The sequence below is a fragment of the Protomyctophum parallelum genome (genome assembly GCF_964188405.1).
Source record: "Protomyctophum parallelum genome assembly, chromosome: 21".
In the NCBI taxonomy this organism is placed as follows: Eukaryota; Metazoa; Chordata; class Actinopteri; order Myctophiformes; family Myctophidae; genus Protomyctophum; species Protomyctophum parallelum.
This window is the reverse complement of record NC_139713.1, coordinates 24,150,598-24,213,004: the sequence shown is the minus strand read 5'-3', so window position 1 is coordinate 24,213,004 and position 62,407 is coordinate 24,150,598. Positions and strand designations below refer to the sequence as shown.

The window sequence follows — 62,407 nt, the reverse complement described above, 5'->3', positions numbered from 1 at the left end:
TGATACCGATCTTTGCGTAAGGTGACAATTTGAATATTTCCAAAATGATTATATGTCAAAACTGTTCCTGTGTGTGTGGAGAGGAAGTTGGAATGTTTAGGCCTGTCACAAAGATGCAAAATGATATATATCTGACTTTTATACCACTAAGATGGTAGCCTATAAAAGATCGGTTTCTCACAATCGGGTGAATAGCCGATCAACAATCGAGTCATTTTGAGTGAAAATCGGCCGATCACTGAATTGATCTGTGGCCGATCGAAGCGCTTCTGGAATCGGCACTAAACTATTTAAAATAATTGGGTATTGTCCAACAATGAAAGGGAACTTGGGTAACACATGTCGACTTGTGGGTGCTGGGCTAAAAAACGGTAGAGCCAAAGCACGTCCAAAAACGCCTTTATTTTTAGTTGACATCGTTTCGATCCTGTCGTGGATCTCCTGTCGTGGATCTCCTGTCGTGGATCTTCTTCAGGTCATGATGTGAACCATATGAATGATGTGAGGATTTTTTACCTCTGTATTTAACCCTGAGGATACAAATACAACCTGTTCAAGTTTACCTTTGATAATGATACAGGCAGATGTACAAAACAGAAACCGATGGAAACAGATGGTCTTCTAAGTTCTATGGCGTCGTCCCCTGATGATGAGCCAAAAGAAGAACACTTAGGAACAGTTATCGACAGTAAAAACTAAATGGTCACTTTACTTTGCCTGTGCCCAAAACCAATGCACTTAAGAAAACAGCCATGTACAGAGCCATTGCATACTGGCGTGTGCTTTGATTGATTCATTGAAATATTTATTAACAGTTTGCAGAATTACAGTACATTTCAAGCACAACTCAATACAAAGACTGTTAACTGTGCAATAAAGCATTACACTTGTTTACAAAAGGGTCCACCTTGTTCAATTCATCAAAACATTTAGGGAGTACAAATAGACACTTCTATATAGTCAAAGAACACAACAGGAATTCATCATAAAGGAGGAAAAAAGGGAAAAGAATACAGTGAGGGTAAAAAGGGGTGGGATTCCGATTTTACGGGAGCCAGTTTCGAATTGCAGCTGTCCGTAGGTGCCCTTTGATAGCGGTTTTGAAGCAGTCAAGGGATTCGCATGTCTTAATGACTGTTGGTCGAGCATTCCACATTTTGGTGGCATAGGAGCGAAAATAATTTAGTCCCTTGTTTGTGCCGAATCTGGGTTGCACATGGTTTGTTGCACTCCCTCTGGTGTTGTGCGTGTGGACTTCGTTAACATTAAGGAAGTATTTAGACAGGTACATGGGTATCTTGGTGGTGTATCGAATCGTGTGGACCAGACCCATTGCAAGATGCTGTACTCTGTCGTCGACCCTAAGCCATTCCAGCCTGTCAAAGTGGACAGGGGTGGGGTTGGTTCGGGGGGTGAGGCCAAGTAGGAGCCTGGCCAGTTTGTTTTGGGAAGTCTGGAGCCTTGTTTTAAGTGCCTTTGAGTTGCTGTGGTACCAAGAGGTGGAAGAAACCATGTACGAGGGCTCCTGTTAAGGTCTTCAAGGTGTTTTTGTTGACCAGTGAGGAGATCCTGTTAAGGAATCTTGTACTTTGGTTGACTTTTTTGATTGCATTGGTGGCCATTTTATCACCGGAAAGATTAGCCTCCAGGATGGAACCTAGGTAGGTAATTTCATCTTTACGTGTGATAATATTGTCACCCACTCTAACCAAGAAGCCATCTGCCTTGCTGAGATTACTATTTGATCCAAAGAGAATGGATTCAGTTTTTCCCAGGTGTAAGGATAGTTTGTTATCAGTGAGCCAGGTGCAGATTCTACCGAGTTCAGAGCTGAGGGCCTTTTCAACCTGCAGTTTGTTCCTGTCCGAGACCAGCAGTGTTGAGTCATCTTCAAACAGGAACAAGTTGCAGTCACAAGCTGATGTCATGTCATTTACATATATTTGGAACAGTAAAGGCCCTAGTATGCTTCCTTGTGGAATGCCACAGCTCACTGGGAGGGGAGGGGACAGTGTTCCGTTCACCTCCACCATCTGTTATCTCCCCTCCAGGTAGGATTGCATCCAGCTCACTGATATGCTATCAAAACCAATTGCTTTTAGCTTGCTCTCCCCACATTTGACTCTAAAACAAGAAATACATTTAGTTTCAAAAGGAAACTTAAGGCAGCAAATTCAGAAAGGCAATTATATTGGATTAGGATCATTAGGTTATTTTTATTTTTGGTTTTTTACTGTTAATTTTGTTCTCTCGGTTTGTGTTCACCAACATTTATCATGCTGTACTGCATGTCATGATTTTTATTGTGATGTTTTTGCCTAGACCCCAGGAAGAAAAGTCCTAGGTAACTAGTTACCAGCCAGGACAATAGATGAGATGCTGGTTGCTGCGGGGACAGCAAAGGAACACTAGGGGGAGCTGTAGGCCCTCGGACAGCAGTAGGCTACAAGAAAGCAGACGGTACACAGAAATAAGAACTTTCTTTCTATTCTCTGTAACATGTAATGATGAGCTTCACACAGCTGCAAGCCTTTCTTGGTCATAGCATCGGTCGGCTTGAAAGGGACAAGGAGATCATGTCTCTCTCAACAAGGTATTGAAACCTTAACAGTATATAACTATGATTGAAACCTGAAACGCAGTCCCCCTGCCTAGCCAGGCAATGTGTTTTGGAAGCTGAAGAAACCACGGTGGCTTCTTTGCATAATGTCGTGTTTTTGTTTGTTTACAACGTGTGTGGCTTTGCCGCTTTTAGATGAGCACTCACTGAAAACTTTGTTTTGACGCAGGGTTCTCTAGAGAACCCTGCGTCAAAACAAAGTTTTCAGTAACATTTTAGAGTCTAAAAGGTTTTTTATTATGTCTTTGTTCAATTTAAATTGGCCAACAGACTTGTGGCAGCCTGGCAGGGAGATAATAGCACAGGTTTTGCTTGTTTTGACGAGGCTTGATTTTTTGCAACAGTTATTAATCGATTTAATTAATTATATAAAAAATAGCCTAATAATAAAATTTTGATTTTGGAGGAAGTAATTAAAATTTCACGTATTTTTTCGGCTATTCATTTTTGTTTAATAGTATGAAATAGGAATGGTCTGTAATTTAGTCAATTATATTCAAACTATTCAAAATGCATCAATGTTTTGATTTGTTCTTTTGTTGTTTTCTACTTGGCAGGTGTACAGTCACGCAATGTATTTTATTATACACCTCGTCGTCAATCCAGAACATATTTTTAATCAATATGAAAAGTATGACTCGTAGAGTATGCTAGTAGTAATCATAGACTGTGGTAGTAATACAATATATTTAGCACATCTGCAGTGGTCAGGGAGGACACCTACTGGTTGTCAAGTAGAACTGTGCCTGAAAGTTAATTTAATAGTCCAATATCTCCCCTGGACCCTGCATGGCCAACAGGGATTCCTCTGGAATGAGTGGTAGATGTTTGGCGTATGTTTTTTTTTTTTTTTTCTATTCCTAGGGGATAGAGTTAACCTGACGCTGCCAGATACGTTTCGAGTACACAAAACATATCGATTGTAGCTTTAAATAATACATTACTATAACCATAAGACGTCGTGCAGAAACAACAGCAGAGCTTCTAATACGGCACAGTTAAGAAGCAGGAGTTGATGCTGCTGCGTCCTCCATGAGACTGTGCTGTGAAGAGTTTTGAATGTAGAGTTGGAGATCTATCATTCTGGAGATCATTCATTCTGTTGAGCTGGTCCAGTTACCATTGTGATGTCAGAACAGACCAGCTCCATATATGGAGATCTAGGGGTTTGATGAAGTCAGATCAATATATATAATGAATTCTGTATTGGCCATATATGGAGAAAAGTCGTACGATAGTCACACACATTACCACAGTGAAATTTGTTCTCCGCATTTAACCCATCTCTTGGAGCGGTGAGCTGCAGTGTGCGCCGCGCTCGGGAATCATTCGTTGATTTGACCCCCAATCCAACCCATTGATGCTGAGTGCCAAGCAGAGAGGCATTCGGTTCCATTTTTACAGTCTTTGGTATGACCCGGCCGGGGATCGAACCCCTGACCTCCCAATTTCAGGGCCGACACTCTAACCACAAGGCCACTGTCTGGTCACAAGGAGTGGCAGACTGACTGGCTGACGGGAGATGCAGGTTTTCATAGTAAACTAAGACCTATGGTCGCAATAAAATGTAACATTTGCCAGTGTCACACACTGTGGATCGGAGATCTGGGGACTGCTGAAGGTGACTATTTGTGCAGTGTTTCCAAAACATTTTAGCCTGTGACCCAAAAGAGAAATTAGATGCTTGCCCAGGACCCAAACTAGTGATAATAGAAAATCTACAGATCTGCAAATCTACAACGTGCCGCGCCACGTTGTGAACCTGCAGATCGGCTATTGATAGATATATAGACTGAAAGGAAAGGGGGAGATGGGGAGTGACACACACTCAGCAAAGGTCGTTGGGATCGAGAGTTGAACCTGCGACACGCTGTCAGGCAGCATTAGCAGCCTAGGGGCGCCGGTCCCATTTTAGCTTTTTTGGGAATGATTTATTTAGCTTTTTTTTTAATGATACAAATGTAGAAATGTCCCTTTTTATACAAATAAAGGGACACGTAAATATGTGTCCGTGCCCCACAAATTGGTCCCGACCCAGTGTTTGGGAACCAGTGCTTAGTGCTATATAGTGTACAGATTACAGCAGAGTAATGCCGGCGCCTCACACAATGTTCCTGCTGGTCTGGAGGACTTTTAATCTAATGAGCTCAGACTGATTTCTCCTCGCAGAGCGTGAGCGATGACAGGCCAGACAGCAGGCTGAGGGCTGGGGCTGCAGCACAAGATCAACTTGTTCATTAAATCTGTGTAATCTGTCCCATTGAGACAGTTCATCCATTATAAGTGAATAATACAAATTCCTTGAAGTAAAATGGCAGAAATGTCAAATCATTTTTAGTCACTTAACTGTAACGAAATGGATCCGTGATTGTGTAAACTATAAACACCATCATAGTTATACTTGGATGAATGGATACATAGATTCCTAGCGTTGATATTGGTACTTCCTTGGTTACCACTTCTCTTTAAGTATTCCTATTCATAGTCCTGTAATTTCATAAACTCTGAGATTGGGAGTTTGGGGTTTGATTCCCCGGCCATGTCATGACAATCACTTTCCTGCTAGGCACTCCGTGCTGTCAATGTTTGGATTGGGAATAAGCCTATGGAGTTAACATTACTCTAATTATCTAATAGACCCCCAGGTGTGTTTAGAATATTGAAATATGTCTTCCTTGTGTATTTTTGGTTTCTTCCTGAAAGCCTTTGACATCACAACCCTAACCCCTCCCCTAACCCTTCCCATTATCATACAACAGCTGTGGGCGAGGCTTAAGTTCAGGTGGGTGGTGCTAAGGTGAGAACCAGGTATAATGAACTGGTGGGTGTGGCCAGTGGCCACATAAAATCATTGCGAACGCAGTGAGCCACTTACTATGACAGCAGGGGCTGAGTGTCTGTGTGTGTGTGTGTCACGCTGTGTGGTGTCACGCTGTTACACCACCGGCCCGCCACCAGAGGGCGCAGCTGTGGCACGCACGCACGCACGCACACACACACACACACACACACACAGGGCGCAGCTGTAGCACACACACACACAACCACACACACACGAGCTGCGTTCGCTTCACGCGTTTGCGCGTCTTACTTGTATTAACACTACACTTTATCACAGTACCTGATGGTCATGTTTTAAGGGGGGCTGGGGGATCACGGCATGATTCCATCTTTAAGTTTCCTAAGCTTACAGGGAGAGCACACCTGAATAGGAGTGACACAGTTTGTAGGATTGCTGCTCACGCTCCATAATCCTTTTATTCCTGCTCTGTGTGTGTGTGTGTGTGTGTGTGTGTGTGTGTGTGTGTGTGTGTGTGTGTGTGTCTCTAGCGGGACAGAGACGCTAATCTCTCTCTGGGAACATCAGGTAATGCTGTTGCATAAGGCCTGATCTCTGACCGTAGCTGACCACACAGCCGAGAGGTCCTCCTTCAGTCCTTGGTCATCCTCAAGGTGATGCCCGTTCTGCATGCCACAGTCTGTTTTTAAGGGAGTGCTTCTAGGAACTCGGAGTATGTGCTCGGCATAGAAGCAGCACTTTTAGTTATATAGTTATTATAGTTATTTCCCCTTGTGCATTATTAACTGCAATATAAAAGATCATCAAATATAAAGTATCCTCAACCATGTGTGTCACATCTTTTGGCCCATGTACTAGACCGGTGCCCGTACCCAGAGTTTTTGTTTGCCCCACCCGGTTATGCAATTGTTTTGTCAAAATTACATTTTTGGCACGGACATACAAAATGAGTGGATAATATTACTAGATAAAGAGCTGGTCTTGAATGACCATAACAGGTCTGTAACTCTGAGAGTGCAACAAATGTCCATTTGTACACTCTAAGAGTTATGGTGGTCCTTGCAAATAAAACGTTTGAGAACCTTCATTAGTACTAGTTGGACTCATAATGTGCATAGTGTTGTAGTAGATCAGTGTCAGAAAACCTGGAGACTGACATTCACTAAGTGGGTCTTATAATCAAAATGAGAACATTATAATGGTGTGTAAAAAAAGAAAATCTAAAATGTTCAAGGACTAGGACAAGTCTTTCCTGCAGACACATTTTGTCTGTGTATGGACATATTGATTGTGGTGGGTAGGGTACAGACCCCTGCTTGTTGTTAGACGCATGCAGTACGGTGCCGTCTACCATACGACCAATCCACTCTGGAGATACGAGGATCCCTGATGTTGTCAGAAACTGCTGATGTTGTGTTGATGATGATGTACATGGATATACATGGGAGACTGACAGACCCTCTCAGACAGACACACAAATACAGAGATTACGTGCATTGCCCGGTAAAAGAACAGAGTTCTATTGTTCTATTGCTACGACATATGTTGGTGCAAAGCTCGGCCAATCCGTGAAGCTGATGGGTTGGTTTGAACATAGCAAAGACATGCCTATTCACTTTGCTATGGATTTGATCCAGCACGAGGTTGACCCAAGAAGCAGATTAGTTTGTGTGTGAGCGCATTTGTTCTTAAACAATCGTCACCAAACGTTAGCCCCTTAAAGGGATCGGGGGAGACCTAAATAAGGCAAGGATTAGAATACATGAAACCACCTTAATCCCTAATCTGATTGAGGAGGAGGAGACGGAGACAGAGTTGACTGACGAGAAGCCGTTTGGTGTCCGTTTTCTTTGACACTTCTGGTGAAGGTACAGAGTGATGACCGGGTGATGCCTTCCAGCCTGTGTGTGTGTGTGGAGTACCAGAGGAAAGAGAGGAGATACGGGCTGAAAACATAACTGCATGATTAATTCAGAGAATATAATAGCACAAATGGGTGCTGGCATCAACATGTCACTGCAGAGGATCCAGGATTGAACATTCTCAATGTCCCGCCGAGTCAATAGGGATGTGCTGCCTTTTGATGGTTGCCATGGATACTATGGATGTGTTTGGATGCAACAACTGCGGAGACTTGGTGAGATCTTAAGCACTTAAAACCAGTGGTGTTCTGCCGTGTTACGCTATATGGTACGTAGAATACCATCCGAGCTATTTTGAAAACAAACGTGGTACACCATCTCCTAATAACCATTTAGTAGATGAAGCTCGATACCCGATAACGAAAAAACGATAACAAGCTTATTGAGAACCCGGTATTGATAATCTTTGGGCTTATCAAGCCTGTTATCGAGCATAGCGGCCCATGAAGTCATGTTAAAACAATCAAGACAAGAGGCGATCAAGAAATAAATCTAATCACCCATGCTGGCACAAACATGTTGGTCTAAAAGTTTATTGATACCTGCCAACCAGCGTTGCACCGGTAAACAAAATTACACTTTTAAAGTGACGGTACACATATTAACCAGTTCACAGTTTCTTCAATATTATTTTCCAAAAGTGAAAAGGACGTCTGTTAGAAAAGTACTGTATTTGAAGGCCCTAGTAAAAGATACTTGTTCTGTTCAGAATTTGTCGTCTCCCATCTTTCCACAAATTAATAGAAAATGCTCGATAGTGGGCTCGATAAGAACCTGGCTCGATAAGCCTTATTGATAAGGTGCTCGTTATCAATACAAATTAACGAGCTCCACCCCTTCCACGATTGTATATACACGTGCATGCCGTGTGGGAGGGAATAATATGGTACATGGTGTAAAATGAGACCATATATGGTCATATTCCTGTGCATTATTTTGAGTTTCATGAACAAAACTAATGCATGGTATTTTGCGTTTGTTTATAGATACTAGTTCTTATTTAGTATTCTCCTCACAACATGTATCTATATAATGTTTACATTACATCATCTGACTTTTCAGATACCTCTAGTTATTTGGAAGCAACCAAAACCTTTATAATATACATTATACAGTTCTGTGATTTTTGTTTTGTTTACAATTTCATCCAGGTACGTCATGAAAAAAACTTAAAACGGCAAATAAATGCTGATCCGCAAGCTTGCAGTGTGTCTCATTGTGACACATTGTGAGCTTGTAGATCTGCTATTTATTTGTATAAGAAAACATCTCCTGAGCAGGGCCCAAAGGGTTCTTTTTCCCAAACAGTGGGTCGCAGCAAAGCTTGTCGGGATCGGGGCTCGAACCCACGACACGCTTTCAGGTTGGACTACCAGCCTATAGGTGCCCAGACGGCTGGCCAAAGAGCCACAATATATGAACCTGTCAAAACTACTTTTCAGGATGACCTGATCTCTCCACTGCTGTAGGCCTAAAGAAAAAAGAAAAAGAAAATGCCTGGGAAGGAGTACAAGGTGATGACCAGGAGGCGGCACCATAGCCTGTACAGCATGAGCGACAGCTCGGTGGAGGATGAGGAGGAGGAGAAGCTCACTCCGCTGCAGAAGCTCACCACGGACATGTGCAAAGACCAGAAGACCATCAAGGAGCTGGTCGTTGGCCGCAGGGTGGGCTTCTACAAGGTGCGAGGGGATATCGGCTACGGGACCTTCTCCAAGGTCAAACTGGCCTTCCACGCCCTCACCAGAGGTAATCAATGATCACCTATCATCAGTACTCACATCTTTCACTTAAGTAAAAGTACCAATACTGCAATATGTGTCGCAACTTGACGCATTGTGAGCTTGTAGATCAAGAGAGTGCACCTGAGTGCAACCAAACATAAAATGACTTGTCTTTTAGTTCTACTGGATCTCTTCTCCACTAGTCTCTCGAGACAAACTGTGAAAACAGGCAGCTGTTTTTCCTTTGTTTCGCCAATGGGTTCCCAGATTGCTCCACTAGTCCCTCCCTAAGATTTTTGTCTAGTTTTTATTTGCTGACGAAATTGTCAATATTTTTAGTCATCATAGCTTGGATTTAATTTAGTATTTATTTGGTTTAGTCGAAAAAGGTAGTCGACGAACATTTCTCGTCATAGTTTTAGTCGACAAAATCAACACTGAGTGGAGTAGAAATATAAAAGAAAACCATTACAAATACAGTACTTAAGTAAATGTACTTTCCACCACTGTATATAACTGTGTACACTCTTCTACGCATGTGTTCGTCATATCATAGACATCGAGCGTGTGCACGAAACGAGCACGCTTGTGACAATTTCCCAGGACCGCACCCACGTAAATACGCTTGCGTTGTCGCCCCTCAACTTCTCTGTGCGTACAAAAGAACCCGCAGATCTCTCATTGCAAAATGAATTACCAGGCGCGTTAATCACTGCCCATCTGAAAAGGACCTTACCCCATTCCGGGTGGGAACCCCTTTTGGGGTTTTAAGGATTATGTTATATACTTTAGCTATTGAGAAATAGAAGATCTACAAGCTTGTAGATCTGCTATTTTTGAAAAATCGTAAAAATGTGGCGCAAATCTTTGAATATTTATTCTTTCAGAGGGAACGTTTTTTACTCAAATCTTTGCTTCTGGTGAGGTCCCTGGAAACAACATATTTCGGGTTTTTCAGGATTTAGAAGGCATTTGTACAGTGACGGTAGAGTCCGTGGGGGCCACGGGGCCTCTGCCCCCATGAGGAATTAGACCTTACTGTATATATATTCCGGGGGAGGGGAGGGGGGGTGTGCCCCCATGACTATTATAAAAACATTTCGTCTCCGCATTTGTAGAATCGTCCTCAGCTCAGGTCTAAATAGGTTAAATGTGAGTACCTTTTCCTTTTTGTCATGTCATAGACAAGGTGGCCCTGAAGATCCTGAATAAGACGGGGCTGGACCCCGAGGCCCAGCGCCTGCTGCCCAGGGAGATCTTTAGCATGGAGAGCCTGCAGCATCCCAACGTGGTGCGTCTGTACGAGGTGGTGGAGACCCCCTCCCGGCTATTCCTGGTGATGGAGTACGCGGGGGGCGGGGACCTCCACTCCAGGATCAGCGACGAAGGCAAGATGTCGGACACCGACAGCAAGATCGTCTTCGCCCAGATTCTGGCTGCCATGAGACATTTGGTTAGTGTAATAAAATAAATAACACTCTGTGTCCACTGTATTTATATTGGACACATGGTGTCTTATGTCGTCCTTTAGTGCCCTAAACCAGGGGTTCTCAACGTTTTTGGTCGGGGACCCCCGGAAATGCTTTGGCAATGACTCTGGGACCCCCGCCCTGCCCCTCCCGACCCCCAATATAAATTGACTGCTACAATAACCTTAATAATAGAGACAAATAAATTCTGAAACCAGATCATTAGGGAAGGTGTATGCATGTACTGCGTACTATGTAAACTCTTCATTTCCATTTTCCAGCCATTCAGTTGCAAAAAAAAGGTTGTGTGTGTGTGTGTGTGTGTGTGTGTGTGTGTGTGTGTGTGTGTGTGCTGCAGAGTTATAGTTTGGTATTTTTCCTACACACTATCGTATTGATTAGTTTTAATTATTTTAAAACGTCTTAAAAGCTCTTTATTTGTTTAGTTTTATTTACCGTGATATGTAAAGTAATGTAACAAAGTACATTTACATAAGTACTAATGTGGAGGTATTTGTACTTTACTTGAGTATTTCCAAACTCCACTACATCTCAGAGGCAAATTTTGTACTTTTACTCCACTACAATTATTTGAAAACTTTAGTTAACAGTTAATACTTTATAGATTTTGATTATTATTATTACAAAACATTAACCGCTTCAGCCCTATATACATTTTGGCCATTTGAAAATAGCCGATCTACAAGCTCACAATGTGTTGCGATGCAACACATTGTGAGCTTGTAGATCTGCTTTTTTATACATTTGAAAACTTGTGAAATGGGACACTCTGCACAATGACTACTTTGTACTTTTGGTACTTTAAGTACACTTACCGATACCAAACGTTTTGCTGTGTGCAGCACAACAATCACATCATCCACCGGGACCTGAAGGCGGAGAACGTTCTGTTCACCAGCGACGGCTGCGTGAAGGTTGCGGACTTTGGCTTCAGCACGCGCGTCTCCACGCGCAGCCAAACCCTGGACACCTTCTGCGGCTCACCCCCCTACGCCGCCCCAGAGCTCTTCAGGTATATAATACACACTGTGTTGATTTCTTCTATTGAAAAACTATGGCGAAGGTTTTCGTCGACTACCTTTTTTCACTGACGAGAACGGAAAATATAAACGAAATAAAACGTAAGCTGTGATGGCTAAAACTATGACTAAATACAGAGTATACTGACAATTTCATCAACAAATAAGAACTAGACTAAAATGACAATTTATTTTTTGGTTGCGCTGAATGCGCTTGGGTTTGCAACCAAGCGTAAAAGTGTGAAAATATGTGACTCAGCTCAAGTGACTACTGGCCATTCACAGCGTGTCAGACCTGAACGTCCGCTCTGTGACGCACGCAGAAGCTGCTGTGAAGCACTAGTCTTGCCAGACTGTTGCCTCTCGCAATAGTTGTCTGGCTACGCGAGACTGGTGAAGCACCAACAAGCGCAGAAGCTTGCCCTTGAGTACACACGCCCCAGAGCTGAAGGAGGCGTCTACCTTTCTATGTCTATGGTTGCATTGGTGCGGTTTGGGCTTAAAAACTAAATACAAAATGTGCTGTCAAAATCAACACACTTGCAGGGACGACTCGTATGTGGGCCCGCCGGTGGACGTGTGGGCCATGGGCGTGCTGCTCTTCTTCATTGTGACGGGCTCGATGCCGTTCCGCGCCGTCACCATGGGAAAACTACGCCTCTGCATCCTGGAGGGTGACTACGCCGTGCCCCCCTGGGTGCCCGGCCCGTGCCAGAGGCTGATCAAGGGGGCGCTGAAGCCAGCTGCCGAGGAGCGCTACGCCCTGGACCAGATGCTGGGCTGCGAGTGGCTGCTGCCAATCGAGTTCCCCTGGTCCTGGTCTCTGCTGCAGTCACAGGTTATTATAATAGTCTTGGATCGTTTTTCCATTATAGTTTAGTTTTAGTTAGTTTTTGACAATGTTTTTTCTATAATACAGTTAGTTTTCGTTTTTCTAGCGTTTTTGCTAGATTTTATTAGTTTTTATTTTAACGCTTAGTTTTAGTTTAGTTTTTTATTAGTTTTAATTGTAGTGTTAGTTTTTGTGTTTTTCATACTTAATAAAAACTTAATAAAAGATACCATTTAAAAAAGGATATACTGTTGGTGTTGGTAATGAGAGTTTGTTATAGTTAGTTTTGTAAACACACAATACAGTTTCAGTTAGTTATCATTTTTATTCTTTTATTATAGTTTTTTATTTAGTTCAGTTATCAAAAAAATATATATTTTAGTTGTGGTTATTTTATTAGTATTTGTTAACTATAATCAGTGGTGGAAAGTAACTAAAGTACATTTACTTTAGCACTGTACTTAAGTAGAATTTTGAGGTATTTGTAATTTCCAATACTTTTACTTGTACTCCAACGTCTAGATTTGGATTATTATCACAAAACGTACATTAACAATTTCAGCCCTATATACATTTCGGTAAAACTACTTTTACTTTTACTTTAAGTATAATTTTGATGCCAATACTTTTGTACTTTCGCACAAGTACATTTTGAATTCAGGACTTTTAATTGTAGCAGATTACTTCTACATTGCAGTATTGAGTACTTTCTCCACCACTGACTATAATAACCTGGCTGCAGTGTCCGGTGGAGCCGCCAAGCCCTCGGCGCCTGCTGGACTCGGAGCCCGGGGAGCTGGACGATGAGGAGGAGGAGGTGCGGGCCTCCCTGGAGGAGCTGGGCTTCACCGCGGAGCATGTGCGCGACAAGGACCCCCGGAACAGCCGGAGCCCCGTGACCGGAGTCTACCGCGTGCTCCTGCACCGGGCCCAGAAGAGGAGGGGCTGTGAGACCATGCCCGTGGTCAGGGGTATGGTCCGAGACCCCAAGAGGGAGAGCCTCAGGGCCTACAGAGGCCTGTTACACTCCTCCAAGATGTGCGTGCTTTCGTGAAAGAGAAAAACAATGGAGCATGCACATCCACTCTAAAGGCCCCTTTTCCACCAATATAAATGTGGTTCTAGAACTGGTTCCGTTCTAGATTATTGGAACCTTAGTGCTTTCATGGAAACGGTGGCCTTTTTTTGGTTCCATTTCCGAACACACTTTTAGGGTTCTGAACCAATTCATTTTCATTGATAACACTGAACTGGTTCAATATTAAGCAGGCAAAATGAACTGAACCGGTTCAACCCAGGTGGAAAATTAGCCTTAACTGAAAACCAGGTGCTGGGCCGAGGTTAGAATAATGAAGAAAGGTAAGGTCTGCACACTGGACGATGATCCAAAAGAGTAGCCTGGAAACCAGACAAATCTGCAACTCCCTGGGGAGATTGGCCTGCATGGTACTCCCCAGTTTGAATTACATTTTTCTCACCCCAGTGTTGTGGGTGACCAATCAGAGCCCACTATTCAAAGTGAGACTTTTTTTGCTGTGACGTTGCAATCTGTTTGTAACCACCCCTTGGAAATAGACTATCTGTCTGGCCATACCACACTACCAAAAGAACCGAGAGGCTCGAAACGTCGCGTCCATGGTGTGGGAGAGCCGTGGGGGTCAACGTGGTTTCGTCAGATAACGTTTTTTCTTGTAGCTTGGGTCACCTCTTAAGAATTCAAGAGGGTGCCCAGTGATATCCCTTGAGCATTATCAGTTATTAACCCCTTAATGCCCTTCAGGCTCCCTGACTATAGTGTAAGGAACCATTACGTTTTGGAGCATCGTGTTCAGACAGTACCTATTGATTTAATTAAAGACACTTGAGTGATAGACCATCACAGCTTTCTTGCAGCGCACTTTTATACTAAAAAGTATTTTATACTTTAATAATTCTGCATTAAGTGATCATTAACTGAGTAGCCTATCAAATATTTTGTGATTATTTCCACATTTTGATAATTTGTGTGTGTGTGTGTGTTTGTGTGTGTGTGTGTGTGTGTGTGTGTGTGTGTGTGTGTGTGTGTGTGTGTGTGTGTGTGTGTGTGTGTGTGTGTGTGTGTGTGTGTGTGTGTGTGTGTGTGTGTGTGTGTGTGTGTGTGTGTGTGTGTGTGTGATTCTCCTGACACTTGCTTATTTGGCATGCAATGTAAATGTATGTTTTCTCATGGCAATAAAGCTCAATTGAATTGAGAGAGACAGAAAGTGCCTCTTGATTGCAGCTTTTGAAGTAAGGTAGTTAGCTACATTTAGAGCTTTTCTTAAATCCTGTATTTGATCAGTGGAGTTCAAATGGCCTAATTGGTCATTAAGCCATGCAGGTCTCTGAAATTGTATTTATTTTGAAACTCAAGCTTGACATTTGACTTTAACTTTTCATTATTTTTTTTATTTAATTTAACTCCCTGCCCTATCCAGCAGTCAAGCTCTGAATATATAGTCGATTATGATTTGAGTAAAAAACTCACACAGATTTCATGGTTTAACTCATGATGAACATGCATGCAGCACAATGGTGGAATGTAACTATAATGTATTGTATTGGGCCTATAAAGTATTGTACAAGTTTGAGCTGACTTTATTTGAGTTTTCCATGGCAATTTACAATAGTTTTACTTCTACTCCATTACATCTCGGGGTCCAAATGTTGTACTTTTACTCCACTACTATACAAAGTAAGTTACTTTGTAGATTTGTATTATTATTACAAAACATACATTAACCACCCTATACATTTCGGCCATTTGAAAATACTAAATAGAGTTCTGCAAATATAGAGTTCTGCAAATGTAGATCTGCTATTTTCAATAGATTTCTATATGCCTACATTTGAAAACTTGAAATGGGACCTTCTGCATAGGCCTACTACTTTCTACTTTTGGTAGGCTACTTGCCAGGCTTGTCTTCAAGTAGGCCTACATTTTGATGGCCCTTTTTTAAATCTTTTACTCAAGTACTTTTTGAATTCTGGACTTTTACACACAGTAGCCTAGCCTATTTCTATCGCATTATTGATACTTTTACTTTAGACCTATAAAGTAAAAACGTGATAGTCCTATACTTTTTCCACTACTGAACATGACTACTCGAACAGTAGCCTATAGAGCTGACTTGGCAGCACTGTGCCTGCAGTGCATCCGTCTCTCCCTGGGGATTTGTTTACCAAAAGTTTCGCTAGTGCCTGCGAGACCCCGAAGTAAACAATGGAGGAGGAGGAGAGAACAGCAGCTGGCGGGACCCTCTATGCTTGCAGCCGGACCAAACCAGCCCCAACCCAACCGGCCCCTTTTTTTGGCACTGAAAAGTGCAGGCCGGCTCCTCCCTCCCCCTCCTCCCGCGACCCCCACCTGCAGAAAGTGGCAGATGGTGTGGCGTGGGTACGAGACATCTGCCCTGGGACAGACAATAGCGGCTCTGTGCGGACCGCTGCATTTGACAGCCTGAACGCGCGCTGCTATTGTGCGCGCCCCGCCAGCCCCGATAGCCTGCACAGCACACAGAGGATTTAATTAGGCTATACACATGCAGATGAGCGCCTGGGCTGGCTGGCTTGCTGGCTATAGTGGCTAGGCCGGAAAACAGCAGATCTACAAGCTCACAACGCCTTGCGACGCAAGGCGTTGTGAGCTTGCAGATCTGCTGTTTTCAAGCACATGCGCTGCCTATATGCAAATTTGCTGACTAGTCTGTACTCTGTAAGCATAAAAGTTGTACTGGTTTTCCCCCACCCACCAAAAAGAAAAGAGAAATCCCTTACAACTTAAGCTAAGTCAGTCTGCTATAACATTGACACAAACACATCATGACACACAACTTTTTTTTTCTTTTCTTAGTTTTATTATTGAATTAATATTCATTTCTATTGGATGTACATTCTGTATATCATATCGACGATTCTAAAGTGAAAAGTCATACATTTGTAGCTTGTCACAATTTCCAAAAATAATCACCATCTCTTATACAAATATAAATTAGCTTGTATATTGTTTTGTCTTGGTAAGTACATCAGTGAAACATTCTAAAGTTAAACCTTTAGTTGTAGAGCATTATAAATATATATATATATATTTTTTTACTTTTTAATATTAATTTAACATTAGTCATTAAACGTCTAAAGTGAAACCTTTAGAGCTTTAAGTAGGCTATTATTTTTCTTTTTCAATCATTTTGTCATCATTAAATTTCTAAAGTGAAACCTTTAGAGAATTAAGACACTTCTGGAAAGTGGGAAACATTTCGCTGCGTTGTTACTCAGCGAGAGAACATTTTAAAAAGTCTCTTTTTAAGAATGTCTCTTTCTCGGCACCGCTTCTTTCTCCTGCTGCGCGTGCGTCAGATATGCGTGTGACGTTCTGCTCTGTGTGTGCGTGCGTGCACGACACATCAGGACGTGGAACAAGTCACTTCTCCTTTCTCTCCAAACCTCATCCACACAAAGAATGAGGGTCGATGTATCGCTCTCGTGGCATACCTGACCTCATTCACATAAAGAATGAGAGTCATCTTGGCATGGACGGGACAAGAGGCGACGGGTCCGAAGACCAGCGGGGTGGCCCTCCTCGGGGGCCGGCGCTGGTCGGTCGGGGTGCCCATGGATATGAATCCTCCTCAGGAGTATCCATCCATCCAGGGATGAGTAGAAAACAGTGTCATCCTGCTCAGTAGGATGAGTATTTCCATTTTGTTAAACGAAGAGAGAGTGTTGAGCTCTCTGATCAGCGCTCGGGGAGGATGATCTCGGGCACCCAGTCGTTCAGATTGCGGCTCTCCTCACAGAACAGGTGCAGCTTCTCCATGGCTGGGTCCTCCCAAGAACCATCAGCTGGGTTCTGTTGAATTAAAGCAAAGAGGAAAGCGGGTTAGCAACAAAACACTTCCAAATGAGGCTGATGCATGCCTGCTTGTCCAGAGTGAGAGAGAACAGATATATAAAGGCTATGTTTGAGTTCAAATGACATACCGTGATGAGGACACAGTGAGCGTCTTCTAGCTGTTTGTCCTTGTCGCCAACGATCTCGACCAGGCGCTGCACGTCGCTCACTCTAACGATGCTGATGTCGTTGTCGAAGCAGAAGGACTGGATGAGGGTGAAGTGGATCTGGAGGGCGATGTCACACTCGAACCCTTCGTCGATGGCCAGGACGCAGAAAGACACATTGTCCGGATCACTGGAGACAAAAAAGAAGAAACAATATGAGCACAAACTCAAATAGGATTCAAATTAGAAAAATGCCCTGTACGTGTCATCTTTTCTGTGCATCTAGTGTTCGAGAAGTTCATATACTTACATAGTGTTCATAATTTTGGCGGATTCGTAGACGCCGACCGTCACACAGTCGTTGTCTTTGGCGGAGACGAGCACATCCTCCAGGGCTTGCCCGCTGCACTGGGCACGGTCGACCACTTCGGTGCCGGTGGTCTGGATCAGAACTTCCTCCAGAGTCATGTTTGGTTCGGTTGGTTGGTTGGCGATGAGTCACAAAAAGTATTCCACAAGGGAAGAAGTTGAAGAGAGAGATGATGTAGGTTGTTGTCGGAAAGCAAATCCGAAAAAGCAGTGTCTCTGGTCCTTGTGTGTTGCGCTTTTATAGGTTGGCTCTCGTGTGGCCGCGTGAAAGCCGCTTCGCTCGGATTGGCTGAGTGATCCTGAATGGTGTATTGGTATGCTAATATCATTGTCACACTGCATGCGGCTCGTGGCAGATTGATAGGGGTCACCGAGCCACGTTCTGGCATAATAATAGGTCTTCTGCACAACTAAAAATAAGTTTCATATAAAAAAAAGAAACGACTTCAGTGTTTTTCCCCTATATATGCGATCTCTTGCTGTGATTCTCTCAATACATCCATGCATATAGCCTATGGCCTAGTGCATTTCCCCAATTTCTTTCGACTTTTTTTAAGACAAATATATTAGCCTATGTTTGTTTGTAGCCCTATAGCTTCAAGGGTTTTATTTTGTGCATGGATATATTTCGTCAGGGGTCACCCTGACGAAATATATCCACAAAATAAAACCCTTGCTGACTTCCATGCCATTTTATCTCTGGGTGCTGAAACATCGAAAAGTTTTAGGTGAAAGTATAACAAGTGCTTTTGCAGAAACACAGAAAGTGTGTGCAGAAAGGCATGCATGCAGGCTCCCCATCCCCCATGCTGCATGCATGCTGCAGAGAGAAAGAGAGAGGGCAGGTGGAAGATGCCATCTGTAGGACTAGAGGGCTGGCTACAAAATACGGACCCTATTGTGCGCGCAGAGACCCCCATTATCACGGTCCCCATACACATGCAAATGACCAGCGCGTGCCAGGACGCTGTGCGTGCTGCCGCACAATCTGCACTGCTGGCCCACGCTGACCACGTGGCCATCAGCTGTCCCAAATCCTCGAATGGGTTTTATTTATTTACCGTAGAGAGGGGGCCCACACGGACCTCATTTGGTAAAACATCAACAAAACGTCCAAACTCCAAAGATTATCCCCAAAAGTTGCAACACAAGCCCCTATATATGTTGGTTATACTGTACATTATAAGGACGTTAATGTATATCTCTATAGTACTCCTGCACTTAAATCTATCCTCGATTTGAAATAATATTAATTAAATGCGTGCAATCCTATATAGGTGCAACTTTTGCGCATGCATGCACGCATCTGTCGCTTCACATGCATATATATATATATATATAGATAGATAGATAGATATATATATATATATATATATATATATATATATATAATGCATAACAACAAACATGCCTGCTGCTGCTGCGTAATTAAAGGGGACCAGAGTGTGACAGGGCAACACAGAACACAGGTTGGCGGTGATTGATTCAGCACCATTGTTCTGCATAGAAAGCAGAAGGACAGATGGAGGACTGTCGCTATGACCCCCCCCCCCCCATCACCACCAACCATGCAGCCTGCAGGTCAACCCCGACCCACCGTGGGGCGCGCCGCTTCATTGTCTACGTGTCTCACATTCTCTCATCTGTTGTCTGCGTTTAATTCAATTTGAATGCCAAAAGGAGAGGGCTTTATTAGCAGCACATCACATGCAGTATAGGCTACAAATAATCCCCGAGTGTTAATTTAACTCCGAGAATGTATACAGATTGAACCCAAATGGACCCGTGCGTAGTCCCCGTCGGGTTACATTTGCACTCTCTGGGAGTTACATAATGATAAATGATCACTGCCATGTGTCATTTTACTGTGGGGTCTAGTAGGCTAGCCTAGTGAACAAGTGATCTCTATAGGCTATACAACAAGTCTTATCTCAAACGGTACACTGCAGGCATATGCAGACCTAGAGATACGAATCACCTCATCTGACTTGTTGTAAACACGTTTAAGAACAATTATCAAACAGTGTGTCATCATGATGCAACAGAAGCCCCCTTATCTTTCAGACGTGCATACTGCATATCGGCATAGAATCGCTGATAGCCTATTTGTTTGTTTTCGGGTCATTATTATTCATTCCTTGTGCACAGGTGACTCTTTTCTGTCTCTCGATGTCTGCATGCTGCAAAGTTTGCAAACATTGAGCCATCAAGGAGTCGTCAACATCTCACATGACTAAAGAACCTTTGGATCAAACTGATTCCAGTTGATATGTTCTCGATCAGCATGCATGGCTACAGGCAGGCGCGTGCAAGTCGATACGCCGTAGCCTATACGTATTTGTTGCTGCGAGGCGCATCTGCCGGACGGAGCGGCGCGCCCCTCCACGCCCCGCGGTGTGTGTGTGTGTGTGTGTGTGTGTGTGTGTGTGTGTGTGTGTGTGTGTGTGTGTGTGTGTGTGTGTGTGTGTGTGTGTGTGTGTGTGTGTGTGTGTGTGTGTGCGACAGGTGTTGGTGAGCAGAGCAGTGCCTTTTTTTTCGGCTGACCCGCAGCACACTATATGGCTGAGTGAGTCTTTGTGCAGATGCAAATTAGTTAAAAAGCTGTAGCCTGTATTCTTCAAGAGTGCGTTTTGTTATGGCAAGCCGCGCGTGCATTATAGGATAGTGGTCTGTGTACAACAAAGCGCAAAGTGTATATATACACGGAGGAAAGAAAACTATTATGCTCTTTGGATATAGGGCATCTTTGTAGAAAATAACTTTAAGTAGGCCTAATACACAAGTCACACATAAGTCACAAATTTGTCTGCAACAATATGCTGTTGAAGTGAGTTGAGTGAAACACATAAATGATTTGTGGTGGTTTACTCTGGAGTTTGGACTGGCTGCATCACCTGCGGCCATTACGCACAGCAGGTGCTGACTTATCTCCAGGCATGAGTTTCCTTTGTCCCCCCAGCGACAGATGGCGTATCTTCTGCAGGGTTGCTATGGAGAGTGATGCAGGCGTGGAGATAAGGACACGTCCAGCTGCCACGCGCCTCCACTGAGTGAGGTCTGGCTCGGTCTTTACGCATGCAAAGTAGCGGCGCGTGCCACTATCTAGAATCTGTTGCGTAAAAGTTGCCTATAGGCTGCCTATTCAACGTAATTGTTCCATACAGAGTTTCAACGTGAACACCGATGAACAACATCTTATGAAGAGCCGATAGGCTTGAAACATCACGTCCAATGGTGGAACCAAATAACAAAACAGCCTTCCCAAAAATACTTTGGTTACTTTTTTATACTGCTTTTAGACTAATTAATTAATTTCCTAATAGCCTAGCACTTTTGCAGCTTCTGCATTTGATTTATGGATTTTGGGTTGGATTTTTATGGGTTTTTAGTGAGTGTGTGAGACTGTGAATGCATGCGTGCTTTATTGTTTTTCTTCAACCTAAACATGCACAACCAAGATACATCTTTTAAACTTAGTTATAAACATATGATATTTTGTATCAATATACATTCGCCAATATAGGCCTATAAGTCGAGTCGACTTTATCACGTCAAACACGTGTTTTGTTTTGTGCATGCATGCACGATTTAAGTGGGAATGTGGGATTGCGATGAAAAGTAAAATATCCTCAAATCCACCGGGTCCATTTGGTTATGGCTATTCTCTTGGATTTAAATGAACACTTGTGAACTTCACTACATGCAGCGCAGTGTGCCGTTAATTCTGTGGAATAATTAGGCAGTTTTGAAAATCTACGTAGATTTTGATGGCACGAGTCTATAGAGGCCAAGTGTCGGGATTAATTATTCCTGAAGTTGAGGGCATCAATTAAAGGTCACGGACTTTCAGAATCTTATCCATTCAGTCCAAACTGGCCCATCCTTCCTCGGACAGTTTCTCTATAGGCACGCGCCTGCCATGGGAGGTGTGGTGGGGGGAAGGAGGGGTGACTTTTGTCCCTGAACAACAGCCAATCACAGAACGCGCGTGTCGGGTCTTCAGTATAAATACCGCCAGTCCCATCGGAGAGCATTCAGAGCAAACTGTGCTATATCTTCTGAATCACTGTCCTCCACATATACTAAAACCAGTGAGATCAATCACTTGTTGGAATTATTTTGAAGATGCAGTCTCCTGCAGGGTCTCCTGGCAAAGCGCTGAAAGAAGCTCTCCTCTCTGCTCGGAGAGAGGGACAACTCACCATTGGAGTCTACGAAAGTGCCACAATAATGAATGAGTAAGTGCAATGCTAACATGTCTTATGCTATTGCTCAGCTCAGCTGGTAGCCTATACTTTTGCCCTGAACAAGAGCAGCCACTAACAGATGTATTTCTCCACAGTGATCCAGACAGCGTGTCTTTCTGCATCCTGGCCATGGACGAAGGGTTCGAGTGTGACATCGCCCTCCAGATCCACTTCACCCTCATCCAGTCCTTCTGCTTCGAGAACGACATCAGCATTGTCAGAGTGAGCGACGTGCAGCGCCTGGTCGAGATCGTTGGCGACAAGGACAAACTAGAAGACGCTCACTGTGTCCTCATCACGGTATGTCATTTGAACTAAAACATATAGCCTTATATCTGTTCTCTATCACAAAGCATTGTTGGACAATTAAACATGCAGGAAGCAGCCTCTCTTTGGAAGTGTTTTGTTGCTAACCAGCTTTCCTCTTGTGCTTTAATTCAACAGAACCCAGCTGATGGTTCTTGGGAGGACCCAGCCATGGAGAAGCTGCACCTGTTCTGTGAGGAGAGCCGCAATCTGAACGACTGGGTGCCCGAGATCATCCTCCCCGAGCGCTGATCAGAGAGCTCAACACTCTCTCTTCGTTTAACAAAATGGAAATACTCATCCTACTGAGCAGGATGACATTGTTTTCTACTCATCCCTGGATGGATGGATACTCCTGAGGAGGATTCATATCCATGGGCAGCCCGACCGACCAGCGCCGGCCCCCGAGGAGGGCCACCCCGCTGGTCTTCGGACCCGTCGCCTCTTGTCCGGTCCATGCCAAGATGACTCTCATTCTTTATGTGAATGAGGTCAGGTATGCCACGAGAGCGATACATCGACCCTCATTCTTTGTGTGGATGAGGTTTGGAGAGAAAGGAGAAGTGACTTGTTCCACGTCCTGATGTGTCGTGCACGCACGCACACACAGAGCAGAACGTCACACGCATATCTGACGCACGCGCAGCAGGAGAAAGAAGCGGTGCCGAGAAAGAGACATTCTTAAAAAGAGACTTTTTTAAATGTTCTCTCGCTGAGTAACAACGCAGCGAAATGTTTCCCACTTTCCAGAAGTGTCTTAATTCTCTAAAGGTTTCACTTTAGAAATTTGATGATGACAAAATTATGAAAAACAAAAAATACTTAATGATGGCTCTAAAGGTTTCACTTTAGAAGTTGTTTAGCTAATGATTACAACCGTATGGGAAAAGAGGTTATCTTAAATATAACTTAATGCTCTAAAAGTTTAAATTTAAACATGGTAGTCTACTGAAGTCAGTTTTTAGAAACAGTTTAAAAGAAAGAAAACATTATTTCAGTCATGTTTGTGTCGATTTCACAGGAAAATTAAGTTTTCACTTCAGATACATTCATGTAAATGAGAAATGTGTATTTCATCTGTTGTATGACCAAAAGCTACAATAAAAAAAGAAAACGAAACAATATTTCTGTCCCGGTGGTTCTGTGGATAATTGAAGTTGCACTGCAACACACATGAAGCAGACAACACCATCCAGTTCCTCACACTTTGCAACGTAGGGCACCATTCTGTTTCTATTTACATTCCAGTGACATTTTGTTGATTTACACTTAAACTGCATCCCTGGGCATGTTATAAGTGGACATTCAGCTGAAATAGGTGAACATTGGGTGAGAATAGCTGATTTATAAGCTCACAATGTGATGCTTTGTGGTCTGTTGTGAGCTTGTAGATCGGCTATTTTACTGTTTGAAGAACAAAGTATATAGGGTTTAATTGGCAAGGCCAGTTTATTTACTGTAGCATAGGACCACAATGGAAACAAGTCCCCAGGACTTTTTTGTGTTATCCTTTTTTATTTAGCCTAAATGTCTGACAAGAAATTTACTTTTCCAATCTGAGTCAGTAATTCCAAAGTTGTTGAAGAGATATAAGCAACCAGGTCTATGAAAACAATACAACTAAGGCATGTTAGAGCAGTGATTCTCAAACATTTTCATGTCAAGGACACCCAAATGCATAGGCCTATGTATTTGCCCACACTCCCCCATCTGAAAATATTTAGTGCCAGACACCCCATACAAGATATGCATTGTAAAATGTTTCCATATTTTTAGTTTACTTAAAGATTCATTGAAAATTGCACATGTAGGCTATTTTTAAATAGCTAATGTTAAAGTGGTTGAACTGGAGCGACTTTACAGGGAAACGAGTCTTATGATATAAGCTGACTGGCCACACTGGCCCTGAATGATGTCAAAGGTCCTATCACCTTTGTTCCTTAATGTGGATTGAAGAACAGCCAGAAAGGCAACATCTGAGAATCTCAGCGAGGGAGTCAACTGCCACATATAGAGAGTTATCACTCTTTACGACTTTATCACGTCAAACACGTGTTTTGTTTTGTGCATGCATGCACGATTTAAAGGTATATTCAGTGATTTCACTCAAAAAACCTTAGGTTTCGTTTTTGGCTGTGGGACCCAGCCTTTCGTCCAATCAGGATAGAGAGTCAAAAACGAAACCTAAGGTTTTTTGACCCCCAGGGGTTAACTGGGGACAGGGAGGAACTCCTTATATGGCCAGCACTCTCTATAGTAGGGAGGATTATCACAACAAAACAAAAAAATAAGTGATATTTTAATTAAGTGAAATCACTGAATATACCTTTAAGTGGGAATGTGGGATTGCGATGAAAAGTAAAATATCCTCAAATCCACCGGGTCCATTTGGTTATGGCTATTCTCTTGGATTTAAATGAACACTTGTGAACTTCACTACATGCAGCGCAGTGTGCCGTTAATTCTGTGGAATAATTAGGCAGTTTTGAAAATCTACGTAGATTTTGATGGCACGAGTCTATAGAGGCCAAGTGTCGGGATTAATTATTCCTGAAGTTGAGGGCATCAATTAAAGGTCACGGACTTTCAGAATCTTATCCATTCAGTCCAAACTGGCCCATCCTTCCTCGGACAGTTTCTCTATAGGCACGCGCCTGCCATGGGAGGTGTGGTGGGGGGAAGGAGGGGTGACTTTTGTCCCTGAACAACAGCCAATCACAGAACGCGCGTGTCGGGTCTTCAGTATAAATACCGCCAGTCCCATCAGAGAGCATTCAGAGCAAACTGTGCTATATCTTCTGAATCACTGTCCTCCACATATACTAAAACCAGTGAGATCAATCACTTGTTGGAATTATTTTGAAGATGCAGTCTCCTGCAGGGTCTCCTGGCAAAGCGCTGAAAGAAGCTCTCCTCTCTGCTCGGAGAGAGGGACAACTCACCATTGGAGTCTACGAAAGTGCCACAATAATGAATGAGTAAGTGCAATGCTAACATGTCTTATGCTATTGCTCAGCTCAGCTGGTAGCCTATACTTTTGCCCTGAACAAGAGCAGCCACTAACAGATGTATTTCTCCACAGTGATCCAGACAGCGTGTCTTTCTGCATCCTGGCCATGGACGAAGGGTTCGAGTGTGACATCGCCCTCCAGATCCACTTCACCCTCATCCAGTCCTTCTGCTTCGAGAACGACATCAGCATTGTCAGAGTGAGCGACGTGCAGCGCCTGGTCGAGATCGTTGGCGACAAGGACAAACTAGAAGACGCTCACTGTGTCCTCATCACGGTATGTCATTTGAACTAAAACATATAGCCTTATATCTGTTCTCTATCACAAAGCATTGTTGGACAATTAAGCATGCAGGAAGCAGCCTCTCTTTGGAAGTGTTTTGTTGCTAACCTGCTTTCCTCTTGTGCTTTAATTCAACAGAACCCAGCTGATGGTTCTTGGGAGGACCCAGCCATGGAGAAGCTGCACCTGTTCTGTGAGGAGAGCCGCAATCTGAACGACTGGGTGCCCGAGATCATCCTCCCCGAGCGCTGATCAGAGAGCTCAACACTCTCTCTTCGTTTAACAAAATGGAAATACTCATCCTACTGAGCAGGATGACATTGTTTTCTACTCATCCCTGGATGGATGGATACTCCTGAGGAGGATTCATATCCATGGGCACCCCGACCAACCAGCGCCGGCCCCGAGGAGGGCCACCCCGCTGGTCTTCGGACCCGTCGCCTCTTGTCCCGTCCATGCCAAGATGACTCTCATTCTTTATGTGAATGAGGTCAGGTATGCCACGAGAGCGATACATCGACCCTCATTCTTTGTGTGGATGAGGTTTGGAGAGAAAGGAGAAGTGACTTGTTCCACGTCCTGATGTGTCGTGCACGCACGCACACACAGAGCAGAACGTCACACGCATATCTGACGCACGCGCAGCAGGAGAAAGAAGCGGTGCCGAGAAAGAGACATTCTTAAAAAGAGACTTTTTTAAATGTTCTCTCGCTGAGTAACAACGCAGCGAAATGTTTCCCACTTTCCAGAAGTGTCTTAATTCTCTAAAGGTTTCACTTTAGAAATTTGATGATGACAAAATTATGAAAAACAAAAAGTACTTAATGATGGCTCTAAAGGTTTCACTTTAGAAGTTGTTTAGCTAATGATTACAACAGTATAGGAAAAGAGGTTATCTTAAATATAACTTAATGCTCTAAAAGTTTAAATTTAAACATGGTAGTCTACTGAAGTCAGTTTTTAGAAACAGTTTAAAAGAAAGAAAACATTATTTCAGTCATGTTTGTGTTGATTTCACAGGAAAATTAAGTTTTCACTTCAGATACATTCATGTCAATGAGAAATGTGTATTTCATCTGTTGTATGACCAAAAGCTACAATAAAAAAAGAAAACGAAACAATATTTCTGTCCCGGTGGTTCTGTGGATAATTGAAGTTGCACTGCAACACACATGAAGCAGACAACACCATCCAGTTCCTCACACTTTGCAACGTAGGGCACCATTCTGTTTCTATTTACATTCCAGTGACATTTTGTTGATTTACACTTAAACTGCATCCCTGGGCATGTTATAAGTGGACATTCAGCTGAAATAGGTGAACATTGGGTGAGAATAGCTGATTTATAAGCTCACAATGTGATGCTTTGTGGTCTGTTGTGAGCTTGTAGATCGGCTATTTTACTGTTTGAAGAACAAAGTATATAGGGTTTAATTGGCAAGGCCAGTTTATTTACTGTAGCATAGGACCACAATGGAAACAAGTCCCCAGGACTTTTTTGTGTTATCCTTTTTTATTTAGCCTAAATGTCTGACAAGAAATTTACTTTTCCAATCTGAGTCAGTAATTCCAAAGTTGTTGAAGAGATATAAGCAACCAGGTCTATGAAAACAATACAACTAAGGCATGTTAGAGCAGTGATTCTCAAACATTTTCATGTCAAGGACACCCAAATGCATAGGCCTATGTATTTGCCCACACTCCCCCATCTGAAAATATTTAGTGCCAGACACCCCATACAAGATATGCGTTGTAAAATGTTTCCATATTTTTAGTTTACTTAAAGATTCATTGAAAATTGCACATGTAGGCTATTTTTAAATAGCTAATGTTAAAGTGGTTGAACTGGAGCGACTTTACAGGGAAACGAGTCTTATGATATAAGCTGACTGGCCACACTGGCCCTGAATGATGTCAAAGGTCCTATCACCTTTGTTCCTTAATGTGGATTTAAGAACAGCCAGAAAGGCAACATCTGATCAAATAAAATCAATACAAACCAATTAAAAAATCAATTAAAAGTTAACCAATACAAAGATGCAAGAATCAATGAACTGATTGATGCTCTCATTTTTCAAGACGGTTAAATCCCTTGCAGCTGTATCTGTTGGCACTGGCAGTAATGAGAATTCTTTACTAATGACTGAGCAGAATCAAAATCAGTATAGGTTTACATGTCGTTATTGTGCGAGCTTCAAAAATAGATTGAAAAACAGGAACATTTTAGAGTGGGGCAAAGAGGTGAAAAGAAAGAAAATTATACAGAGCAAAATTGGATTAATCCCTGCGTGTATGGCAGTCATGACAATTTAGGCTGGTAGAACAATACAGTATTATATACGTATGTTGTTATGAATGTGAATTTAGGTAACCCTCTAAACAAGGATGGTGAGTGATGTTGAGTCACGTGCACGCAGAACAAGATCACCCGCAGTATCGCAGTATCACAACGACAACGACAACTTCTGAAGTTTATTTTATATACATTATTGGACAGACCATGCAGAAGATATTCCCAGTTCGCTCCCCCCAGAGTTTAGTGTCCTTGAGCAAGACGCTCCCGGTGTGCAGGTTGGTGCCTTACATGGTTTCCTCCACCATCTCTGTATGAATGGGTGAATGTAGGCTAATGCACAATCAATGTAAAGAGCTTTGGATAATAAACACTATATAAATGCACCAATATATATATATATATATATATATATATATATATATATATATATATATATATATACACACACACACACACACATACATACATATACATCTTATTGCCCTTTGGGATAATTAAGGTCATCTGAATTTGAATGTGGATGTAAATCCAGCAGTCATGCTGGCCTGCAACATGTTGTATGTCACTCCTAAGGCATTATGGACTGATGTAAGAGTCAACAGCTGCTTTAGACTGCAATGACCCCTCACTGTGACCCTCCACTTATCAACCACACACACACACACACACACACACACACACACACACACACACACACACACACACACACACACACACACACACACACACACACACACACACACACACACACACACACACACACACACACAAACGCATAGAGTGAGATAGGGAAATCCCTGCCTTGCCATTCACTATCTAGTATCTACACATAAAAGAATATCTTAAAGCCTTCTATTACGTTTGGGCTCATTCAATGTTTTGCATTTGTATATAAACGATTAACATCATTCTTTTTTCATATTCAATGACTTAACTAACTAACTTTGATGTTTACTACTAAACATCACATTACCATGATGGTAGTTTTGTTTTGTGTCAATTTGTGCATTCGTGTAATTTGTATATGGGCCCGAGAGTAGCTGTTCAGTGACCACAGGCAGACAGACACACACAACAGGACAAGTTTGAAAACATTATCTTCAACTGCCATCGTTTAGGCCTGGCGGAGATAAAAATCTGTACTTAGACGTGTGCTTAGAAATAATATAAACTAAGCCATCAAAACACCAAAAATATCTGTCTTTACGATTGTTGGTCAATCGGTGAGATTTCGCATGTTTTGGGGTATAGGACTAATATGTAGGTAGTCAACAAAGTCACTTTGGTAACAATTGTAATTATAATCATTTGCTGGTGGTTTAAATGGCTGGAGTCTAATTAACCCCCAAGCATAAAAGATGTCAGTAAATTTGCATTAAAAGGAGGTTTAAAGAACAATGATCTGCAGCCTTGGCATTGTGTAGTAGACAGAACTTTGTGAATGAACTGGAAGTCAGCTGCAGCTTCTCTCTCCCATGCATACAACTTGCCTTACATTATTTTAGGGCAGTGGTTCCCAAACTGTGGTGCGTGCACCCCTTGTGGTGCACGGACATCCTCTAGGTCTAGGGGGCGCGTGCACGAAAAGGGTAATGGTGGTTTTATGGTGTTATTTAACACAAACTGCAAAATCCGGTTAAACACTGTTGTAAGGAGATGTATAGAGCAGCTGTGGGAGTATAGAGCGCCGCAGTCCCTCCCCCTTTCAGAAAAACGAGTGGCCCAGGAAATGAAAACCCAATGCATTCTCCCATCGGTACTTCTTATTTAATTTATTTAAATTGATTATTTGCCATAATCATATTTTAAAAAAATACTATGAGACTGAGCGTTGGGGGGTGCGTCAGCTAGGTCAGGAGGGCAAAAATATTTGGGGACTTCTGTTTTAGGGACATTGTTGTACTGACTTACATTCCTCCCATATCCCCTAACCTTAACCATACGAAATTTAACCCTAACCCTTACCCTTATAGCGGATACTTTCCTATACCCGTAACCGTTAATTAAACCATTTGAAACTGCAGTCAAATCAAATTGGTGACTCCAGTTGTGGCCCCAACCCACTGGTTTGATGTGGGCCTAAGTCAGGCATACAGTAACACGTACGCACACGCACGCACGCGCACGCGCGCACGCACACACGCACACACGCACGCTTAAAACTCTGCCTGGCAACCCGATCCACAGGCCCTCATCCATCTGCTGTCCCCATTAATGAGATGAGGGCCAGAGAGTGCAGAGGGGAGGTGGGGAGGAGCAGGTTAAATGCAAGGAGAAAGGGCCCTGTGCCTGGCACAAGTCAGCTCTCATTCATCCATTCAGAGACAGCGTTCACCAACAGCCCACCCCTACCCCGCCATATACTCTACTCCGCCGTCCCCCCATTGAAGTACCAGCACAATGAGTGTTCCTGCAGGATCAAAACACATAAGGCCTCCAAAGACTACAGAGCCATTGCAGGAGCCGAGCTTATACCGCCCGGTCGCATATTTATTCGACATTTCCCATTTTACTTACATGACAAATGAATGACAACGACGGCGGTCTCCTGTGAATAGCTGTGCATTTGGAAACGCATTGTCTCTCAATTTCTGCCATAAACTGTAAATCGATGTCCTTTTTGGAGCCGCCTTCTCAGTTGACTCGAAAGGCTATAAACTTCCTGGTCATGCATTTATTCATCACCTGAATTTCTGAAGAATTCTACCCATTCAAACCGTGACCACTTGAACCCAAGTGTCCCTATTCTGGGGTGAATTTTAGGCAAAAGTAGCGGATCTAAAAACTCACAATTCGTTGCAACGCAAGGCCTTGTGAGTTTATATTCTATTTTCAGCGAAGAGATTTGATGTAGGATCTAAATTAGTATAGGGCAATAAAGTATATAGGGTTTAGTGTAAATTGTTAAATTGCACATATTTGTTTTCTTACTTGCCTGCAACAGCACAGCTACTGTACTTACATGACAAATGACTGACAACGACTGTTAGTCTCCTATGAATAGCTGTGCAATTGTAAATGGATGCCTCTCAATTTCGGCCATAAATTGTAAATTGTCCTTTTGGGGCAGCCTTTTCAGTTGACTTGGAAGGCTAATTTTTGTGGTCATGCATTTAGCCTATTCATCACTCTATACCTAGCTTGATCACTTTAACCCTAGTGTCCCTATTCTGGGGTGAACAGTAGGCAATAGGCAGATCTACAAGCTCACAATGCGATGCAACACAAGACGCTGTGAGCTTATCGATATTGTCGGCAAAGAGATACTAATAGAGCACCTACTGTAGGGTAACAAAGTATTTTGAATTAGTGTAAAGTGGTTAAGTTGCACTGTTTTTCTTTAGGCCATTGGTTCTCAACCTGTGGGTCTGGACAGTGAAGTGAAAATGTAAGCCATTTTAATACTTCTTCTTTTTACTAAGAAAGAAAGAAAGAAACAAACAAACATTACTGCATCAAAAGTAATCAACAAACTATCCTATAAAAATGGTCAAACATTGGCCAAATTGTCAAATAATGTATGAAGGGGGAAAAATCACACCCGTGTGAAGTGAGGGCGATCATATCATCGTACATAATCATACATCATCTCATTCCGGCCAATCAGAATTTGCATCCTCACCTTCGTCATACATTTTTGTGTTACGCAATGTAATTGTTTACACGGACACTCAAAATTGTCCATTCATCGTCAATGGGATTTAATGTTTGTGTAGGACAATGTTTGTGCGCACACACACAGCTGGACATAGGAGGGGTTATCTTATCACCCCTCAAAAATATATCCCCAAATTTCCACAAATTAGTGTTCTCATGTGTCTATTGTCTAGAAAATATGCATACATGTGCATAGCGTGGTTGTAGAGGCGAGCTTTCACCTATACTGTGGATTTATTTATATTTTTATGGATTTGTGCATGCACATTTACATTAGTGGACATCTTTATTTCATGTTTTTTGTGCATGCACATGGACAAGTGAACCTTTTTTCCTGGATTTGCGATAGTCTGCCGTGTTATAAGTGGTCAGATTTGTCGGCCGCAAATTAACGCTTTCGAGATTTTCAATGGGCCCTGGTCCAGAAAAGGTTGAGAACCACTGGTCTAAAACAGTGATTTTCAGCCCTTAAAGGACAACTTTAGTTTTATTCAACCAAGGTTCATGTTTTAGGTTGTTGTTAGAGAAAGATTTACAACAAAGATTTGCTGCTTTCTTTCGTTTTAGCGATTTTAGCTATATTTGACAGGGGGTGGGGGCATTCGAACATGGGGCTACAATATGTATTTCTTTACACAATTTTATAGCGATTTATTTACTATAGACCCCAACTAGACCCCAAGAAATTACATCTGACCACAAAAGATCACAGGATCTACTGAATGTGAAGGGGGTGACAAACTGACATGTTGAGCCATACAACACAGTACGGCAGCCCTATAGTATACCTCCCTTCACATTCAGTAGATCCTGTGATCTTTTGTGGTCAGATGTAATTTCCTGGGGTCTAGTAGGACTATAATAAATAATAAATCGCTATAAAATTGTGTAAAAAAATACATATTTAGCCCCATGTTCGAATGCAGCAAATGAAAAAAATAAAATAACACTCATCTTTTACTTTCTCTAACAACAACCTAAAACATGATGAAAAAAACTAAAGTTGTCCTTTAATCAAGGTCTATTATGTATTTGGCATTTGAGCCACAGACCGCCATTTGATGAGATGTAGCCTCTCAGGCCCAAGACTGATGTTGTCATCAGATAAGATTATCTTACTTTACTTATTGTAAATTAAGTAATGCAGATGTTTAACAATCATTTAACTCTTGACAGCCAATGGTCCATTCTGTGCTCGTGTTTGTGCACAGACAGAGTGGACCGTCTGACTAGGGGGCATCCCTGTAGGTTTTCTTTATGGTTGAAGCGTGTCTGGATTGCTTTGTTTTAGGTGGTTATAACATTTAAATGCTCTCTTCATAACTTTGATAATGAGTGTGTATCGTCCTAATTCTGCCCTGCAAGCATTGTTTGTTGTTTTCCGTTGGGTGCGGTTAAGCATGCATTTGCAGAGTTCTGCATGCTTGCATGCATGCTTGAGTCTTTGTTATTTGGTGTTTGTCCCATTTCTCAATGTCTTGGTTGGCAAGAAGACCCCAGATCTCGCAAGTCGCAAATGGGTTCTACGACGGAGTCTAATATGTTATTTATTATTGGTAGGCTATGTCTCTAACTTAACATTCTTTCTGCCTTTTCTCTCCTTTTGACGTTCACAGCATTGTTGAAGTTTCCTGTGCTACTGATTTTTAGGCAGAGGTAAGTATCATTTTTCGTGTGTTCTAGTATTTATTCAGATTTATTGGTCCTGGTGGTTATGTCTTTTTTTTCCTTTTTTTTTTGGAGGGGTGCTCTGGGTGCAGCCATTACTGAGGTGTACCGTCCATTAAGATGATTAACCTGGCCTATAGGGCACGGCTCCCATAGACATATATAGAGCCTTTTCCGGCTCTGGGGCGTGTGTCCTCAAGAGTGGGCAAAGCTTTCCCGAGATTCCTTGCGAAGCATAGCGTAAGCATCACAGAGCGGTTGTTCGGATCTGACAAGTCCCGGAAAAGATGCGCTGTGATTGGCCAGTAGTCACTTGAGTGGCAGCGTTGCATAGCATGCCTTCCACACTTCCGGCGCACTTCTGCCCCAGTGTAAATTGTTCCGCCAACCCGTCAACACACATGGCTCCAACGAACTGCAGCGGCCAATGAGGCATCTTTTTTTTTAAATATCTATGACTGCGCCATGGATTCAGTGCCCTGTAGGCCAGTTGTAGCTAATCAGTGTTGAGGTGTAAAGCTGCGCTTAATGGTACACCTCAGTAAGGGCTGCGCCTAATGCACCCCTCCGTGGATTCGTCTTCTACACTGATGACATCTCCATATCATACGCCCTCGAGTCCTTTCGGCTGCACGTTTCTATATACAGTATGCACATGACCATAATCAATGTATCGGTCAGTCCTCAATTTTGGGTGTGCACTTATTGGATGCACAATATCCTCACGAGCCACCAGTGGGCCCAGCGGTCAGGCTTATGTCTTTTTTTTGTCTTAGTTAGAATTACGGTCAAAAGGACCCACATTTGTGAGAATTTGTGCAGGAGGTCAAGGTGCTGAATCACTATGATTCAATTTACTTCAGATGATTACAAAACATATTATTAATATATGTAAAAAATATGTCATTAATTCGGAGCCAGTGTTCACCATTAGCCCAACCCAAACTGCCCCCATTGAAGAACCAGCACAATGACAGTTCCAGGATCAAGACACAGAGTAGTTGCAGGAGCTGAGCTACCACCGGCTGCATATCAACAGTCAGTCAGTGTGCTTACATGACAAATGACTGACAAGGACTGAATTAAGTCTCCTATGAATAGCTGTGCATTTGGAAATGTATTGTCTCTCAATTTCTGCCATAAACTGTAAATTGTCCTTTTGGAGCAGGCTTTTCAGTTGACTCGAAAGGCTAACTTTCCTCGTCATGCATTTATTCATCACCTTTCTTTCTTTCTTTCTTTCTTTCTTTCTAAATAGCAGATCCATAAAAGCTCACAATGGGTTGCAACACAAGGCATTGTAAACTTATCATTCGGCTATTTTCGGCGAAGATATTTGATGTAGAGCATCTAGTATAGTGTAATGAATTCAGTTGACTCGAAAGGCTGACATCCCTACACATTTTCTGGATTTGTGCATTAAAGTGGAAAAAGTTTGTTTTCTGGAATTGTTTATGTTGTGCATGCACATGGGCATTTAGCAGACATTTGTATTCTGGATTAGTGCATGAAGGACATTTAATGAGCCTTCGTTTTCTGGATTTGTAAATGCACATGTAGCAAACATTTGTTTTCTGGATTCGTGTGCATGCACATGGACATTTGTTTTCTGGATTCGTGTGCATGCACATGGACATTTGTTTTCTGGATTCGTGTGCATGCACATGGACATTTGTTTTTCTGGATTTGTGTGCATGCACATGGACATTTGTTTTCTGGATTCGTGTGCATGCACATGGACATTTGTTTTCTGGATTTGTGTGCATGCACATGGACATTTGTTTTCTGGATTCGTGTGCATGCACATGGACATTTGTTTTCTGGATTTGTGTGCATGCACATGGACATTTGTTTTCTGGATTTGTGTGCATGCACATGGACATTTGTTTTCTGGATTTGTGTGCATGCACATGGACATTTGTTTTCTGGATTTGTGTGCATGCACATGGACATTTGTTGGCGGTGTGTCTTTAATTTCTCGGTGTCCCACTATGTCCATTATCTAAACCCGCTCACCCCGGCCAACCTCACTTGCCCTCTGCCTCAACCACTTTACAAGCACTCTGTTGCGGGCGGCCACATGGCTGTTCTCAAGTGTCCATTCAATACGAGAGTCCCCCCTCCTCTCCATCCCCTTTATGTTCACTATTGGCGAGCTATGGGCTGTCCCTGGAGCTACAGCAGATGGTACTGATGTGTCGTTGGTGTGTGTGTGTGTGTGTGTGTGTGTGTGTGTGTGTGTGTGTGTGTGTGTGTGTGTGTGTGTGTGTGTGTGTGTGTGTGTGTGTGTGTGTGTGTGTGTGTGTGCATGCGTGCGTGCGTGCGTGCGTGCGTGCGTGCGTGTGTGTGTGTGTGTGTGTGTGTGTGTGTGTGTGTGTGTGTGTGTGTGTGTGTTTGTGCGTGCGTTTGAGATGGGAGTGGCTGTTGTGTTTGTGGATGAATGTGTTCCCTTGGATACAGCTATTGCAATCTAGTCCAAAACTCCTCAATCTGCAGAAGGCGTGTTCCAGTCTACAGCTTTTCTATATTTAGCGCCGCGGTGCTATTGACTTGGCTGAAGTTGAACCCACCGTGGTCTAAAAACCATTGTGACGATTCTTTATTGCTCCTTGACGGTTGCAACGTTGTAGCCTGAGCATAATTGAAAACCAGAGACAATTTGTTTGTCATCAATGCGGGGTCTGGGTATATACCCCTAGGAGCTCTTGAATAATAGCTTAATAAAAATCACGATGATTAAATTCACTTGAGATTATTACGAATACAAATAGTTTGAAAAAACAATATTTCAAGTGTCACTGGTAGGCGTGTTTCTGAACTTTCCACATGCAGTCCTCCTCTGAGACACAAAGTGAGTAAACAAAAAAGTGGTACCATTTCATCATGAGCATTACTGAGGACCAATTATGATATATGAAGATAGGTTGAAAATCGGTGAAGTCGTCCTTTAATGATAATTTATGCATTCAACGTTAAAGTTAAAGGTAAGGCGACGTTGCACCTGTTGTACCCGCCTGTGTGTCTGTGTGCCTTTTATGACCATATATGCATGCAGATCTCTGTATTTGGTAGTCCATGTCATTGCGATTCCAATACGATGCCTGCAGTGGAGTTGTTCGGATATGCAGTTGTCCAGAACAGCACATCCAAACCGATATGACCATAATGACAAGACAAATCCACGGAGGGGTGCTCTGGGTGCAGCCATTACTGAGGTGTACCGTCCATTAATCTGATTAACCTGGCCTATAGGGCACGGCTCCCATAGACATATATAGACCCTTTTCCGGCTCTGGGGCGTGTGTTCTCAAGAGTGGGCAAAGCTTTCCCGAGATTCCTTGCGAAGCATAGCGTAAGCATCAAAGAGCGGGTGTTCGGATCTGACAAGTCCTGGAAAAGATGCGCTGTGATTGGCCAGTAGTCACTTGAGTGGCAGCGTTGCATAGCATGCCTTCCACACTTCCGGCGCACTTCTGCCCCAGTGTAAATTGTTCCGCCCTCCCGTCAACACACATGGCTCCAACGAACTGCAGCGGCCAATGAGGCATCTTTTTTTTTTAATATCTATGACTGCGCCATGGATTCAGTGCCCTGTAGGCCAGTTGTAGCTAATCAGTGTTGAGGTGTAAAGCTGCGCTTAATGGTACATCTCAGTAATGGCTGCGCCTAATGCACCCCTCCGTGGATTCGTCTTCTACACTGATGACATCTCCATATCATACGCCCTCGAGTCCTTTCGGCTGCACGTTTCTATATACAGTATGCACATGACCATAATCAATGTATCGGTCAGTCCTCAATTTTGGGTGTGCACTTATTGGATGCACAATATCCTCACGAGCCACCAGTGGGCCCAGCGGTCAGGCTCTATAGAGATGTTGTTGGTCTCAGCTGGGCTGCCGGTCTGCTGTCATGCTGTCTCCTATAGTCTGCTAGTTATGTTAATATCGTATCAGCCAGGCCCATTATCGCCATCATTACCATAACCATAGATAGCCCTGCTGTTATACTGCATTCCAGGTCACAGCGAACGCAGGGTCAGATGATGAATCTGTGCACATTCAAAGGCATCTGAATGAGTAAGCACGCATGCACACACGCGCATGAGCACACACGCGCACAGTGCACACCCAGTCAGACAGAGCTCTAACACATGTCTAACCCAACCCACCATTATCAGCTGTTGTCAGCCAGTCTCATTACAAGAGCAGATTAATCTGACCGCTAATTAGATTAATTAATCTGACCACTGATTAGGTTAGCATATTTCAAGCCTCCAAAGAGAGTGAGGAATTTTCTTTTGAAATGCATTTTGTAGTATAGTAGGCCTAGATCTGATTAATATGCTATTTGTGCTATAGTGGTTAATGTACAGTATATTGTACAAAGCAATGTATGTAGGCCTATATACACATTTTGGGGCAGGCTCTTTATGTTTTAGGACACATTGATCTTTTGTTTGTGTAAGCAAAGCCAGTGTAACCACTGGCTTTGGGTGAGATCTGAGCTGTTTACAACTTATCTGTACAATATGGATTTAACACACTTTGCAATCTTGCAACCATTGTGTCTCTGATGAAATAAATAACGTCACTGCCAAAACAGACACAACTGAGAGCCACAGATAAATGAAAGCGACTAATTTCACTTGAACATTATTTTTGTCACAACCCGGCAGTGTGTACAAAATACAAGTATTTACGTAACACTGTTATCTCTGTAAGTGCTGTGTGCTTTCGTAATCCACACACTGTTGTGGTGCGATACACAGCTTTTGCTGTCTAGTGGCGTAACCAAGGAGTCTATAGTGCTAATACATTACACACTGCCAACTGTTGACAAAACATGGATCTCCTTCAGTTAGACAATGCAGAGGCACCCAAAGGACGCCCCCACCGCACCGAGATACAGATAGGCTATATCAGACACAATAAGCAAACACATGAATATAGACACAGAAAGCAATGCACACAATGCATGCATCCATGACATGTATACATGCACAAACATAAATGCACCTGCGTACATGCAGTCATGCAGAGCATATGAAACTGCATAATGTGAGTGAGATATAGCTGAACCTACTCAGTCGAATTCATACCCCTATGGGTCCATTCGGTTACAGATCCTCTGAGTTAATTGAACACGGAGGATCTTGCAGCAGGCAGAGGGTGTGCCTGCCAGCTGTGCTCTAGTAGTAGCTTTATACACTAAGTTAGTACTATGTGCTATATACATAAAACCTGTGTCAGAGACATGCATGCGTTTGCATATGTGCATGCTTGTACGTGTCCAAGCACGCATTCAAGCATGTACGCATGCAAGCATGTACTGTATGTAGTATGTAAGTACAAATATGGGTTCTCTAAAACATTATCAGATGGCTAATGGACCCCGCCTGGCTGCTCTACTCTCCCTCCGGCCCCCAAAACAAAGCTCAGACAAAAGATGCTACTGCCACTTTTACACCCTCGTCAATGGAGGGGGGAGGCTTTCACTAAGGTGCACGAGGGCCTCACCCCTCTCTTTCCCCTTTTGTCCCGCAAGAAAAGCGAGGTCCAGGAGCAGCTGCTGCGGCTGCACAGGACATTTGAGATGGTCCCTTTCACCGAACACAAAGTCTGGAGTGTGCAGGCGACCGGGGTCAGGCGTGTGGGGAGGAGAATGGGGTGTGTGGTTTTAGGGAGGGGGAGGAGGGGCAAGGGGGGATGTGTGTACAAAACGAAAGGCACACTTTTGCCGGATCAACGAGGAGTAGAGACCACCCCCCCCCCCCCCCCCCATTCATTCACCCTGCAGCACAGGCGGAGGGAGGGTGGGGAGGCGGCTTGCGGAGACGGGGCCCTTTAAAGTGAAGGAAGAAGCCTTTAATGTTGACAGGCATTAAAGTGAGCACATCAGTCACAGCACAAAGGACTCCCAGAGGGTTGCCATATGGACAAACTGCACATCATCTGTTCAGGAATTGTTAGGTGTGTGTTATAGCACTGAAACCTATCTCCAGCCAATAGCAGCTCGGATAGGGCCTCGGTCCCCCTTTTCTACCTGACTACATGACTTCCCTAAAGCTTCCGATTGGTTGTAGAAGTTTTACCTGTAGATTTGGCTCAGGAAGGAAGGAGGGAAATTGATCGTTTTAAGCCCTATTTCGTGGTCAGTCTTGTGCTGAAAATAGGTTATCTACAAGCCCACAACGCGATACGGATGCAATGCATTGTGAGCTTGTAGATCAGCTATTGAGTGACACCGACACCATTTTCTTAGGGATTATTTGATTACTTTTGATTATCGAATGATCAAAAAGTGTTTATTTTATTTTATTTATTCATTTTTCAACAAGTTGAGTAACCACTTCTTAACATTGTATTATTTTCTATAATTAAACGGATTAGTTTGTTTAATCCGAATACTATATCCTTCCCAGTTTTATTTTATTGATTTATAGGCCTATAGTTTTCTTTTCCCCATTATGCTTTACTATTGGTATATGAGCTTCTAGGATTCATGGTCTGACTGACAGCCCCCTCGGTCTCCAGTAATTGATCATCTGAGTTCACCACACCAGGACAGAGCTAACACATTAACGTTTGCCTCAGCCAAACAAATATGATTCATAGATGGTGCTACTGCTACACAACCCTACTTTCTAATTTGAATCTATAGTGACTTGATGTTGAGTTGACAATTTGTACTTTTATTTATTTTCTAAACTCAAATAGTAAACATGGATAAGTCTCATAGTTAAGTGTACCCACATGCCTAAATGCAATCTCTTTTCTTTTTTGCCCCAAACTCAAATAGTAAACACAGATACATCTCACATATAAGTCTAACCACATTTTTGTTAGTGTTTGATTGAATAACTATTAACAGTTTGCAGAAAAGCACAGAAAAGTAGGCTACAGTTCAATACAAGGTCTGCTAAGTGGATTAAAAATCCAACAAAGCCTATGGCTTGTTTCCATTGGGGCCCTATTCAATTCATTGGAAAACTAGGCTACAATCAGTAATGTACATCACTGATCACTTCTTGACTGTGAAACAACAGTTAAAGAATGAACACAAGCTAACTTTTGCCCTTGTCTTTATGCGCCGTTCAGTGGTACAATCTAGTACTACACACATGGTGATTTTTCTCATCATCCTCTGTTGCTCTAAGCATGAACCTGACTGCAATCTTGCTGCTGTCGGTCACAGAGTAACGGCGTCATCTAGAGGCAGTTCAAACAGGACAAAATAGGAACTGAAATACTATAACAATGAAGCTGATAAATTGGAGGTACTTCCTGATTGGATGAAATTGGCGACCCACGTGAAACTGTATTTTCTGTTTATTAAAGAGCTGGAGTGACAGGGAGACCCTCAGACCCTTGGTACCGAACACACGCTTACTATCAGAATTAAAAGTGTAATGTGTAAAAGTGTAATGTCATCACTCTTGATGACATCAAGAGTGATGTCATCAATGTGACATCATCCACATGATGTTAGAGAAGCCATGTCACTGTAAAATGCACAGCCCTCTCGCTCCCTGTCCACTGAATACATCCACATGTTCTCCGTGTGTGTCCGAGTGAGCCGGGCTCTGCTGAGGGTCTCGAATGGACCCCCCAGGGCCTGCACGCTGGCTACGATGCACCTCGCACAGATTCTCTCCACTGACTCACCGCAGAGCAGAGAGGGTGCAGGTGTTGCCACGGGCAGAGTGATTCAGACAATCGTCCAGGAGGAGACATTCCAACAGCAGCAACACAAGAGTCAGAGCCAGCTCCCTCCTGGTGAACAACAGCAGGGGGAAAGGGGACAACAAGAGGATAGAAAGCAAAAAGAAACAGAGAACACTGCCTATGCTAATAAGATTATTCTACGGCTAATGGGGCTGATGGGATTTTGTGGAGCGTTTGCGGGTGTCTACATATTTGGCAGCAATTCGGTGGACGGACAAGGAAACAGGATTCCGGATGAGTTTGATGGCGATCCGCCGGTGGTCCAGCAGCTGAAACGGACGTTCAAATATATGAAGGATTACAGACAGATGATCCTTGACCCCACAAGCCTCAAGCTGCTGCCCGATCCTCTAAAGGAGCCGTACTATCAACCTCCGTACACGCTGGTCATCGAGCTGAAAGACGTCCTTCTGCATCCGGAGTGGTCCTTAGACACAGGCTGGCGCTTCAAGAAGCGACCAGGTATTGACCACCTGTTTAAAAAGCTAGCGCCTTTCTTTGAAATAGTCATCTTTACCGCAGAGACCGGCATAACGGCATTCCCTCTGATAGACAACATAGACCCCAATGGGCTTGTCATGTATCGACTCTTCAGAGACGCAACACGCTACATCGATGGCCAATACGTAAAGGACGTGTCTTGTCTGAACAGGGACGCCAGCAAGGTGATAGTTGTGGACTGTAAGCGTGAGGCGTTCAGCCTGCAGCCCTTTAATGGACTTGCCCTCAAGGCATGGGACGGCAACTCTGAGGACAGAACCCTCTACGACCTCTCCAACCTCCTGATTAGCATTGCGTCAAACGGCGTCGAAGACGTGCGTCTGGTTCTGGAGAACTATGCCTTGGACGAGGACCCGATCGAGGCCTTCAGACGCAGACAGGCATGCTTACTAGAACTAGACAAACAGCGTTTAGCAGAGCTCTCCCAGAAGCAGATGAAGCAGTCGTCTCTCTCTCTGGGTTCCATTACCTCGCGCGTCTGGAAAACCGTGAAGGGAGATACTTCTTGAGTTGAAAGTCTGCTTCCTGTCGATGAAATCGAGAGTGGAATTTCTCTTGAAAAAACAAGGAAAGGAGTTCTCTTACTATAAATACCAAACCAAAATAGACAGTACCAGTACAAAATACGTAATTTCTTTCCCCCTGCTAAACAAACAAACGCAAAGGATACCACAGCGGCAAGACATTTATTTGGCTGTGACACAGCCAAATACAGTATAAGTTCAATACAGATATAATTCAACTATGTTGCCCTCACACCTAGGTTCGCACTGCCGATCCAACCAATATCTTATTAATCATGGTGTTTGGGGCTTTGTCAGAGTATGCGTTGTACCCATCTGGCTGTGTCCCTTTTATGCCCATATATGGAGGTATCTGTATCTGTCAGCCTTGCCCATAAAAGTTTGAGTTTGCAGTCTGTCTGACCCATATATGCACATGACAATATATGGGCACGCCCACTTTTGTGCCCATAAGCTTATGCTTAGGACTAGCATCATTTCCACCCACCAGCTGTTTAAAAACCCAGAAGAGACTCCTGGACTAGGCACTTTCTTGACGCCTTCTTGACGGTACAGGCAAAGGGTGCAGTCACACTTAAATGTCAAGAAACGCCTAGCCTAGACCAGCCAAAAAACGGAAGCACTTTGCCGACGCTACAAGTTGAAGTCGCGCACTATTTCCATCCACCAGCTGTCTAAAAACCAGGAAGAGATGCCTGCTCTATTGCCGCCTCTTGACACTTAAAAGTGTGCCTGCACCCAAAGCTCGGCATAGGAGGGGCTAGCGGCGCGCCCCTCAAAAATAGATGCCTCGGCCCAGACGGTTAGCTCAATCGTCTGGGCCGAGACGGTTAGCTCAACTGTCTGGGCACCTAGGCTGCTGAGCCAGCCTGGCGGCATGCTGCGGGTTGGACTCCCGATCGTGACGGCCTTTGCCACGTGTCTTTCCCCAATCTCTCTCCCCATTTCCTGTCATTCTACTTTCAACAAATAAAGGCAGAAAAAGCCCCCAAAAAATATAAAAATAAATAAAATAGATGCCTCATTGGCCGCTGCAGTTCGTTGAAGCCATGTGTCTCTACCAGGCAGCGTTATAAAATGTTAAATGGTGCATTTATATAGCGCCTTTATCCAAGGCGCTTTACATAGATTGTGCATTACATTCACCCATTCACACACACATTCATACACCGATTGCGGCGGAAGCCATGCAAGGTACCAACCAGCACATCAGGAGCAATTTGGGGTTCAGTGTCTTGCCCAAGGACACTTCGACATGTAGACAGGAGGAGTCGGGATTCGAACCGCCGACCCATGGATCATTGGACGACCTGCTCTACCTCTATGAGCCACAGTCGCCCTAGCGTTAGGCAGAAGTCAAGCTGAAGTGCGGAAGAGACGCTGTCGCTGCCACTCAAGTGTCTAGCCTACTGCGGCTTTATTGGCCTGAGAAAACAAATGTTTACATTGCATGTATGATTGGCCTACCGAACGTCCACTTATGTTACGCATGCGGAAGCTTATGGCAAGCTTCCGCTATGCTTCGCAAAAGCTTGCCTCCATGTTAACTATACTATCGACTATCGAGATACATGTCTACTTTTTGAGTGGTGCAACCACTCCTACAAGGAGCAATGTCCGTGTACCTGTTTACCTGCATGTGTACCTGTATGTATGAGAGAGAGAGAGAGAGAGAGAGAGAAGGGTGGAGAGGGGGGAGAGGGGGGGAGAGAGAGGGGGGGGGGGGGGGGGGGAGAATTGCACCACTCAGTTCACACGGGTGTGATTTTATGTATGCTTGATATATTTCTACTTGCAAAAAAGAGATTTCAACCTTACTAGTACTTTGTACTACTAGTACTTTGCAGAGGAACATTTGTTTAAAAAAAGTTTTATAAAAATGTTATGCACATTTATAATATATATTTATATTAAAATAACAATAATAAATTCATAATTTTCATTTCGGGGATATCTTTCACAATAATGATCACAAAATATATATATATATATTACAGGCATTTTACTTTTTTGTGAGGAATAGCTTCAGGGTTAAAGGTTAAACATTGTTAAGTTTGCCTCTGTGGGGGGTATTTACAGTATATGCACATATCATAACCAATGGCATTGTAAGACTAAACAATGAACATCAATGATGATGTTTTATTTTATTTTATTTATTATTTTACAAATTATTTAAACTCTGTTTTTGATTAAATATAAATATTGTAATAATTCAACCATATACAGTAGGTCTTGCAGGCCGACTACTGACTCACGTCCTGAGCCCCTCCTCGTTTGCCCATGATTTTCCTCTGCCGCTCCCATGTCTATTTCCAGTCCTGCCCTACGGTCCTGCTTTTCTGACTCTGATTGCCCTGATTTTGTTTTATTTCACATTATATTGGGAAAGGTAATTTGGAATTATGTCACGTCCGGTGCTTAAATGCTTAATTTGTAGTTTTAATGTGCAAATTAAACGTTTTTTTAATACTCTAGAGGGTACTCTTATTTTTGAAGAGATCGTCCACCTGTCTTAAATTAGCTCATTAGATTAGATTAGACAGTGCCTGCCCTGAACCAGCGATGGCTCAGTCACAACATTGTTTGTCAAGCCTCCGTGTAGACGGAAGGACATGAATTGTTTGAGAGCGTGTGTCATTAACCAAGGTTTGTTTGTTGTTTCTGAACCAATGTTTTACGTTCTTTGTCAACATTTAACGTTTGTTTGACGTTTGTTGTTGTTCATATGGGTTTCCTGTCATTCCATTCCCTTCATTCCCCTTATGCAGCCAGTGAGGTAAATCCATGTGTTCATCATGTATGCATTATATTGTCATGTTCGTTATGTTTATGTGCTTAAGTTTGTTCATGTACTGATCGTTGTTTATTCGTTGTGTTCATCAGTTTTGACGTTGGTCTATTGAGAGTGAGGGCTCAATAAAATCATCAGTAAACAGAGTGACAGTGGGAATGGGATAGACATTAATTGCAAATGGAGAGAGAGGAGAGCCCACATTGAAGTCTTATTATGTCCCATAGCATGGGGACGAAGTTACCCCTTTTCCATCTAGACAGGCAGACAAATGAGCCTACTGTTTCTCTCAGAGCGATGGTTTTATTAATTTATTCCTCATCACTTAGTTGGTAACAGTGAACAGTCGACAGTACAAAAAGCTAAGTCCCACATAGGCTAAAGAGTTACACAAGATAATTGCACCACCTAGTGGCTCAACAATGACATGTATGAAAATAAAGTACAAGGGCCTTGCTGCAGCACAAGATGTTTCCAGATTCATTTATAGCAAAACTATGCTTGCTTGCTTGCTTATCAACTAAGACAGCAGCAATTGTCAATGCATTATTTGTTTTATAGAATGTGTAATTGTAGCAGTAGATTTTATTCTATTCTTTAGCTTTTGAATATGCAGATGCCATATTTGATTCTAAACTTTGTGAAATGTGAATGCACTTATGCAACTGTATAGTACACATGTGATGTCCAATACTAGATTTGTCCGTGCATTACTGACCTGTGTGTATGGGACTGCAATTCACAGGGTTCCCAGGTCATGAAATTCCTGGAAATATTTTGAAATTAGGCAAAACATTTTCCAGTCCTGCAAAAGGTTTGGAATTTATCAAGGGTCCTGGAAAAATATTTGGCTATGCACTGTTTTTGGCTATTGCTTTTGTTAAAAATCCCAAAACATGTATAACATTACATGAAAACATAACCTGTGCCCCCAATTGGAGGTGAGCTTCCCTCCCTCCAGGGAATATACGAAAGCCGATGCGTGGCCAAGGCGAAATGTATTGTTAAAGATGTGCATCATCCAGCCACAGCCTGTTTGAGCCATCTAGGTGGCCGCAGCCAGGCAACCGGTTCCTCAGCCTCGCCAGCCGCACACAGAGACTATGGAACACGTTCTTCTTTTCCACCATCAGACTCATGAATAGACACTGAACAATACAAGGCCTGGACTATATGGCCATATGTCCAAGGCTTTCTGCATTTTTGCACCTGAGATCTTGCACTTTCAGTAGTTGTTTAGAGATGTTAGTTTTAACCTGCACTTAGTTCTTTACACAGAGTATTTGACACTAGACTGTAGCTGTTGTATGGTCTTTTAATGCACAATGAATTTCACGTGCCTTTTACCCTGTAACTGGTATTGTTGACAATAAAGTTGAACCTTGAACCTTAGTCTGGTGTAGGAGTCCAAAAGGTAGACACAGTAATTAAGGCGTGGATCTCGTTTGTGTCCGAGCATAGGCATGGCTGAGGCATGGTAACTGTGATTGGCCTACCGACACTGCCCGTCTTGACTGTCCTCCGAGACGCGAGGTTACTCCGTGGTGAGATTGAGAAATAAATAATACAAGAGAATGACAGCTTGTCACGCGCGACAGAATGCAGCCTTGTAACTAACTTGTAAGTTTTATTTTTGTAGAAGAGGCAAACTAATATTATGTTCTAAATAAAGTGTTAGTGTTGATTATCCTGTATTAATCTAATTATAGTTAACTAATACTATTACACTAAAAAGGATAAAGATTAAGGGAAAATAGACCTTTTTATCGCACAATAATGTTTCAAGTTTACACATACAAACAAATTACACAATAATAACACAAACACTTTATTTTAGAATGCACTCAAATCATATTACGGAGTGCATGTTCAATCAAATATTCCATCAAAGCAAACGGTATAAACAATATTAGTTTGCCTCTACAAAAATGTTGCCTCTACAAAAAAGTTACAAGTTATAGTTCTCTTGTATCATAACGAACCACGGAGAGTAACCTCGTATCTGACTATCCAGCATTATATCAGGACAGTCAAGACGGGTCGGTAGGCCAATCACAGGCAGGCCTGTGATTACCCTGCCTATGCTCGGACGCAAAAGAGATTCACACGTAATTAACTCTCATCCTGGAAGCAGGAGTGGGAGTCTGCTGGGCCCTCCCTATGCACCGCTACATCTGTGACCCAGGTGATGGTGTTGAAGGAGAGGACCAACCACGCCGGCAATGGACCCTACTGAACCGGGGCGCACTGGAGTCGGCTGCTTCATATCAGCAATGAATAAGTGGGGCTTGACAGACAGTGCAGCATGCGAGTGTGACGAGCCTGAGCAGTCTGCCGAACACATAACACCTGCCCCCTGTACAAGACCACCTTCGGAGGCCGGCTTCTTCCACGTCAGGTGGGACCAGAGCCAAGGGCGTGGCTACTCGATACTGAGTTGGACATTTGAGGATGATAATCAAAAGAAGAAGAAGCTGAACGGACGTGACAAAAATAACAGATCTACAAGCTCACAATGTGCTGCAGTGTGATCCTAGGTCCTAGGATAGGATAGGTCGTGTAGCAAAGAATTTGGCACGGAATTTGGAATGCAATTTTACCATTCTATATTCTATGATTTATTTTTGTTACATTGCCTGTCTTTGGGCATTGGCATTGCACAGGAGTATAAGAGACTCATTATTGCTCTGAATGATTGTTATAGGCCTGGGAATTGGGTTAAATATTCTGGAACGGTTTTGGAAATTCATTGATAAAAATGTGTGGGAAGTGGGAACCATGAATGTATATCAGAGAAGTCGGATATCAGAGTTTATTTGTTTGATTTCAAGGTGCATGTCCAGCTGGGAGGAAGCCACGGCATGGCTGACCAAGAACCAAATGGGGTCTCCACACTGATGTGGTCAGAGGGAAAGGGAAGGTCTCTGGGAACTGTTGCTGGAACTGTTACTTCCATGACCCGACTCCCGATATAAGTGGATGGTATGTGAATTGTATTTCTTTATTGACATTTATATTGTTTGCGTTTGCCATGTTGTCATGGTTGTGTTCTTCATTACACACAAACATGCAAACACTTTCCCAGTTCCCACCATAGTAGAGGTATAGAGGGTATGCGTGTGACATCATCATCATACCCGGAAGTTGCCTACTGAGTGACCCAAAACATCTTTCTGGCCTTGAGAGCCCATACATCCAAACAGAAAAGTCCTATCTGATTGCATTAAACAACGTTAAATGACGTTAAACTCACTTTGCCACTCGATTTGACACTCACTTTATGCATGTGCATACCCTCTATACATGGGATCAACTATGATTTAGACTCTCGTAGATGTATTGACATTTTCAATCTACGAGAGTCTAAGGTGTCATGCCCCATTGGCCTCCATAGCTACTCTGATGTACAAATGCAAAATCTAAGGTGCTTACTGCTTACCCTACTGGCGGTCAGGGTTGCGCAGCCAGTTGCCCTCATTGAGGGAGACGAGGAGAGATCCAAGATGGATGACCGATTCCGAGACAGAGTGGATCAAAACACTTTTTATATTGAAAACTACAGAATTAAGGGTTTTAAACGCTAGACGCAAGCCAACCTGACAAGTGTTGCAGTAGGTTAAGCACCTTAGATTTTGCATTTGTGGCTACTACTATTTGTTCAGAGTAGCTACGGAGGCAGCGGGTTGTGCGCTCAGGACCATGGGGCATGATACCGGCTTAAGGCCTATTCATAGTCTGGATGTTCGGTGGTGAGGTGACCACCGAACTACAACATGACGTCACGAGCCGCGGTGACGAGCAAACCACCGCAACCGCTCCAGCCCTTCTCTCTGTTTTTACTCTTTACCACCGCTCAACGTTATTTCAGCTCCGGTGGTCAGCTCACCACCGGAGCGGTGGTCACCTCACCACCGAAAATCCAGACTATGAATAGGCCTTTAGGCTCTTGTAGATTGAAAATGTCAGAATCGATAAATACATCTACGAGAGTCTAAATCTTAGTCTAGAATCAACTCATTTTTGCCGTTTTCTGAACCGGTCTAGTAAGAATCAACGGATATAGCCAAAAAATCTTATTTCAGAAACCAATGTGGTAGGGCCTAGCCCGGCTTACCCATAATCAAACCTCTGATATTTTATGAATCCTGCAAGTTTCTTCAAATATATCTTGGTATTCTTTGTTTGGTATGTCCATGTTTTATTCTAGGCTACTGGATTTGGCATTCATATGAGGGTACAATAAAATTGCGGGGTGGAGTTGCCAGTTGCTAGTAGTAGTAGAACAGCCGGATAGGTACAGCAAGGTTCCGAGTTCGATCCCGATCCCGATTCGATAGTGTTAAAGTGTCTTTGAGCAAGAAAGACTGATTGCTCCCGATGTGCAGCTTGTGCAGGTTGATGCCTTGCATGTTTTCCTCCACCATCGGTGTGTGAATGGGTGAATGACTAATGCATAATCTAACGTTTGTATAAAAGCGCCTTATACAGTAAATGCACCATTTACCATTGAGGTGCTCAACCGGATTCTGATATTAGTTCCACATTCCTCAGCCAATCTGTATCTGGCTTATACCGGATAACACTGGTCGTCTTTTTGCTGTGTGGAAAGCCTGGTGATGCGAGGTTAAGAAGGGGGCAGGAAGAGTGGTCTTTTCAAGACCAGCTGACAAGCGAGTGTTTTCTGAGTCAATAATAACATGGTGTGTGGTCAGAGAGGACTGCACGGGAGATCGAGTGAGAGTCACCCATGCTACCCTTTTGAAAGATCTGCAGCCTGAGCAGCCTAAAGTTACACGCCGACAACTGAACATTAAAAATGTTGCACTGTGGGATCATGCAAAACATGCACTTAGAATCATGTAAGGCTACAGACCATTACACTGCGCACAGTGAGGCGATTGAGAGTTTAACCACATCCCTATTGACTGGAGTCCCTCAGGGGTCTCCTTCCAGCCAGCCATCCATCCATGGATGAACGGATGACTGGATGGATCTTTGCCGAATATCGTAGATCTATAAGTTCACAACCCTGTAGGTGGACTATTTCCTCAGAATGGGGATGCTAGCTAGGGTTCATGTGGTTAAGAATAGCCTCAATACCATAGCATATACCATGGCCCTCCGCTAGTGAAAAAATAAAAAGTCACATTTTCCTCAAAGTGAAGTCAATGTTGACACTTTTAAAAAATGTTGTCATTGTGTGTTGGGAGAGCTACACAGTATCTTCATCTGTGTTAATTTAACACTTGCGAGTGTTTTGTCTTAAGTATTTAGTTTTATACTTTATTATTATTTATTTACTTTATTATTAATTATTTATACTTTATTAACAAGTTACAAACAGTACAGCAAGTACAATGGTGCAAGCAATGCTAAAACAATATAACACACAAAAAAGCCTACATTTCTTGTTTCCATTTGTGGTCCTATGTATTTCACTGTGCGGGCCTACTTCACCAGCCTATCTCAACATTTGACTCTCGACACTGGAACAATTAATGTGTGCTCATTCAGACTTAAATAAAAGCATGTTACATCAGGGCATGTGTCACCATGCGGTCATGGAGTTTCTAGTTCACATGGCTGTGAGTTCCGGTGTTCTGTTGGTCTTACGACATTGAAAGTTGATTTATGTGTACCATTTGTTGAGTGCACTGCTGGTCGTCGTAATGCATAAAAGCAGGGGCTAATGCAAGTTGAACTGTCAATTTGGATTGTATGCAAGGTCTATTTCAGTTGTGCTACATGTGTTGATATGTATGCTGCTTTGTGAATACCACTCGATGTAAAGTTAACTCATTGTAAAACCCCTATGCATCCATTTGGATACATTTTCATACCATGTATGTAATGCCTTCATTCTCCTCGCTCGCGTATCGATCATTTATATGCAGACTCTCAGGGTTAGGTGAACACTGTGGATTTTACAGGGTAGATTGGGGTCAGAGAGATTAAAGAAATGTATAAATGGCGATCTGTTGCCTATTGCATATCATACCTTTTTAATATCCTTGAAATGAAAAGGTTGAGAATCACAGCTCACTGGTTAAAATAACATTCTATTCACACAAAAAACACATTATGGTTGCAGCTTCAATAATTCCACACCCACAAATTCAATTCCTGCGCTGGACCGACTCTGGAGTATCTCTGTATTGCACATGACATAAACGCAGTCTTGGTGCATTCGGGCCACTGCTTATCGTAATTTTTCAGCACGTCCATGTTTTTGTGGCCACACACACACACACACACACACACAGAGCTCGGGCAGAGGCCTTTTGTGGCGGTTCGGGACAACCGACTCGACACCGGGCACTGCACTCCCTGTGGTGGTGTGGAACGTGCGTGTAGAATCTGAAGGTGGTGGGACGAATGGTTCTCGAGTAACATGGATTACAGACATGCTCACAGAGACTCGGTGCATTTATAGATAGATATTATCATTACAATCTTAAATGTTTCGCCAATTACTTATTTAAGGCTGGGCCCACTTGCAATACCCTGATGGCCCACCGGTGCCCACAGGTTGGGAATCACTGCATTAGTTAGTTTTCATTGTGCATTTCAGCTCACAACACGTTAAAAACACTGTCTGTCTGTCTGTCTGTCTGTCTGTCTGTCTGTCTGTCTGTCTGTCTGTCTGTCTGTCTGTCTGTCTGTCTGTCTGTCTGTCTGTCTGTCTGTCTGTCTGTCTGTCTGTCTGTCTGTCTGTCTGCATGATTTATGATAGATCCTCATGTGGTGTAGTCACTGATCGTTATACTTTCTGCAGTGATTTACTCTCAAAGTAGTAGTTTAGTTTGATGAGTGTGTGTGTGTGTGTCTTCTTAATGGTCTTTAAATGTTCTTTGATTTGCATGTGTGTGTGGGTACACCGTAGACCGTACACAGATGTGTACATGTCATGTCATGCGTGCTGTCACTGTGCATGTACATGCATGTAAGGTTGCATAATTGGGTACATGCGTGTTATGGGCGCATAGATGTGTACTTGCATGAATGTATGGCTGCATATGTGCATGTAGGTGCATGTGCAAGTGTGTGTGCATGTGCATTGTGCATGCGTGCGTGCGTGTGGGCCATTGAGTGTGTGCACGGGAGCAGCCAGGATTCTGGATAAACAGACAAGCACATAATGAACACATCGTTGCTCTTCAGTAACATTTCTTAAACAATTTTGCAGCACCTCATTCTTTTTAACCTGTCATGCCGCCGTCATCATTTAGCTCTATTAATTCCCTAAATTCACGCGTAATCAAACAAATTAACCTTTATGCTAATTCTTTATGACTCAATTATGTTAAAAGCCTGGCTTGAACGATAGTCATAATAATTATAGTCCTAATGTTGGCAGGGATATTACTGTTGAATAATGTGTTCATGGATTTGTGCACGGGTTCATTATCTCCGGTGAGATGGGGCCGGGGAACACTACTGTATGAACATTGTTCCGCTACCAAAGTTAAGTATGATCTCAGCAACAGTGGTGGAAAAAGTATCAAGTATCAGTATCAATAAATTCATTATAGAAATACTCTGTTACAAGTAAAAGTCCAGAATTCAAAATACACTTGAGTACAGTTACAAAGGTATTGGCATAAAAATGTAGTTAAAGTACCAAAAGTAAAAGTAGTCATTATCCAGGATGTCCTATTTCAAGTATTCAAATGTCTAGAATTTATTTTAAAATGTAGAATCAAGATCTACGAGCTGGTAGATCTGCTATTTTCAAATGGCCGTATATGGGTCAAGTGGTAAATGCATGTTTTAGTAGTAATAATAAAAATTTACAAAGTAACTAGTAACTAAAGTATTCCATGTAGTTGGGAGTAAAAGTAAATGTACACAACTGGGCTGTCCGTGGCTACAGTAGAGTTGGTACTGCCCGGATGCATGGCATTTACACAAGAATGTTACAAATGGCACTTGGCGTCACACGTTGGGACCACATGATAAACGTGGACCACTATGAGGGCATCACACAGGTCACAGCCAAGGTAAGGGAGAGCAGCATGTGGGCTGGCTGCCTGGGCACTGTGTCAGGCACACGGCACTGATGGCCAGCAAACTGACATGTTTGGGGGCAAACCCAGGGCACAGCTAGGGGGGGATAGTGAACACGGTGCGGCGTGATGGCACTCACGGCAGAGACAGCAACACTGCAGAGCTCCAGAAAATAAAGTTCTTTATTAATGTTCCCGGGGGGTGGGGGGGCCATTTAGTTTACAGCAGATCGTAGAGATTTGAAATGTAAAAACGGTACAACACCGCAACAGACATGTGACAACATAGCATAGGACAACATAGCAATTGGAGTGCAAGTGCTATAGGTACTAAAACATCATCATTGTCATCACTGGTCCACACATTCGCAATCATCGCTTCTACTTCTATCTATGGGTTATTTTGTGTCACTGTACATCTGCACATACTTACTGTACGCATGTTAAATTTGTCCTTTACACATGGTATGTTTTATCTGTGTACCCTCTCTGTTACCTTACAGGGGTCAGAGCTTGGAACAGCCTGAAACCAAACCAGTTATTGGAGGAATTAATGGACTTTGAGTTTGGAGAGAAATTCAGCAAAGGTAAAGAATTTCCACGGAAAACACCTGGATAAATAACACTTCATTGTGTAGATCTATACACTTTCTGCTTGGATCATCTGAACATCTCTCTGTCTCTCTCCCTCCGTCTCTCCTTTGCTCTCTTTGCCCCCCTCCCACGTGTCTCTCCTCTCTCTCTCTCTCTCTCTCTCTCTCTCTCTCTCTCTTTCTCGACAAGGTATTATTACATTCATTTCATTCCCAAATGAGTATTCCATCATTTTAAAGGCATACCATTACAAGGAGATTAGTACCGTTTATGGGTAATTTGTGATTACCTGGTATCTGCAAGTAAAATAGATGACACCTTTAAAATAGTGAAGATGATATACTATAATTTATAGGCCTACTATAACTGCAGGTTATTATCAAAATTACCTAAATAATATTTAGTAGTGTGCCTGGAATATTTTGTGCCCTGGCTCATCTGCTGTGATCTCAGATGCCATTGTATATCAAATCATCATTGTACTGCTTAATTTATGCTCGTAGGATGCATCGCAAGCCAACAATATTTTTGGCGCGCAGTGTGTATAAGTTTAAGTTGAAGTGTCACTATAGTTTCGCAAAGCGATGCTTTGTACAGCTTGTACATCTTCTATTTATGTTGTGCGACGCGTCGTACGGTAAAGTACAAATCGGGCTGTACGAGCCCTTGAGAAACTGCTGCAGAAAAACAAAGCAAATAACGAACTGTCCATAACTTCACACAGACCATTGTCACGTTGATGTGTGTTATTCTGGGCTAGAAAGAATGAAAACTCGTGACAAATGTATTTCCAGGCAACGGCATTGCATATTTTATGCCCCTCGGATGAATTATGTCCGAAGCTCTGTCATTACGACGCTGAGACACGGCCCGTCATTGCGCTGTGAGGAATGTTGTTCAACACTGCTATTTGCACAGCTGCAGGGTGTCATAAATTATTCCAGAAGACACATGGACATTAGTTAAACTCTTTCATCACAATCTCTCAAAAGAGGTATAGTCTCCTCTTTTATGTAACGTTATGAGGGAGTGCAAAATACAGGCTCTCTCTCTCTCTCTCTCTCTCTCTCTCTACCAGGGGTTCCCAGCCTTTTTGTATAGGGGGGGGGGGGGGATTAATGGGTCATCATATCGGCATCGGCAACATCTGCCTCAAAAATGCAATATTGGTATCGAACCGATATAAAATGAATGTATGGTGTGAGGCTTGGATCAGGAGGCTGAGGTGGTACTGGAACAGCACGGAGGTGTCTTTGCTGGCCCCGTGCCATCCTTTGCTGTGTACGGTTCTCCTCGAGGTGTGTAACCCCTTTATAGCATAAGGAACGCCAGAGTGGGCGATTTGCTGCGGCTGACTCCAGATCATTGTGTCTCACACACACACACACACACACACACACACACACACACACACACACACACACACACACACACACACATATATATATATATATATATATATATATATATATATATATATATATATATATACGATTATTGAATTATTTACTTATTTATTTCATTGTCCCTACCTTTAAAAATAGAAAGGAGAGGTCGCACAACTAGTCCCAATGTCAAAAATACTTTGATTGTTACCAACATTTCGACAAACAAGTTGCGTTCTTCAGGGTCATTGTCCTCACCTTACCCCGTTGGGCCGCTCCGGTGCTATAAGCTACTATAGTCACTCGGCCCCCACTTTGAATGAAAACAACCGCTCCAAGCAGTTTGTATTTTGTATGTACGCGCATATGCATAATATAATATGCATGTGTGTAATAATTAATTTTGTGAGCAGGTCTACAATACAGCATACATCATTAGGATGAAAATGTGCTTGCAGACAATGTGCTTGTGCTTCCTAGCTGTACAGAAATTATCCACTAAGCCAGGTCATCAATCGAAGCAAGTGTGTGTGTGTGTGTGTGTGTGTGTGTGTGTGTGTGTGTGACTTCATTCAAGAGTAGGTTAATGAATACATAATGTGTTTTATGTCTTTTCATTCATGCATGTATGTGTGAGAGCTGATGCATGTACAGGCAAATTGCTTAATGGCTATCTGTGTATGTGTGCGTGCGTGTATGCCTGCGCGAATGCTGTGCACATTATATTTATCTGGTACACACTAATGTCTGCAACTCCTCATTTGCGTTCATTCAGTGAAGTCACAATGAAATACTACTAAAATGTCATTGTATGACTCTAAGGCCCCATACACACATACAGAACACATGTTCTGTGTCTTGTCTGTGTTTAATGGCCGCCACAATGCATTTCCAATGGGAGTCACATGGCTTGAGCAAACATTTGTGTTTGATGGCTGTGTTCTGCCCATCAAACAAAAATGTTTGGTCAAGGAGTTGTGTGGACTTCCTTGCTTCAAAGCCATGTGACTGGAAATTCATTGTGGCGGCCATTAAACACAGACAAGACACAGAACATGCGTTCTGTATGTGTGTATGGGGCCTGAGAGCGCGCAAACGCAATTTAATGTTGGTTGCGTTCACACGCTCTCGGGGTTAAACGAACACACAGGATTTTTACCGTGCGTGAAAAAGCGCTCTCTGCTCGCTGCCTGATAACTCTGTCCAATTAGATTACAGAAGCTGCTCCCTGGCGCGGCTCATTTCTGCGGGTGACAAATATGATAATTACCCAAAGTACCAGTGACTGCTGCTCGTTCCTTAGTAGAGCATCGATCAGGACTGGGGAATGCCAGGCCCAGACCACGCTGCTACATAGACTTGCTTTCACTACTTCATTTACTACATTATTATATTTCACACTGTAAGATCCAGAGTGTTAAGCGTACAAATGGAACCAATGAGACGCTAGAAAAGAAAAATTATGATACTACATAATTTCATAATATCATTATATGCTAAAAGTGTTTTCGATAGAATGAGAGTGACTGGACTTAGTTTCCGATTCCTCGAGCACATGCAGAAGCAACAGATGATGGACAATATTGGAACTAATATCATGCCCAGGTAGAGATATAGCCCAAGGTTCTACCAAAGTTCAGCATTGCATTGCATTCATGTTTAGCTTACATGATACCAAAGCAGTGTACGATAGTACTTAAAGGGGGATACCACTCATTTTCAACATTTTACCATGTCATTAATATACCTTAGAGTTGTTGTGTGGACATAATAAAAAGTCCACCCCATTCTGTGTTTCCTAGAACTGGAGGTCTGGAAAAATGGAGTGGTTGCACCACTCAAAAATAAGTAACATTAAGAAGTACATCTTTGTTATGTCACTGAGATGTACTTCATCATGTTACAGATTTTTTTCAGACCTCCAGTTCTAGGCAACACAGTATGGGGGGACTTTCCACACAACAACTCTAAGGCATATTAATGACATAGTAAAATGTTGAAAATGAGTGGTATTTCCCTTTAACCACTTAATTCACCAGATGAGCTTGCTCATCTTCAAGCTCACAACACGTTGCATTGTGAATGTTCGCCCCCAGAATGTGGACGCTATGTGGTTAAACATTTCATCGGAAAACAGCCATTCATAGATAGGTAGCAATTCAGTGTTTCTTACTAAAGCACAGCATTTAAATTGAATGAACATTTGAATAAACTCCAGGTATATATGGAAGGACATGAATGAGGCTGACTGGGAGATTCAAGTTGGATTACCAGCTAGATGATTGGACGGAAGGATGAATATATGGACTGCCAGCCAATTAGATAGATAGATGCTTTTTCCGGAGATAAGATATTTTCACGATGCCAGTGAATTCAACATCCATTAAGCCCTCAATCCATCAACACATTTTAAAACGAAAAATGAGAAAAATACATGCACGCACGCACACGCACAAACAAACATGAAACAGGAACGCCGGTGGTGTCACAGTCACTGCCTCGGTAGCAGCGTCGTTGAGCAGCATGCATTCATCAGTGAGCCGTGAGCAGGAATAACAGCACCACATGTGCTCTTTTTCACTTGGCCATGCTTCAGGTCTTTTAAAGGTTGTGGAAACTGACTCCCCTCATCGCTCTTTTAACAAGTATCCAACATCCTAACCAAACACAGACTAAGACATGCTGCACATGCACAATAGAAGCTCATGCCATGCCAGTTCAGCTTCCTTCATCTGTGGAATGACGCTCTCTTGTCCATAATTAAATTGGACTTTGCAGCTTGCCTTCATTTGATGTTCATTTCATATGTGGTTTATGTGTCTTGTCATTTAGCCTGGAAGACCTTGTGCTTGACATCCCAACCTTGCTTTCTGGGTCACGTCTCTCCCTAAAAACTAATGCTTTAGGATAGGATACCTGGTTACGTAAACAACAATGAGAGCTTGGGTGGTCAATTTGAATTGTTAGTTAAAAATCACACCTGTGTGAACTGAGTGGTGCAACTCCCCCCCCTCCTCTCTCTCTCTCTCTCTCTCTCTCTCTCTCTCTCATTAGCAGGCAACAGTGCAGCACGTGCAGCACTATCGCTCTCTCTGTTTCTGGCACAACAGCTCCCCTACTGGTACTAATAGTCATACTGGTGCTCATTAACGTCACATAGGCGGACACATAGACACATAGGTGAACCAACACATAGCTGAACACATAGCTGAACCAACACATAGGGGAACCAACACATAGGGGAACCAACACATAGGGGAACCAACACATAGGGGAACCAACACATAGGTGAACCAACACATAGGGGAACCAACACATAGGGGAACCAACACATAGGGGAACCAACACATAGCTGAACCAACACATAGGGGAACCAACACATAGGGGAACCAACACATAGGTGAACCAACACATAGGGGAACCAACACATAGGGGAACCAACACATAGGTGAACCAACACATAGGGGAACCAACACATAGGTGAACCAACACATAGGTGAACCAACACATAGGTGAACCAACACATAGCTGAACCAACACATAGGGGAACCAACACATAGCTGAACCAACACATAGGGGAACCAACACATAGGGGAACCAACACATAGGGGAACCAACACATAGCTGAACCAACACATAGGGGAACCAACACATAGCTGAACCAACACATAGGGGAACCAACACATAGCTGAACCAACACATAGGGGAACCAACACATAGCTGAACACATAGCTGAACCAACACATAGGGGAACCAACACATAGGGGAACCAACACATAGGGGAACCAACACATAGCTGAACCAACACATAGGGGAACCAACACATAGCTGAACCAACACATAGCTGAACCAACACATAGCTGAACCAACACATAGGGGAACCAACACATAGCTGAACCAACACATAGCTGAACCAACACATAGGGGAACCAACACATAGCTGAACACATAGCTGAACCAACACATAGGGGAACCAACACATAGGGGAACCAACACATAGGGGAACCAACACATAGCTGAACCAACACATAGGGGAACCAACACATAGCTGAACCAACACATAGGTGAACCAACACATAGCTGAACCAACACATAGCTGAACCAACACATAGGTGAACCAACACATAGGTGAACCAACACATAGGGGAACCAACACATAGCTGAACCAACACATAGCTGAACCAACACATAGCTGAACCAACACATAGGTGAACCAACACATAGGGGAACCAACACATAGCTGAACCAACACATAGGGGAACCAACACATAGCTGAACCAACACATAGCTGAACCAACACATAGCTGAACCAACACATAGGGGAACCAACACATAGGGGAACCAACACATAGCTGAACCAACACATAGCTGAACCAACACATAGGGGAACCAACACATAGCTGAACCAACACATAGCTGAACCAACACATAGGGGAACCAACACATAGCTGAACCAACACATAGGGGAACCAACACATAGGGGAACCAACACATAGGGGAACCAACACATAGGGGAACCAACACATAGCTGAACCAACACATAGCTGAACCAACACATAGCTGAACCAACACATAGCTGAACCAACACATAGCTGAACCAACACATAGCTGAACCAACACATAGGTGAACCAACACATAGGTGAACCAACACATAGGTGAACCAACACATAGCTGAACCAACACATAGGTGAACCAACACATAGGTGAACCAACACATAGCTGAACCAACACATAGGTGAACCAACACATAGGTGAACCAACACATAGGGGAACCAACACATAGCTGAACCAACACATAGCTGAACCAACACATAGCTGAACCAACACATAGCTGAACCAACACATAGGTGAACCAACACATAGCTGAACCAACACATAGGTGAACCAACACATAGGTGAACCAACACATAGGGGAACCAACACATAGCTGAACCAACACATAGGGGAACCAACACATAGGGGAACCAACACATAGGTGAACCAACACATAGCTGAACCAACACATAGGTGAACCAACACATAGGGGAACCAACACATAGGGGAACCAACACATAGGTGAACCAACACATAGCTGAACCAACACATAGGTGAACAGGACATTGCTGTTCTTTGGAGTGGTTAGGTGAACCAACACATAGGTGAACAGGACATTGCTGTTCCTTGGAGTGGTTGCACCACTCAAAAAGTGGAAGGAAGAAATGGCACTTCAAAAAAATTCAAATCAGCCTCATGGTGGCGCTATAACAGGCCAATTCCTATGTTCTTACCTAAAACTGGTATCTGTGTACAATTGTGTATGCGCACTACTAAACATTATGAATACACTGTAACTAGCTCTGGTCCATAGCCTTCTACTGCTTCGATTCTGCCCTGCAGTAAGGCTATCAGTATTAAATCTCAAATCGAAATCAGACCAGCCTCTCCTCTTTTGTGGAAATCTCACGAACGTTTGACCTACTCACCAATAAAAAGACGGGTTGTGTCAATATAAAGCCTACTTTCCTTAGTGGACGCACTCTGAGCCCCCCACCACACGTATAAACGGTACTTTTAGGCCAAAAAGGGATTTAGTTTCCACCGAAAAGAAAATACTTTTAGTTACTCCGCTGCGCCCTCTACCGATATTGCCCAGAGAGCCTCATAGAGAATATCTTTCCTCCGGTGAAAAAAAATCCCTTTCTTGCCAAAAAGTACCGTTTATACGTGTGGTGGGGGGCTCAGAGTGCGTCCACTAAGGAAAGTAGGCTTTATATTGACACAACCCGTCTTTTTATTGGTGAGTAGGTCAAACGTTCGTGAGATTTCCACAAAAGATGAGAGCCTGGTCTGATTTCGATTTGAGATTTAATACTGATAGTCATAGTCACATAGCCTTACTGCAGGGCAGAATCGAAGCAGTAGAAGGCTATGGACCAGAGCTACACTGTAACATGCCCTGTTATACAACCACCAGATGACAGATTCTTGCAAAAAATACTCCTAAACATTTTGTCCAAACACCACAAACAAGGGCTCGGCTAGCGACAGGGCTGGAGCCAGGCTAGATTACAATAGGAATTTGACCAGAGTTTACACTTGATTTCATTGCCTTAGTAATCATTGTCAATACATACTTTATGCTTTTAGTCGCTATAGTTTAAAGTCTCCTTTCAATTACAATGATGTGTTTTTGTAAATTATGGTCCCATTAATTTCAGCAACTATATGCCTGTATGCTATTCTCTCTCTCTCTCTCTCTCTCTCTCTCTCTCTCTCTCTCTCTCAATTTGTTTTTCCCATGTTTTCATTGGTAAATGCAGAGATATTCATAGACAGGATATGAAACACAGACAGTAAGTAAAATAAATACTGCAAAGGAAGTTGCAGGCTTGATAGTGGGAAGTCTGGGAAAAGTCTGAGCATGCAGGGACAATGAATGAATGACAAACACTAGAAAATCTGACTCATTCATGATGGGCATGATGGTGCAGCCAGTCGGTAGGTAGGTAGCACTGTCGCCTCACAGCAAGAAGGTTTGATTGATTCAATTGTACTTAAGTAAATGTATAGCCTACTGTACTTTCCACCACTGGTAGTTATGGTAAACAATAAACATGGTAAAATGCAGTAATGTAGAGAAGGATGGATATAAATCTACTCCTTATTTGAGAGTGCAAGCCCCTCATTATTAATTCAATGCTACCAATATGGTATCAAAAGTCTTCAGCCCCAGGCGTGTCATTCATCAGGGTGTAGTGTATTAGCTTCATCAGGGGACATGCATATAAATCAGTACCGAATCATGTGGCTCATATCGAAACCATGTGGTTAGGTTCACATGTTGCTGGTGCCATTGTTGAGAGTATATGGTTGCAACCAGTGGTGTGTTCTACCGTGGAACTCATCATACACCGTATGACGTTAAGAACAAAATGAGAATTAGCGTATGCCGTCGAGAAACCTTCAAAGTAGCCTGGCATGGCATGCCAAAGTAGCCTGGCATGGCATGCCAAAGTAGCCTGGCATGGCATGCCAAAGTGCCAGCGCTCGCCCGGCAGTCTGCCGTCACGCAGGCGGATGCGTGCACGCGACCTTGCCCTTTAGGGTGAGGACGCTTCTCACCCTCAGGGCGTCTTACTGGTGTAGGCTATATCTTCAGTGTATTGTATTCTGATATCATTTGATACGTGTTTGTTTTTGGATTATTGATATATGCATTGTGTATTGTAGGCCTATGTCTTTTTTCTCTAGTTTCCATGTTGAGATGTGAATAAAAGTTGGCTCAGAACTCTAGTTTTCGCCAAGGAGGAAGGACGGGTCGGGAGGGAATACCATTCTTAGAGATTAATTTCTACGGAACTTATCAATAAATGCAGCTTTCACCAAGGGCTATATTCTTACTGTAAAGCACTTTGAGCTGAATTTCATGTCATGAAAGGTGCTATACGAATAAAGTTTTTTATATTATTATATGACAAGGAACCCTCCTAAACCAGCCTTAAAGGAGTGGAAGAACCATGCATGGTCAGAGAGTGCACCACAGTGTACAAAAATAACGAACAAAGCAAATAACCCTGAATCCCTGACTTGATCATGCGTGACTAGGCTAGGCTAGTTAAGGAAATCAGGGCCAAGGA

The 62,407-nt window shown here is 43.0% G+C and overlaps 5 protein-coding genes across 5 annotated transcripts; 4 read left to right on the top strand and 1 right to left on the bottom strand.

The window, feature by feature from the left end:
• The first annotated feature begins 8,808 nt into the window (after positions 1-8,808).
• On the top strand, positions 8,809-14,407 carry nim1kb (NIM1 serine/threonine protein kinase). The gene is made up of 5 exons (XM_083793499.1): positions 8,809-9,091; positions 10,251-10,519; positions 11,399-11,568; positions 12,122-12,413; positions 13,150-14,407. The coding sequence occupies exons 1-5, from the start codon at positions 8,836-8,838 to the stop codon at positions 13,459-13,461; spliced, it is 1,299 nt and encodes a 432-aa protein (XP_083649625.1). The 5' UTR covers positions 8,809-8,835; the 3' UTR covers positions 13,462-14,407.
• A 2,155-nt stretch (positions 14,408-16,562) lies between these two features.
• Positions 16,563-17,925, bottom strand: LOC310879024 (growth arrest and DNA damage-inducible protein GADD45 gamma-like). The gene is made up of 3 exons (XM_083793444.1): positions 17,734-17,925; positions 17,406-17,613; positions 16,563-17,274 (listed from the first exon to the last, which is right to left on the bottom strand). Exons 1-3 carry the CDS (start codon positions 17,889-17,891, stop codon positions 17,161-17,163), a joined length of 480 nt encoding a protein of 159 aa, XP_083649570.1. The 5' UTR covers positions 17,892-17,925; the 3' UTR covers positions 16,563-17,160.
• Positions 17,926-21,917: 3,992 nt separating this feature from the next.
• On the top strand, positions 21,918-22,597 carry LOC310878895 (growth arrest and DNA damage-inducible protein GADD45 gamma-like; the record flags this gene model as incomplete). The annotated part of the gene is made up of 3 exons (XM_083793312.1): positions 21,918-22,030; positions 22,135-22,339; positions 22,484-22,597. 3 exons carry the CDS (start codon positions 21,918-21,920, stop codon positions 22,595-22,597), a joined length of 432 nt encoding a protein of 143 aa, XP_083649438.1.
• Positions 22,598-22,719: 122 nt separating this feature from the next.
• Positions 22,720-25,890, top strand: LOC310878894 (growth arrest and DNA damage-inducible protein GADD45 gamma-like; the record flags this gene model as incomplete). Its single annotated transcript, XM_083793311.1, has 4 exons — positions 22,720-22,836; positions 25,211-25,323; positions 25,428-25,632; positions 25,777-25,890. 4 exons carry the CDS (start codon positions 22,720-22,722, stop codon positions 25,888-25,890), a joined length of 549 nt encoding a protein of 182 aa, XP_083649437.1.
• A 15,002-nt stretch (positions 25,891-40,892) lies between these two features.
• LOC310878893 (mitochondrial import inner membrane translocase subunit TIM50-like) lies at positions 40,893-41,996 on the top strand (the record flags this gene model as incomplete). Its single annotated transcript, XM_083793310.1, has 1 exon — positions 40,893-41,996. One exon carries the CDS (start codon positions 40,893-40,895, stop codon positions 41,994-41,996), a length of 1,104 nt encoding a protein of 367 aa, XP_083649436.1.
• Between the last annotated feature and the right edge of the window lie 20,411 nt (positions 41,997-62,407).

Coding starts and splice junctions, on each gene's coding strand:
- nim1kb (XM_083793499.1), top strand. CDS start 8,836: ATGCCTGGGAAGGAGTACAAGGTGATGACCAGGAGGCGGCACCATAGC. Junction 10,520..11,398: donor TGGCTGCCATGAGACATTTG/GTTAGTGTAATA, acceptor TGCTGTGTGCAG/CACAACAATCACATCATCCA. Junction 12,414..13,149: donor GGTCTCTGCTGCAGTCACAG/GTTATTATAATA, acceptor ACCTGGCTGCAG/TGTCCGGTGGAGCCGCCAAG.
- LOC310879024 (XM_083793444.1), bottom strand. CDS start 17,891: ATGACTCTGGAGGAAGTTCTGATCCAGACCACCGGCACCGAAGTGGTC. Junction 17,614..17,733: donor GCCAAAATTATGAACACTAT/GTAAGTATATGA, acceptor TTTTGTCTCCAG/TGATCCGGACAATGTGTCTT. Junction 17,275..17,405: donor CTCACTGTGTCCTCATCACG/GTATGTCATTTG, acceptor TTAATTCAACAG/AACCCAGCTGATGGTTCTTG.